At 58.1% G+C, this 69007-nt stretch overlaps 2 protein-coding genes across 2 annotated transcripts; one reads left to right on the forward strand and one right to left on the reverse strand.

Moving 5' to 3' along the window:
* The first annotated feature begins 7767 nt into the window (after positions 1–7767).
* LTO1 (LTO1 maturation factor of ABCE1) lies at positions 7768–14685 on the forward strand. The gene is made up of 5 exons (XM_024574461.4): positions 7768–7913; positions 9410–9515; positions 10430–10500; positions 12463–12580; positions 12803–14685. The coding sequence occupies exons 1-5, from the start codon at positions 7864–7866 to the stop codon at positions 12869–12871; spliced, it is 414 nt and encodes a 137-aa protein (XP_024430229.2). The 5' UTR covers positions 7768–7863; the 3' UTR covers positions 12872–14685.
* Positions 14686–20623: 5938 nt separating this feature from the next.
* CCND1 (cyclin D1) lies at positions 20624–31315 on the reverse strand. The gene is made up of 5 exons (XM_024574361.3): positions 30905–31315; positions 29210–29425; positions 28591–28750; positions 25867–26015; positions 20624–23712 (listed from the first exon to the last, which is right to left on the reverse strand). Exons 1-5 carry the CDS (start codon positions 31100–31102, stop codon positions 23548–23550), a joined length of 888 nt encoding a protein of 295 aa, XP_024430129.2. The 5' UTR covers positions 31103–31315; the 3' UTR covers positions 20624–23547.
* Between the last annotated feature and the right edge of the window lie 37692 nt (positions 31316–69007).

The raw sequence follows: 69007 nt of genomic DNA on the forward strand, positions 1-69007 counted from the left end.
ACACTGTCTCAGAGCCCCCCGAATGTAAAGATAAGCCCCACACTCCTCTACACTGCGCAGGTGCCTGAGGAGGCCCGTAGAAGCCGTCCCTTCCCTCGGCCCCTAGACCACCTTCTTCGGGGAAGGAGCCGAGGAGAATCCACCCGGAACTCTGCCGGGGACTCCACTGGGAGTCTCTGACCTCTGCGCCGGGGGTCGGACTGGGGTTTAAAGCCTGAAAAATGCCTCTTTTCCCAATTGTGTTTTCATTTACTTATGAAAAATACAGAAGGAGAGGGAGGTTTATTTCCTGGAAGTGAGTTGTACTGTGATGAGTTCAAGACGTTGAAATCTCCCCCTCCCCACCATTATGAAAGGTATCGTGACTTCATGATAAAAACAAACCAACCAACCGAAGAGAGAGTAAAGATTGCCCACGATTTCATCAATCCATCACCTGAGAGGTCGGGAGCTCCGCAAGCTCGGGCCGGGGCTCCTCGGCTGCGATGGGATGGGGCCCCCGGTCCTTGGCGATTACTTTGAAACACGATCAAAACCTCTGGATTCCTGGCAGGTTTCTTCTCTAACCACCAGGGGAACAAGTACCACCTTTTGTTTTTAAACTGCCTTTTTATTTCTCCTAATAAAATGGACGTGTTTCCAGGTGGACGACGACAGATTTCCACGTCAGGTTTGAGTTGGTTACTTTTGGAGGCTGCCTGGAATTTTGCTGCAGATGCATTTCGTTTTCAAATGTTTATTCATTGAAAAAAAAATTTATCCATTGATTTGAGAGAGAGAGACCTGGATTTGCTGTTCCACCCACGTAGGCATCCATTGGTTGGTTCTCACGTGTGCCCTGAGTGACGGAGCGATGCCCTAGCCCGCTGAGCACCCGGCCAGGGCTGCAGGTACATTTTTAGGAAACGTTTTAAATCAGTTCCAGTAAGTGAACACTTTTCAATAAACTTCGATGAGTTTTGTATTTCGCTGTCGTTACAGCGATCTGGTTTTCTTTGAACCTGAACAAAAATATGTGAAATGACTGTTTTTAAAAGTGCTTTATTATTTCTTAATGTAGCGAGTCCTTGGGAGGTGATTATATCACCTCCTTTATCACTTTCGTTACCAATTAAACATTTAATAACAGTGTTTTGAAAGCACTGGAATAAATACGATCAAGGCAGGTTTCACAGAAACCAAAGACTGTTTTTTAAAAAAAAAACAGACACAAGAAGAATCAGTTCAGATTCTTCCCACCTACGCTTTACGTCAGAAACGAGTTGCTGGCACAGGCCAAATTCGAAACGTAAAAGGAGTTTGAAAAATATTTGCACTTCAAAACTCTGCCTTTTCTACTTTCAAGGCCCTATCTTTAAAGGACGGTCCGTATTTGAAAATAAAGCAATTTGTGAATGCAATGCCAAAAAATCCAAGAGAACGCAATTAGACTTTTCCCCCTGAACATTAAGACAACATGGTTCAAAATAGTATTTAAGGAACCCAAGCAAGGAACCAATGGGGCTGGGGAGGGATCTCTGCAAAGCTGTATTTTCAGACTCACAGCTTCAATCACTGGTGTTGATTTAGGCAGCACGCACAATCTTTCAAAGCTTTGCACAATTTTTTAATCCTCACCCAAGGATCTGTCTATTGATTAAAACAAATTTTTTAAAGGATTTTTAGTTCTTAGAGAGAGGAGAAGGGAGGGAGAAAGAGAGGGAGAGAAACATTGATGTGAGAGAACCGTTGCCTCTCGCAGGCCCCCGGCTGGGGACCTGGCCCGCAGCCCGGGCATGTGCGAAGAGACCCTTCAGTTCCCGCGGAGCCGCACCAGCCAGGGCTGTTTACTGATTTTTGAGAGAGAGAGAGAAAGAGAGAGATGGACAGAGAGAGAGAAACACCCACGTGTGAGAGAAACATTGATCAGTTTCCTCCTCTATGCGGCCCGCCCTCCAATGGAACCTACAACCTAGGTATGTACCCTAACCCAGAATCACCCCCACAACCTGTAAAAAAAAAAAATGAAGTTAAAGACTTGTGCATTTCTAGACAAGTTTTTATGTCCATGGGTTTTATCTCGTAATTGTTCTCCCCCCACACACCATGTACCCGTTTTCCGATGCCCAAGGAAATAACTTATTTTCTTTTCTTTCAGCTGACAAAGTTTAGGCTCGAAGAATGAATCTTATATATGTGATAACAAGAGAAGAGTCCCCTTATTGGAAATATGTTTGTGATGCAATGTTAAGGGGGCAGGGGAAGGACACGGAATTGTACACCGGGGCGCAGCAAGAGTGTGTTTGCACTTGTGAGAGTGTGAAACAGTTTATTCTTGTATTATTTATTATCGTTTTTATTCTCACCTGGGGATATGCTTATCGGGGTTTTTTTTGAGAGACAGAGAGAGAGAGAACATCAACGCCAGAGAGAAACATCGAATCTCGTTGCCTCCTGTCCTCACCCGACCGGGGACCAAACTCACAGCCCAGGGATGTGCCCTGACCAGGGACAAACCCGCAAACTTTTGGTGTACGGACGGCGCTCCAATCGACAGAGCCACATAGCCATGGCATGTATTATTATTGATTAATTATTGTATTATTTCCATACAAACAACTGTAAACCTCATTTTGCCCCACCCTGAGACTTGTAACAGAGCTTTCGTCAATTATTATTATTATTATTTTCAAATTATTATTTTTTAATCCTCACCCAAGGATATTTCTTCATTGATTTAGAGAGAGAGGAGGGGAGAGAAATATCGATGGGAGAGAGAAGCATTGACTGGCTGCCTCCTATACGCGCCCCGCCTGACCACGCCAAGACCGGGATCAAACTAGAAGGTAGATGTGTGCCCTGACTGGGAATTGAGCCCACAAACTTTTCATTACCAGACGACGCTCCAACCAGCCAAGCCACACTGGCTGGGGCTCTGAGACTATTTTTATGTGAAAATATGAAAGAAACAACGGGACAGAATTAGTAGAAATTGCTCTGGCTGGGTGGCTTATTTGGTTAGGGCATCGTTTCTGGGTGTCGTCGTTGGTTGGAACGTTGTTCTGCACACCAAAAGGTTGTGGGTTAAATCCCCTGTCAGGGCACAGACCTAGGTTGCAGATTGATCCCCGGTCGGACATGTACCCTGGCTCGGACGGGTAGCCTGTCTGGAGTGCATAACCCGGTCCAGGGGTGTACTCGGTCGGGGTACAACCTGGCTGGGGCACACGCGCTGGTCTGGGATTGTACCCCGGATCGGTGCGTACCTGGTCCAGGATCATACCCAGTTGGGGCACATGCCCTGGTCTAGGAGCCCCTTATCCCAGCCTGGGAGTGTATCCCAAACCGGGAGCATAACCTGGTCCGGGCACGTACCCGGTCCGGGATCTTCCCCAGATCGGGCATATCCCGACCCACGAATGTATCCCGGCCTGGGAGCGTACCGGTCAGGACGTATACCCTGGTCGGGGTGCACGGTATCCCAACTCGGGAGTGGATCCCGGCCCAGAAGCATACCCTGCCCCGGGAGCACCGCATCCGGGCCTGGGAGCGTATCCCAAACCAGGAGCATAACCCGGTCTGGGCAGTACCCGGTCGCGAGCACCAGTCCGGAATTGTACCCTGGTTCGGTGCGTATCCGGTCCGGGATCGTGCGTATCCCGACCCCGGAATGTATCCCGTCCCGGGAGCGTACCCTGGTCCGGGAGCACCGTATCCAGGCCTGGGAGCATATTCCCAAACCGGGAGCATAACCTGGTCTGGGCGCGAACCCAGCTGGGGCATACCCCGGCTCAGGCACATGCACCAGTGAGGAATTATACCCTGGCTTGGTGCGTACCCGGTCCGGGAGTGTAGGCAGATCGGGCATATCCCGACCCGGGAACGTATCCTGGTCCAGGAACATGCCTCGGTTGGGGCACATAACCCTGGTTGGGGTGCGTGTCCTGGTCTAGGAGCACTGTATCCCGACCCGAGAGTGTATCCCATCCCGGGAGCGCACCCTGGTCCGAGAGCGTACCTGGTCGGGATGCAAACCCTGCTCCAGGAGCACCGTATCCGGGCCTGGGAGCGTATCCCAAACCGGAGCATAACCTGGTCCGGGCACGTACCCGGTCCGGGGTCTTCCCCAGATCAGGCGTATCCCGACCTAGGAGTGTGTCCCAGCCTGGGAGCGAACCCCGGTTGGGGCGTGTACCCTGGTCTGGGAGCACCGTTTCCCGGCAGGAGTGTATCCCATCTCGGGAGCGTACCCTGTTCGGGGTGCATACCCTGGTCTGGGAGCGCCATATCCCAGCCTGGGAGCGTATCCTAAACTGGAGCATAACCCGGGCTGGGCGCGTATCCGGTCGGGGCATACCCCGGCTCAGCCGCGTGCCCCGGTTCAGGATTGTACCCCAGGTCGGTGCGTGCCTGGTCCAGGATTGTACTCAGATTGGGTGCGTACCTGAGTTAGGGCGCGTACGCTGGTCCAACAGCACGTCCCGGGTCAGGTGTGTACCCCCGGTCTGGGATTGTACCCCAGCTCGGTCACGTACCCCGGTCCAGGAGCGTACCCCGGTAGGGGCCGGTCCAGGAGGCAACCGATCCATGTTTCTCTCTCTCACATCAATGTTTCTCTCTCTCTCTCTCTCCCTTCCTCTCTCTCTAAACTCAATAAAAACATATCCTGCAGTGAGGATAAAAAAAAAATAGCAAAAATTAATTGGCAGCCACGGTTTTGGGAGAGCAAATTTCTTTGCTTGCTTGTTTTGCCCTTTTTTCTACATTCCAAATGGTTTGTGATTTCGTTCAATTATGAAAAAAAGCCACTAAAAATGAGAAGACATTGTAAGAACAAACGAATGCAGTCTATTTAATTTCATCTCCCGCAAAATATATTTCACTGAGCTTCTTCATGCTGAAGAAAGAAACTCACGTTCACCGTACAAACATGGAGAAAATACGAAAGATGAAAGTTTGGTATTGTAATTCTAAAATCTAGATAAAGTCGATAGTAACAAGTTGGTGAACTTTCATTATTTTTAGCAACAAAATTGTTTGATGTAATTAGAACTAGAGCAGATGGAGTTTGTTTGTTTCCCCTTAAACATCAGGAGCGTTTTCGTTTTCCGTGGTATCACTTTCGTTTCAAATATTGTTTTTGGCCACTGCCTACGAATCTTCTGCGTGTCCATCCTGCGACGGGGGAGTCATCGTTTTACTGTGAGCTGCTTTCTTCCCCTGGCCTTTACGGATTACGCTACGCTGAATGTCACTCTGCAAAAAAAAAAATTGTTACTTTTTTCCTGATTATATCCTAGAGATGAAGCCGTAGAAGTGAAATCACTAGGTCAGACGTAAAAAACCATTTAAAACGTCCTTCCTATATTTCCACGCTGCCCGATGGAAAGGTGCCCTTAACTTATGCACCCGTGGGCAATGGTAGTATCTTTCCATTCTAACAAAAAAAGAACTTCTTTTAGACTGTATTCAAAGGTAAAACCTGCATCATATATCCCTTTCGGTCACCCGTAGGCGGTGTTGCTTGGCTGCGGACTGCCGGCAGCCCCCGTTCTTTCTCGTTTTCCTTCCCGTCAGGGAGCATTTATTTCCTATCCATTCGAGCAAGTTCGTTATAAACCTGAAATATATGATTCTTTAGTGACAGTCTTCACGACAAACATATCCCCAGGTTCTTCTTTGGTTTTTAATTTTATTAGCCTGTTTGCATCTTCGTGTAAGAAAGTACAGGTTTTCTCTTAGAGGTTTTTTCTCCCTGGCTTTTCCTGTATTAAAACTGCATCTCCGTACTCACCTGGATGTTCCACCTAGATTATTAAATGCCCACTAAAAAGTTGTCTTTGGTTTGTCTGCGACTACTTTAACGAATGCTGTGAGATGTGAACGGAACTTGACTCTTCCCAGCCAGTTTCCCCACTATAGTGACCTATGTATACTCCTTCTCTCTGTTCATTTGTGCTGCTTCTTCGTATCATGTGATCAGGTTTCACATCTTCTAGAGTCTCCTTCTGGGCCACTCTACTCTGTTTCACTTGTCTGCCTCTTCTTGGGTGAACCACTGCAGGATTTCAATGGAAACTTCCTATGTTCATATTTGGTACAAGTTTTCCACATCATTCCTTTTCAGAAACACCTGAGTTATCATCAGTTTCTTCACCCGGATGAAATTTAGAATTTCGACGCGTTGTCCCCAGATCACATGGGATTCTGGCTGCATTTGTTTTTTCCCAGGGGCAGGGTACGAAGGTAGTTGTCTTCATACAGGTGTGGCTCGAATCTCATTTCTAAGCAAGTTATTGTGACCATTGTAAAGTGGAATCCCCACCCTTCCTGCCGGGCAGCCACTAATTACTGTTAGAATAACAGAAAGCAAGTGCATTTTTGCTGAACTCTACCACCAATGCTGAGAATGTCTTAAATGCTTCCTTCGGGATTTCCCGATGGCCTGCCACACACCTACAAATACTGATGCTTTGGTGTCTCCCTTCTGCCTCTCGGACTTCTTGCTTCTGTGTCCCGTTTTATCGCATGGGTTAGGCCGTGTAGAGAATGTTCAGTGGGCACGTGGTAAAGGCACACCAGTTTCTGTCTTATTTTACGGAGAAAGAGAATGACTCTAGTACTCGCGCCTGCGTTCCACTGCCGCTGACGGCGTGAAGCACCGTTTGGAAGATTGTGTTTGGAAAGTCTCTCTCACGGGAAGGGCGGTTGGTTGAAGTGAAACTAGTTAATGGTGTTTTAAAAAGGGGGGATGGTTGCATTTTGCTTGTTTGTTTGGGGGGGATTTCAGGGGAAAGGGTGAAGGGTTTGTAGGAACAATTATAAAGGACACATGGACAATAACGGGGTGGAGGGTGTGGATACGGGAGGGAGGTGGGGAGGGCTGGAGGTTAGGCTGGGGCGGAGGGAAAAGGCAGAGAACTGTACTTGAACAACAGTAAATTAAAAATAAATAAATAAAAAATAAAAAGGGGGGATGGATGATACCTCCAGCGGGAATGGGGGCGCCGGCTGCTCTTCCTCACAAACCCTCCAGGGCAGTTGAATTCTGGACTCTACATGAATTATGAATTACTCTGCTTTTGCTTGAAAAACAACAGCCAAGGGAGGGAAAAGAACACAAAAACTTCTATTTCCAGTTTTCAAATAACTTAACATTTCAAGAGCGACGCCAACACTTATCACTGCCGTTCCCAGACAGGGTTAGGACGGCCTTGCGTCTCTTGAACCAAGGCCCGCGGACCCCGGGTTACTGGCAACGTGGACTTGGTGGCATTTTAGTCTGGGGTTTGCAGTCCAACGTCGCGCTGGAAAGCATCCTCTGGCTGTGGGTCGGGGTCAGAGAGCACGTGGGACAGGGTCCTGTCGCCACGCGGGAATTGCCCTTGCTGGAAGTTTTCATCTCAATGCCTGGGGCAGAGCCTGCTGGTCCCGACCCTCGCTATCCCAGTTTCTTCCCTGGTTCTTTCCGAGCCCCTTAAGGCACTTGGGTTCCACCCGCTGGGCTTCGTAACCCGAAAACACGGGCCACACGCCCACCTTTGTGGCCACGTGGACGCTCTCAGCTGGGACCTGCAGGCCCACTGCGGGGGCGGGAGAGAGGGGGCTGCGGGGGCGGGAGGAGAAGCTGCGGGGGCGGGGCTTCGTGCCCGCACAGCCCCGCCCCGCCCAGCGCACACGTCCCGGCTCCGCGCCTGTGTTATGGACCCTGCCGCGTGCCGTCCTTACCCAGACTGCTCCGCGCAGCCATCCCCGGAAGTGTGCTTCGCTTCCTCAGAAGCGGTGAGTCTGTGCCTGGGCCTCGCGCGGCGGTGGTCGCAGCGCGGTGGTGACCGCAGCGCCCGCTGGCGCAGCTCGCGGGCAGGGTCGGACCGGGCTGCCGCCATGGCCGGGAGTGAGGACCTGTTTGATGCCATCGTGATGGCGGATGACAGGTGGGTCCTCGCCCCGTCAGGTCCGCTCTCAACTGTTGGGCTGCGGTGGCCGCTCGGGCCTGGGGTCCCGCATGGGTCTTGGGGGAGTGCTCTGTGGCCCTGAGGGCGGCGGACTTGTGTGGGGCTGAGACGCTACTGATCTTTTTTCACCCCCTGGCTGCTGGGGCGGGCGCCACGTGCCCAGCTGCTCCCGCAGACCCGCCTCCGCCCTCCGGGGCTGCCCCCAGCATCTGCTCGGGCTGATGACTGCCTTCCTCCAGAGACGCTGCGTCCTTGGCTGGGACAGACCTTTGCCATCTGGGCACTGCCCCTTTTTCTTGTTCCTCCGTGGTGGGACATACGGCAGCATTCATGGACGTGCTGATAAATGTGTCAGATGTCACCTCTTTCCCTCCCGAGCCCCTGGGGCGCGCCTGGGGCGGTGACCAGCGGGCTGTGAATTGCTTTGTGCCTCTCTAAGACAGCAAGAGATGTCAGCCAGTCGCTGACACTTGTTTAGAGCTTATTGTGAATCCGACACGGACTGGAGTGTTGCCTCCCCTTTATCTGTTATAGTAGCTCCTATTATTCACCCCGCCGCGCAGATGAGGCAGGGTCACTGTCCAGGGTCACACAACCAATAGGCAGGACCTATAGAGTCTGCCTTACTAGGGGCTCCAGCCAAGTCCTTTCTCCTGTGGTGTCTGTGGGTTAAGATGGTGCCGTTTCTACTCTGGAGCCCTCAAGTCAGAGCCTTCACTATACTGCACACACCACAGTCACTGTACCCGTTGCGGTGACCCGATGGCACTTTGCTCTGCTAGTCTGTTCGGACGTGATGGGAAGCTCTGTGTGTACGTTGAGAGTTCTTTGGAGCAATGGGCTGAGTAGTGTCTCTTACAGACTCCCAGGACTTGGGCTGCAGACTAGAGACACCTCGAGGGTTCAGTAGAAACCTGGGTCGCACCCCAGACCTACTGTGCATCAGGGTAAGGCTCTTGAGTGTGTATCTGTGACACTTCCCGCACGGTTCTGGGGTCCCACGAGGTTTGGGAATCGCCAGTGAGCCCACGCTCGTCTGCACTAGAGGTGTGTTGGGCTTCAGGAGGCAGAGCGACTGGCTGGAGAACAGACTTAGGGCTGCAGCAGGGATTGGAAGCTACATTTTCTGACTTAAATAACGTCCTTTGTGCCCCGGCCGGGGAGCTCCGTTGGTTAGAGCGTCCTCCCGCTACACCAAGATTGTGGGTTCGATCCCTGGTCAGGGCACGTACAGGAAGCAAGCAGTGGATCCATGGATGAAAAGGACAACAAATCAGTGTCCCTCTCTCCCCCCACCTTTCTCTCTTTCTAAAATCAATAACAGCAAAGTAAAATAAAAAAATAAAAATTCTGTAGTTTTTCTACGATTCTGTGCCTTGTTTTGCTGGGTCTGGGTAACGGGAGAGAAAAGTTTTTCCCGGAAGAATCCTCTTTGTCCTGCTTACTTGATTAAGCTTGCTTCTTCTCCGGCGCAGGTTCCGCGGGGAAGGATATCAGGAAGGCTACGAAGAAGGCAGTAGTTTGGGCATAATCGAAGGAAGACAGCACGGCACGTTGTATGGAGCTAAAATTGGATCTGAGGTGAGTGGGAGCCCCGTCTCGAGGGGAGTCCTTTCCAGGCACAGTCTGTAACTTCCTTCGGTGGCCAAAGGAAGATTGCGGTTGAGCCAGCACTTAGGCCTCTCGCAGTGGCAGCAGCCCAGGCAGAGCGTCGGTGGAGGAATGGTCTCAGCGCACACTGCTGGCCGTGGTGGTGCACTGTGCGTGCGGCTGGGGAATGAGAACACAGTCCTCGGTCACCCCGTCCGCCGGCGCGCCATGGTGCTGCCTCTGTCTTTAGCCAGCTGGGTCCTCACCCGAAGGGTGGGTGCTCTGTGTCATGTGAAGATACTCCGTTGTCATGGAGGGTGACATTCCGTAGTTTCCCCTCTTCCGTCCTACGCTGGCCCTCACTCATGGATAGCTGGCCCTGCGTGCACTGCCTGGGCAGCCGTGGCCGTTCAGTGTCTGTCACTGCAGAACAAGTCACCACACAAGAGGTGGGCTTGAGTCGGCAGACGTGGACTCTCGCCCGATTCTGAAGGTCAGGGAGCAGGGCCCAGAGCCGCTGAGCTGGGCGGTCATGGCTTGGACGGTGTCGGGGCAGCGGGATCGCCCAGTGGGCGTTCTCGCCTGTGGATCCGCCTGTGGGGCCGTTGCAGTGTCCGCACGACACTGGAGTGGGTGGGCAGAGGCGACACTGACTGACACATCCATCATCTGATGCGGTGTGCTGCCCCTTCCTCCGTGCCCTACGGGTGCGCTGGTAACCCCAGGGCCACCCTGCTGATGCCTGGGCTTCCTGTCCTGCTGTGATGCTCAGCACGGACTCGCGGAGCAGCAGCATGAGAAGCCCCGCTGTCCTGCGCCACCCCCCGTGTAGAGAGCGTGATGAGTGGATCGAGTATAGGTGGTTGCTTCTTAGTTTCACTCTTGAATGTTTTGTTGCTTCACAGATCGGGTGCTACCAGGGCTTTGCTTTCGCCTGGAGATGCCTCCTGCACGGCTGCGCGACTGAGAAGGACAGGTAATGTTGGGGCCTTCTTCCTTCCTCTGTGCGTGGGCCAGGGGTCCTGGTGCCCTAGCTGCTCGGGCCTTGGGCAGTTGCTGTGTAGGGCTTCTCATCTGTAACCTGGAGAACGCGAGCAGGCCAGACTTGAGCGTTTGTGAGATAAACAGGAAATAGCAAGGTAGCTCCCCCTTAGCCACAGTTTCAGGCAGTCGGAGTCCGAAAATGTTAGATGGTTAAATTCCAGAAGTAAACAATGCATGCGTTTTAAGTTGTGCATGGGTCGTGCCTGTGTCCAGCGGATGCACACTGTGGACGCTCCCTGCCCTTCGCCACTGCGTAGCCGTCTCAGACCAGAGCGACCGTCTGGTGTCTCAGGGCTTGTGTTCACTCCCCCTCATTTTACTGAGTAACGGCCCCAATGCTGGCGGCTCGGGCACGCGCAAGAGAAGCCGCCAAGGGCCCCTCTCAGTGGAAAGGTGTGTGAGTGTAGATCGCAGAAAACAGTGTGCGTGGGATTCCACACCAGCCGCAGTTTCAGGCACCTGCTGGGGTTCTTTGAATGCGCCCCTGTGGTTGGAGGGGCCACCGGAAGTACAAAGGCCTGGGCACCTGCCCAGTGGCTGGCGAGCCCCGGTGTTTTCCTCAGGAGGTCCTGTGTGCCCAGCCTTTCCCGCAGCGCCAGAGTGGTGGGTGGCCTCTGGGCCCCCGCTCCACACAGTGATGTTGAGATTGGTGGTATCTGTGCCTGCGGCTGTACCCGGAGTGCCTGATAAACGGGTGCAGGTGTCTCGGCTGAGGAGGTGACCGGGGCTGGGGAGTGCAGACCTCATTTCACCAGCTGTTGGACGTGGCTGCCTTGGTCTGGTCAGGAGACAGTGCACTGGCGGGTCTAACGCGTGCCCGTGCCCAGAAGCCCTGAGCGCCCGCCGGCTGTCTCAGGCTGTTCTTTCTGGGTGTGCCCGCAGAAGCCCCGTGACCCTGCCGCGTCCGTCTCGTTCTGAGTTGGAAATGCGCCCTGCAGTAAAAGGCCCCGGGGTCTGGCCGTCCTGCCCCGCTGCTTGTGGAACCGAGGCCCAGGGTGCTCCTCGTCCTCCTGATGCGCAGTGGCCTTGCTTAGCCTGGGAGGGGTGCGGGGACAGTGGGTGCCAGGGCAGAAATGTGGCAGACCCGTCCATGAGACTCCTTGTCTTGTTTGAAGTAGCTTGAGTTTCGCTCTCAGGCTTGTCCGGGTCACTGGGCCTCCGTTTGCAGGAGTAGCTGGAAATCGACCTGGTTCCTGCGTTTTGGGGGCGCTTTCCTCTGCGGACTCAGCCGAGTGCAGGGTGGCCGGTGGTCTGGCTGGAGTGGTGGCTGGCAGCCTGCGGCACCACTGGGTGGCAGTCAAAGCCGAGCTTGGCCCTCCACTCCGATCCATGTAGGACGAGGGCAGGCGCGCTCTGGGAATTCTCCGTGTGTCTCCCCAGCGCCAGGCCTGCTGGCGGCGGAGGCGTGTGGCCCTGGGTCCCACACGCGGCAGCTGCAACCGGCCCAGCAGAGCGGGCAGTGCCTGGGGGCCTAGGAGGCACGGCCGGGAGCCTGTCTTGGAGTGAGAGTGGGCCAGCGGCGGCATGGACAGGCCAGTGCGACTGAGGAACGGTGGCGGGAAGCTGAGGGTCTGCCGCTGCCCTGCGCTTGAGTCGGAGCCGAGAGACTCCTGCTGTCACGCCACCGCTCAGGAGCACTGGGCAGCCCGCAGCCTTGTGATAGCCTTGGAGATGCTTCGCGGCCTGTGAGCGGCCCGGAGAGGCCTCCCGTGGACCGACGCTTGGCCTGGGCTGAGGCTCGGGCAGCCTCATTTTGTTCCACCAGCTGTGAGCGGGTCATGCCCGCCCCACATGCGCGGCCCTTGCTTTTAAGGGAGTGGCCACCATTGTCGTTACGTGAGCCGAGCCTGCTGTGTGCAGAGGACTAAACGCCTTGTGTTTGTGTGCCTTACAGCAAAAAGATGAAGGTCTTAGAGTCGTTGATCCGAATGATTGAGAAGTTCCCTTACGCTGACCCTGCTTACGCCAGACTGCACGAAGACTTAGACAGAATTAGAGGGAAGTTTAAGCAGGTTTGTCCACTGTGTTTCCCGTGGGTGGAGTGGTGCGAGGCGTGGGCACAGCACGGGCCGGGGAGTGGCCGCGGCACCTGCGGTGGCCCTGCAGAGAGGGGCGGGGCTTCCGTGAGGGGTGCGACGACGCAGATGAAGCCACAGCTAGAGATGCTGGTGTTCTCATTTGCGAGCCGAAATCCACAGGGTCATAAAGACCGTCTTTCTTCTGTTTGTTCCCAGCTCTGTTCATTACTAAATGTCCAGCCGGACTTTAAGATTAGTGGGGAGCGCTCTGGACTTTCGTTCTGAGGTGACAGCTGGGCAAAGACGCCACACGAAGGACCAGATGCCCGTGCGTGGAGTGTTTAAAACTGCAATTAAAGGAGAACAGTGATGGGGCGTCCCTTGTTCTGTGGGGAGGGTCCCACTGTGGCCAGGGAAAGGGCCCCCTCCCGGGCCGCCAGCCTCGCCCGCCTGCCGCACGGGCCTGTGCCCTGCTGCGCCCTCCGCCCCGCAGTCTGGGTGTGGCCACCGGTCCAGCGGGGCAGGCCTGGCTGCCTCCAGCCTGGGGCCAGCCCGGGTTGGACCCCCCGAGCCTGGACCCTGCACTCAGAGGGACGACTGTCTGACAGTCAGAGCGAGGGCTTGCCACGCTGTAAGTGGGCAGGAGTGGCGGCGAGGGCGGCGACACCTCCTGGCCCTTGAGTGCACGAGCGCTCTGTGGCACGTCTCCCCTGCTGTACTCACTGCCTTCCACAGCCCACGGGGAGGGGCGTTCCCACTTCACAGGCGGGTCTGAGGCCCGAGGGCACTGGCCGGGAGGGGTGGCCAGCAGCCCCGGCGGCCCAGCTGTGCTCCTCGCCCCGCGTGGGGCCGGGGCTGTGCCGCACTGAAAGTGGCCGAGGGGGTGCCCAGCTGAAGACTACCCGTGGGGCTGCCACCGTCTCCCTGTCGGGTCCCAGTGTCAGCGCGCAGGGCGAGGCCCCGGGCAGAGCAGCAGCTGGTTGCCCGGGCCTGTCCTCTCTGAGCTGAGCGGTTCTCGGAGTTTCTCTGGGCTTCACACGTGCCCAGCCCCCAACCCTTCCCGGGTCCCCCGGGCCCTGGCCCTCCTCTCCTGTCGTTGCAGGGAGTGGTGCCCACGGCAGGGAGTGAGGTGAATAAAGGGGGCGGTGAGTCAGCTCCTTTCCACAGTCGCCCGCACCGGCTGGGTGAGCCGAGCTCCTGGACGCAGGCCGCAGCTGCGCAGTCCCGGAGACCCCGGCAGGGAGGCCCTGCGGGCCGCACTGGCATTTCCGTCCCTCACTCTGCGCCTGCTGGCTGCTGAGATGGAGGACAGGGCTCGGTCCTGCTGCACTCGGGGCGCGTCCTCACCCGTAGCCCACAGGCCTGCCCGCCCCGCCGGTCCTGGGACTCGGACCGCCAGGGCTGTCCTGGGGCTGGGGTCGGGGGTCTGCGCTTTCCTCGGTGGGCTCGTATGTCTTCTGTTACCTGATTTTATAACGCATTACTACTTTTATAACTGCAGGAGCAATAAATAGCGTGTTTTAAAGCAAAACTCAGTCGGGGACCATTCATAACGTGACGTCCAGCCCCCGCCTTCCTCCCTGGGCTACGGACCGAGGAGGGCGGGCAGCTTCCTGTGCACGAGTCTTGCCAGCACACGCACAAGCCGCTGCTGGGAAAGAATGGCCCCACGACACCCAGGCAGGGGCCAGTTCCCGCTGACCCGACCCGGGGCAGCCGCCCGTGTGTGGTGGGCACTGATCCCTCCTGCCCACATGCTCTCCCTGCAGCCTACCCCCAGCCTCAGCCTTTCCCAGAGCAGGTGTCGCGTGAGTGAGGGCATTCACTTGCTCTTCCATTCCCCACCGCCAGGCACAGGGCTGCCCCGTAGATCTTCAGGGTCCCCAGACACTGGACTTGACCTCTGCCCACCTAGCTCCCTCTTAGAGAACTGGGCCTAGTTTCCAGGAGCCCTTGGCCGCCCCCGACGCACCCCAATTCCTGCACAGGCAGAGCCACCTTCCCGTCCCAGGCCGGGGGTGCGCTTGCCTGCTTCTCTGGCCAGTGAGGTGGTACAGGAAGTCTTCTGGGGGCTTCTGAGAGAGGGTGTCTCTTTCGGAAGTTGTCCCTTGGGGATGTGACACCTGGAGTGACTAAGGCAACTTGCTACCCAGCCCCGGATGTAGCCACCCCTGGGTGTGGTGGAGCCGAGGACGCCTGGCGGACCAGGCATGGCGAGCCATGGCGGCCTAGGTCTCCGGGCCGTTCGGGTGGGCTCCCGTCCTTGGCAGCAAGGTGTCCTGCTCGCCCACCCCGTCCTGCCCTCCCACCTCTCCTGCGTGCTGTCCGGAGTCACTGGACAGAGGGACTGGAACTCGGGAGCTCTTTGGGTTGGGTGTCGCCCCTTTCTGTGGGTTCCTAGCTGTCCCAGGGCTCTGGCCTGCTTCTGCCTGCCTGTTGCAAACTCCCAGCATATTTTGTGGGAGTTTTGTGGAAGTTTGTGTTATTTTATTAGTCCACTCAGGCAGCCGTCACAAACACCACAGCGACAGTCCCTCACAATCCCCGTCCTGGAGGCGGGAGTCCGAGGCCTAGGCACCCGCAGGGCCGGTTCTCCCTGAGGCCTCTCTCCTGGGTGTGTGGACGGCCATCCCCTCCGTGTCCCTACACGGCCGCCCGTCTGTGCGCGCCTAGGTCCGATCCCTTTTTAAGGACCAGTCCAATGGGATTAGAGCCCACCCGTACAGGTGGGCCTGCTTTTACCTTGACTCTCCCTTTGTAGACCCCGTCTCCACATGCAGCCACGTTCTGAGGGGCTGGGGGTCAGGGAGCCTGGGGACGGTCTGCCCATCGCAGCCCCCGTCCCCGTCTTGCTTCCTGCACAGACTGTGAACATGGGGCTGGGGAGAGGAGAAAGCCGTTCCACTTGGAAGCGGAAGCCACTCCGTGCAGTTTTTCTGCAGTGGTAGTCGTGGGGAGCGAGCGGGTCAGTCTGCCCCGTGCAGCCGCACGCTAGGGCACCCTGGCGGTGATGGGAAGCGCCTGCCCCCGGGGAGCAGCCACCGTTCCTTTCTCTGTGTTTCACGTCCCCGACCCCACCCCATTTCCCCCCACCCGGTGGTGAGAAAGGGGAGATTTGAGGGAGGGGTCAGAGTCTCCCTGGGTGGCCACCTGACCATCCCCCGCCCCTGAATTGTCCAGTACCCCTGTGAGGTGGCTGTGCCCCTACTTCCCACATGGAGGCACAGCGCCCAGTTGAGTGACATGCCAGCAGTCACAGCGAGCGGCCGCCCACAGGCCTGCCTGAGTATAGCCGGGCTCGAGCAGTTTGCTGAAATCACCTCTGCCGGAAGGGAGCCCTGCTTTTCCTTGATCACATGCGGCCGGCCAGGCCCGCCGGTTAACCAGGGTTGCGTCCAGGTGGCCTGAGGCCAAGACAGTGGGTGGGCTTACGGAAAAGGACCGTGCTGGTCGCCTGCGCAGGAGAGGTGGCAACCACTGTCAGCCGCTCACCAAGCTGCACACGGGGCCACCAGGGAGTCTGGAGCTCGTGTGGGGGCATTCAGCTCTGCCTGGGGAAGGAGGGCAGGGATGGCTTCCTGAAAGAGGCGGCCTTGGCACTGCTGGCTTTGTGAGCTGTCACATGGTCTCAATAGGTCCCTCCCTGAGGACACCAGTGTGAGTTAGGTGAGAAACTAGTGTCAACAGCCGAGGACGGCCTTGTCTCCACGGTCACCCGAGTCCTTCGCGTTGCCATGAGGAACCGGCCTGTGGCGCAGGAGACTGCGTCACCGAGCCAGTGTGATGGGCCAGAGAAAAGGGACGACTGTGCAACCGTCCCTGGGCATGAGGGTCCTGCGGTTGAGGGCCCAGGCCCCAGAGGCTCCAGGGCCTGTCCGCGCCTGTGGGACTAGTTCAGCCTGGGCTGTGCGGACGGCTTCCCGAAGCAGGGGAGTGGCTCCTTGTTCACGAATGTCTCCGTAGCTCTTCCTTTGTGGCAGATTAAACTCCTCGGCAGACAGGAGGAGGCCCTTGCTGGCCTGTCCCCAGGGTGCCCACGGCCCCGGCGAGGTGGCTGCGTCTCCCTGGCGCCCGTTACCACGTCAGCTGGGCCCTGGGCGCAGGGGCTGGCAGTTCCGTCCGGGGTGATGCCTGAAGGTGATCCTCCTTCCGCCCATGCAGGAACGTGATGCGCTGGGGAACCTGAGTCCCTGTCTGCGTTCACTGAGCTGCAGATTTCGGGTGAGCTGCTGGCACCCTTTCCTCACGGGTTTGAAACATATGTTTCCAGTGGGTGGGCGCCCCAAAGAGCAGGTCCTCCTTAAACCCTGCCCTCCCACTGTGGGCTGGAAATGCGGAAGCCCCAGCCCCTGAACCCGTGAGAAGGGGCCTCATTTGGAAACAGGGCCTTTGCAGAAGGAATCCAGGCAGCAGATGTGCTGTATGTTGGAGGGTGAGGCGGGCCCTTCATCCAGTGGGACTGCCGGTGAGGGGGGACACGTGCAGAGAGGAGAGCGCCCCATGAACACGCACACGCAGAGGAAAGATGGCCACGTGGAGGTGTGAGGCTGGGACTTCCTCCGCGCCCCGGTCCCAGCCCCTCTGGGCGGCAGGCGGGCCCCAGGAAGACGCTGTCGCTTCTGGCACAGCAGCCCCTCGGCCTGCCTTCTGGGGTTTTGGGGTCTCTGCTGGCTCTGCACCGAGGCCGCTGACTCAGAGCCTCGGACATGGGTAGACCCTTCCTTGCTGCTGGTCCCCCAGCTGCCCGGGCCCAGTGCACACTGGCCGTGGGGTGAGGAGCCAGGCAGGGGCTCGGTGCTTGTCTCCAAGCCCACATGGAGGGTGGTGCCCGTTTTTCCCTGAGAGGCAGCCCGGCCCAACGGCAGGAGGGCAGGCTCCCGGGACAGGGACCGGCCCCCGGGCCCGCTCCCAGAGGGTGAGCCCACCACCCTCAGCCCACACCTGGCCTTTTGCCCAATTGACAAGGGCTCAGCTGGCCACAGCTGTGCTGGTGCTCTTGCCGTCCTTTGCAGCACCTTTGCTCTCGGCAGAGCTGGTGTGGCCAGCAAAGCCTGTCCGCCCCTGTGGGAAAGTCGGCCTGCTGACCCTTGACCCAGAGGGTGAGAGGAATTGCCCCTCTGGGAACGTGGACTCTGGATGGCCCACTCACCTGTGAGGTCCCTGCCTGTCCCCTACCCTAGGAGGCCTGTTGCAAGATTTAGGGAGAAGCTCCAGGTTCAACACTTGCATGGGGCCCAGTCTGTGCTCAGGGAGTGTCAGCTGTGCCCCCCTCCTGTGGTGGAGCCAAGGACTTGGCAGGCTGGCCTGGGGTCCAAGGTAGGGGCCACTTGGGGCCAACCGTTCTGCTCTCGGAGCCTGCGGTGGGGAGGCCTGTCCCAACTGCCTGAGCTGAAAGTCAAGATTTGTGCACACTGCCGTCTTTGAGAGGCTCAAGGCCGACTGAAGCCACCAGTGGAGGGCCATGGGGTTCTCTTCCCCATCCTCCTTGTGAGTGGTGGGGACCGCACCCCCAGATGTGGCTGGCTATTGTCTGCTGGGCCCTGGTGTGGCTCAGGGCCGGCTGCTGCGCTGGGGCTGTGGGAACGGATTAGAGGCCCCGCTCTTGCCTCCCCTCCATAAACTCTGATCAAAGACATTCCTGGGATGACAGAGCCTTGTGTGCTTAGGGGCCGCCCAGCGCCTGGCGCTGCTGGGATCGGCCTCGTGGTGTGACCACCGCCCCCACCAAGTGCAGGCTTCCAGGCTTCCTGGAGGCTCTGGTGGGATGGGCTCCAAGGGGTGTGGGGAGGCTGGCAGTGCAGCTGGGGCCCCCAGAGGCCTGGGGCGCCCACCCCTCCCCTCCGTGGTCTCGGCATGGAGCTGTCTGTCCTTAGCGCGCCTTAGCTGGGTCCTGGGCCTTTCTGGGTCTGCCTGGGCCCCCCGGGGAGCCCTCGGTCCCCACCTTCTCACCAGACAGAGTCTGTCCCCTACCCACTGGGTCCAGCAGGGCAGCCCCTGTCTCTGTAGCTCACAAAGCAGCTCCCACTTCCCAGGGCCCACTGCTTTGCCAGGCTGGAGGTGGGGCAGGGAGTGCCAGCAAGATGCCTGTGCTGAGGGCTCACGGCTTGGGTGGCGGTGCCTCAGTGCTGGTGCTGGGGGAGGGAGGCCTGAGGGTGGGGAGGGCCTGCAGGGGACCTGGTGTGAGCCTGAAGGGACAGCAGAAAAGGCAGGAGGCCATTTGCTGTGCTCTGCAGTCCTTCCGGCTTAGGGGGGTACTTCCGGCTTAGGGGACCAGGGGAGCTGGGGGTGGGGAGAGAGAAGGGCTGAGGTGGGAGGTTAGGGGGTAACACGGGCCAGGTCCCAGGACCTTGGATGGAGCCTGAAGCCCCAGGAGGGTTTGGCAGAGGGTAATGGGGCCATCTGAGGCAGGGAGCTGGGTTGGGAGGCCGGTGGGCCCAGGTGAGGGCTACGTGGCTGTGTCTCAGACGCCCAGGAGGCCAGTGTCTACCTCTGCCTTAGGCACGAGGCCTGCACGGCCTTCGTGCGGGTTTGCGGTGCTGGAGGGGCTGCGGGAGGCTTGAAAGCCCAGGGCCTGAGGAGTCACAGAGAGGAAGGGCCTTCTAGAGGCCCCCCCGCCGGGGGCTACCCAGGAGAAGGGTGCTGGGGGACTGGGGACCCTCCTCGAGGGCCCAGTCCTCTGTGTGTGATTGGGTCTGTGGCTCATTGGGTCCACCCCCCACCTGCCCCGCCTCACCCCGTCCTGGGACAAGGGCGTGTCCCATGCAGGCCTCTCCCTTCCACTGTCTGCCCCGCAGCCTGCACACATCTCCCATCTGGAAAACATCAAGCGCCACCAAGCGCTGGCTGCCCCGGCCTCCACGTGTCCACCCTGTGCCCAGAGCTCTCCCTTCCTCTGGATTCCTGCTAGAGCCCAGGTTGTTGCCCCGCCCCCAGGACTGCTCCTCAGCCGCACCAGAGCCCCAGCTCAGCCCCCTCACCGTACATGTCTGGTCTGGCCCCACACCCCGCTCTCCCTGGGGCTGGGCCACCATGATGGTGTGGCCCTGGGCTTGGCCTTCCTTCGGGGCGCCTTCTCTAGATCCGACCGCCCCTCAGCGTCCTGCCACGTGGGACCCTTTGGGAGCACCCTGCAGGCTCCTGGGGCAGCCTAGCCTCATGGCCACCACCCTGCCCCCAGCATGAATTGGGCAGCCGTTCCAGCCCCTCCACACCGCGCCTCCCCCAGAAGCCCCGGTGCCTGTGGCAGCAGCAGCCTTGGGGGTTCCCACGGGGAGCCCCCAGGGGAGGAGTGGCCTCCGGGGCAGGGCAGGCCCACAGCCGGTGCTTCACGGAGGCTGCAGTGAATTGACAAGCAGTGATGTCCTTGACAGGTAACCCGGGCTGGAGTGGCTCCTGAGCACTCTCTGAATTCTGACAGCCCCGGGGGCAAGGACGAAGGGGGACTGCCCGGCTCTGGGATGCTGGACCAAGGCCTGGTGACACCTGCCCAGTGTGCTCCCCACCTGGTTGGAACCCACAGGTGGGTTCATAGGTGTCCGCCAGGCCTCCCGGATCACGCGTGAATGCCCACCAGAGTGCAGCCTGGACATGCACTGTGCTCTCCATGTGCTCGGGGCCTCGGGACCACGATTCACCACGAGCAACTGCAGCCGTTTGCACCAGGAGGCTACTGGGGGCTGACTTTGTTTTCCTCTCTGCAAATAGCCCAGGAGGGCGAACTGGTGAGATGTGGGCTGGAAGATGGTCCTGACCACCAGTCACCGGACCAGAAGCTGCTCTTGGGTGGTTACAGCCACAGGCACTCACTTCCCCAAAGTCTTCTTGGGGCCTGAGTGCACCCGCCCTGCACCGAGAGCATCCCACTCCTGGGCCATCAGGGACATCTGGCAATGTCACAACTGGAGATGCTCTGTCCTCTGGTGGGAAGAGGTGAAGGATGCAGCTGAACATCCCACAGTGCACAGGACAGTACCCCCAGCCCAGGCCCCACGCCCCCAGCTCCCTGCCCACCCCAGGAAGCAGGCAGGGACCACACCAGGGCTTTACCAATTTTATTTCTAGACTTTTCACGTTTGTCTTGTTTTCGGCTGGAAACGTGCTGGTTACATGTCCGCGCTGGGAAATGCCATGGCGTGCAACCCAGGACACACACAGACCCAAGTGCCCACCGCCACAGACCCTCCCAGACTCGCTGGCCACGGGACAGGCTGCGCCGCCGCCTGCCCCCGGCTACTGAGCACAAGGCATTCGCCCCCCACTGGGACAGACCGGCCCTCCAGGACCCAGTTTGGTTCGGACACAGAGGCTGCAGCCAGAGTGGTTGAGGTAAGCGGAAGCAGGGGCCCTGCAGGCAGGGCGGGGCCCTGAGCACACCAGCCACCCCGCTGGGCAGGGCCGCCAAGGGTGCACATCCTTTTGGTTTGGCAGCGTGCTAGGTGATCGGGGCGCACAGCACCGTGGGCGGGCTTCAGGGGGTCTGCAGCCTCTTTCAAGGAGCACCTCCAGCCGTGAACAGAACAGACGGAACGGGGTGCACGACAAATCCCACACACCTGCAGCCCCGCGGCTCCAGAAGCCGGTGACCAGGTCCCAGGGCACAGCACCACAGTGGCACGTTAAGACATACTTGTTACAATAATAATAATAATAATAATAATAATGCAACTTTCATAGCTATACGCAAAGAACAATACGGCTGTAAAAACTACCAGGATGGTCAATGCCAGGTCAGATGGAGAGTCCAGCCTAACAGGCGCAAGGAGAGGGTGCGGACACGGGCTGGTCCTCAGAGACACCGGGCGGCCGCCCGCCCGTGGCCGGAGCCCATCCCCACCAGGCCCATCGGGGATCTCGTCCGTACGTCTGTTTGCCGAAGCAGGAGGCCGTGGGCCAGACAGAGCCTGGCCGCCGGCCCACCCATGGCTGAGTGAAGCATGAGGTATCGTGGGACAGCAACCTTTTTGGAATAGAGCAGTAATCACATTAAGTCAAAACTGATCACATAAAAAAAAACCTACCAAAAAAAAGGCATCCGTAATACAGTTTTTTCTATGAGAAAATTAGAACTACATGGCAGTATATGACATTGTAAAACAAAAAAACTGATCCTCCAATAGCAGCAAAACAACGTGAGAGATACAGAGAAGCGTTGTGAGTCTGTTTCCGGACTGGGCTGGGAAGTCATCGGTAGCAGCGAATGAATGAGAAAAATAGGAAATGGAGCCGCAGCTTGCCCCTCGTGGTCCCCACCCGCCGCCCTGCCCCTCTCCCTCCCTCACATCCTCTCCCAGCGCCCACCTCGCCATCTCGCCGCCTCCCGCCAACACGCCCTACTCAAGTGAAGATCAAGGGTACATAGCCAAGACTTGCAAACTGCCTACTGTCGCTAACATTTTTTTAAAGGAGGGAGCAGGGGATAAGGATGCGCTGGGACACAGCCTGATTCGAGCACCCTCATTCTCTGGGAACTCTTCACGCCTCAGACTGGGTCACTTTGGGCAACACCAGCCAGGCCGAATCACTGCCTTTGTGCTTTTTCCTGGGGATTTCCCTGCCTCCTACGGAAGGACCTACCTGTTCTAAACACTACTAAAACCCCGCCCCGTGAAAGGCAGCCGGCGTGAGTGAGTTTAAATCAAGGGGAGATTGCATCACCTTATAAAACCATACTGGCCTTACGAACATCCTCTGTAATAAATATTCTTTTTAGCCTCCACTATAAATTATATATTTTAGTGTTCAAAACCTTCCCTAACCCTTAAGCTACGCGTTCTCTAGGTAAACCTTTAAGGCCCCTACTTTCAAACACCGGTTGGCACCAAAGGATTCCTAACCTTCAACTTCTCTACAGAGAAAAAGACTGTCACCCTGGCAATGTGGGAATGCACACTTTCTCCTGGACTGGACCCTCACCTTCCAAGCACCCCCTGCGCCCACCGCGGGCACATGCACCAGCCCCACGCTCCCGCCTGCCCGCCAGCGCGTGAGCGCCCCAAACCATTCTGTGAAGAAACTGCCCCCCCCTCCACACACGACGTGAACAAGAGACCCTCCCTCAAACTACCGGCCCGAAAGTGCTGTACGTGGAACGTTTCTGGACATGGAGCAGGGACGAGAAAGCCGTGGGCTCGCCCGGGCGCGTGCAGGCTGGCATGGTGGCGGGAAACCCAGTGTCTCCTAGACCGGCAGCTACAAAACCAGGAGGATGATAAATGTAAGACTATGACATCACTACTGCAGGCTTCTCTCTAAAAGCGCACTCGAGGCGCGCCCCGCCCACCAGCGCCCGACGCCCTGCTCCGGCAGTCGGTGCCCGGGCAGGAGGAGGGTTAGCGCCCCGGGCTGCTCCACTACACTAGGCTCCCCGACGGGTTCCATCAGCATGGATGCGGGGAAGGTTACACGCCTACCTACGAGTAAAATAAACACAAGTGACTTATAAAGTGACTACATGCATGAGCAAGCAAGATACAAGATGCCTACAACCGCCTTAAAGCTGTGCTCTTTAGGAAAAGCACAAGAATCCGCTTTTCTAGCTAAACACACTCTTCTACTTTAAAAATGCCTTGTTGAATTCTTCTATCTCTTAAAAACATTTTTATGCTTTAAACAGAATCAGATCTAAGCGCCCCCGCGGACCCCCCGTGTCAACGCCCACCCCCACACAGCGCAGAACTCGCACCCTCAACGCGGAAGCCGGCTGGCTGTGGGTGCGCGTCCCCTACCTGGGAAGCACAGCCCTCCCCCCCCCGCCCCCCCGCGCAGGGTTATGCAAATACTATTTTTTTTGTGTTTTTTTGTAAAGGCAGTTTTGGGGTACTTTTTTTTTTCTTTCACTTAAGTCAGAGACAGAAGGGAGAAAGAGCAAAGGGAGAAACCAACAGAAGAGAAGGAAGCCTCCCTTTCCGGCCGTGACCCGTCAGGGCGGCACCTGGGGCTGCCCCCCCTCACCGCGGGCACCCTCAAATGTTCACGTCCCGCACGTCGGTGGGTGTGCAGGCCAGGTCCACCTCCTCTTCCTCCTCCTCCTCCTCGGCAGCCTTGGGGTCCAGGCTCTGCTGCTGGGCCTGGCGCAGGCTGGCCTCCAGTAGGGCTTCGATCTGCTCCTGGCAGGCCCGGAGGCAGTCCTGGGAGACGGGCAGGGCGGGGTGGCGGGTACTCAGAAGGAGGCACCCCACCCCATGGCCTGGGTGCTGTTTCCGCAGCGAGGCTGACCTGGAGCCCCGGCCCCACACCCAGGATGGACCAGGCCCGGAGACCACAGGGCTGCTGGCCATCCTCTGGGAGCACAGATGGGTCCATCACCCTGCACCTCCCCCACCTCCCCCCACCTGTCCTGGTGTCCCCAGCAGCAGGGCCCTGGCCTCTCGCTGGAATTCCTCTCCTGGGCTCTGGTCTCCTGCCCTGCTGTTGTCCTTGGTGAATCTAGCCATTTGATCCAGGGCCAGGAGGCCCTCTGCGCCCTGCTTTTTGGATTTAACCTCTGCCATGTCAGCCCCGCGGTGACGCCAGCCTCTGTGATGAATGGCCGTCCAAAGTGTTAGGCCGTGCGTGGCTGAGAGTGAATGCTGGGTGGCCCAGGGGGACTGGGACCCTTTATCCCGTTCAGCCTGTAGCCTGGATGGTGCATGGGCCTTGGTGGTGCCCACCCGCAGTGGACTGCTGCTGGCAGCCACCACTCGCGTTTTTGAGGGGGAAAGGAATCTCGGGGCCCAGGGGCTGCTTCCGGTCTCACAGAGACAGGTGCCCCAGCGGCTCAGACATGCTGCTCACAGCCGGGCAACCTCATGGCTCCCAGGATCTGAGTAGAGGCTGGCCCCGGGGTCAGGGCTACCTGTCCCAGCTCCCCGGACGCCACGCTTAGGCTTCTATTCTAGAATGAAGCCTTCCCCACAGGAGGCCACGGGTTTGCTGCCCAGAAGAAGTGGGGTGGGCCAGGCTGCACAGCCTGAGCGATCCCCAGGGTTTCCCCATGGCCAGAATGTTAAAGTGGGTGGGCTTCCCCGCCGCCACCTTTAACATTCACCACTGCAGACGGGTAGGCAGGGTAGGTGTGAGGGGCCCCGTCTGACAGGTGAGGGAACCGAGGCCCAGGCGCCGGGCACTCCAGTGCCGCAGTTCCACTCTGGGCCGGACTGCTCCCACCCGCCAACGGGGCGGCTGTCAACTTGCCCCTGGCAACTTGATGGGGTGGGGGCTGCGTGGTGGGCAGAGCGCAGAGGGGTACAGTGAGGGGCTGGCTCCCCCCAGCCACCACGGCCCCGCTCTCGCCAGCAGCCCACTTGGACCTGCAGCCCCGTCTCGTGAAGAGCTGACTCTGGCTCCCCGGAGAAGGGCAGGACCCCACCCCAGCCGCCGAGGGGTTTCTGTGTCAGCTGAGCAACGTGTGTCACACTGGGCAGCCAGCCTCACAGATTTCATTCTCAGCCACTCTCTGCCCTGGTCTGTCGGCCAGCAGGCACCGTGTCTCACCACTGCCTCTGTTCCGGTGGGGCCGCCAGCTGTCGCCCCCCACGGCGGGCAGTGTTCTGCCTGTGGCGTTTCTAGTGAGCATGCTGCTCCCCTGGAGCCGCGCACGTGTGTGGGCGAGAATGTGCCAGTGTGGGCCGTGCAGGCCGCGGGCGTCCGCCTCACACCCTACCTTCCCTCCCCGACGGGGTCACAGCACCCCCCAAATGCTCCAGGGTGGGCCCCCAGAAGGCATCCCGAGCCAGACCTGGGCTGACACTGGTGTCCTTTGGAAAATGCCACAAGCCCTAGTAGTCCCGTAAGCCTTTGAGGAAAGCACCACCTCGGGGGCGAGACAACGGCTTTAAGAAGACATGAGTGGCTTGCTCTAATGGCAGCCACCTCTCGCAGAGGGCCGCTAGAAGCAAGGGTGTCTCTCACGGCGCCCGTGGTCACTGCCCCAGACCTCACAGCATCCGCATCAGGGCCAGGGCCCAGCTCCACATGCCACCAGGGCACAGTCACTGGCAGGACCTGCCTCGGGACCTCTTCCTTCCCAGCCTGCCTGCCAGTTCCAGGAGGTGCTTCTTCTTCCCCAGAAGCCCCCAGGAGAGGTGGGTGAAGCCGGCACACTGTTGGCCCGTGATGGGTCCTGTGCCCCTAAACTCAGGCACCTGCCCATCCCCTGTATGACCCCAATCCTGTGATCTTCAAGGACCCCGACACCTGCCAAAGAACCCACCATTAGCGCCCCAGGCACTGGGATGTCTGGTGCTGGAGACCAGGCAGGCCCCCTCCACCTGCCTGCATGGGAGTGGGGCAGGGCCACTTACCGGGTCACATCTGATCACTTTGGAGAGGAATCGAGTGAGGCGGTGATAGGACAGGAAGCTGCTGGAGCTTCCCAGGTGCAGGCCTTGCACTGCGGCCACCACGCTTCCGGCAGCCACCATGGAGGGTGGGTTGGAAATGAACTTCACGTCTGCAGCAGAGGGAGAGGCGAGGGGCCCGTGAGTGGGGGCACCCTGCAAGAGCCCTGTGGCCTGGGAGTCCGCTTGAGGTGCCCGACGAGGCAAGTGTGGGGGCCCCTGCACCTGCCTCTGCTTCCCACCCGGGCACAAGGGCAGGCCCTGGGCTCCGGATGCACCCAGCACGGGAGCTTGTGCCTTGCCCTCACCCAGCAATGGGGACACCCTGCGCTCAGCTCTGGAGCGTGAGCCTTCTGGGTGTGTCGGAGCTTATCTACCCAAGTGAGAGCTGGCAAACCCCGTGAGCTTGTCTTCCAAGTCCCTGCACTGGCCCAAGCGCTGGAGACTGTAAGCAGTCCTCTAGGCACCTGCCGCACACGCTGCAGGGGCATACGTGTCCCCACCACAGCCTACAGGCTTACCGGCGGGGCGCCAGCCCCGGCCACCAGAACCTTAAATCAGGTGCTTTTTGGCCCATCGTCATTTGTGCCTGCATGCTCCCTCCGGGAACTGTAGGGAGACCCTCCATCTGGTGAGGGCGGTGGCCCCCCTGCCAGCTCATGAAGGGCTTCGGGGCCTACTACAGAAAGGAGGGAGACACAGTAAGGACACTTAGGTGGCACCAGTGGCGTCCAGGGGCGTCCACTGATTTCAGCACATTCATGGGGGAGTTGAGGGCCCTCAGCCTGGGGCCAGTGCTGAGTGTGGCACCTTCACCGGCCACCCCAGCACAAGAAAGGTGCCGGCGGCCACCGAAGCACCTCTTTCAGGAAAAGCAACACCCAGCACCGGGTTGGGGACACGTGCGCAGGCGCAGGAATTCCGAGTTCCGGGCGAGCAGAGCCCACCTCCTGGAGCCTTTCAATGGGAGGAGTGCTTACGCCCCCATGTCACGTGACCGTATGTTGGGGCTTCAGTTACTCACTCTCATCTAGAGAGAGGGCTCTTGGTACCGAGGGCACGGTTGCATCCCCTTATCTCCAAACTGCACAGGCCGGATCCGGACCAGGGCCCTGAGCATCTTCCGAGTGGTTCGGTGGGGGCTGCTGCTCCCCCCTCTAGCCCACCCTCCCGGAGTTAAATGTGTGCAAAAAGCTGGGTCTCTCCGGGTGGGCCAAGGTATCTGAGCCCACAGTCAGGGTGCCTGCTGGGCACCGTGCTCACGCAGCATCCGGGGCAGCTTGGGAGCTGGACCAGAGCCAGGGCACAGTGTGTGCGCCGGGCCTGCCTCCCTCACTGCACGCACTCATGGGCCACAGCCCCGCTTCCCTGGGGTCTTGGGTGAGGGGGTGCTCCAGGCTGCCCCAGCCATCTAGGGGGGAGGGTGTGCAAGAACCACTGCTGTCTGATCTCCAGGAAACCGCTGTTTCTCCAAACGACTTTCAGCTCCGTAAAAGGCTGGCTGGATGTCTCTGGAGGCCTCTCTCCTCGCAGGGGCCCCAGCCAGAGGGATGGCTCCTGCGAGGCTCCCCACCCCCGCCCAAGGGCCAGAGCTGGAGCGCCCCGCCCCTCAGACCCATCCGGGCCAACAGCGTCCTTGGCTTCTCCATCTGTCCCCTCCACGCCTCACTTGGAAGAACTTGGAGGAGGCTGGAGAGGCCTGCAAGCATTGTCCCAACTCTTGCCTACCCTGGAAACGCCAGCCCCCAGAGTGCCCGGACATCAGGAGGGCCCACTGGCGATGCCAGGCTGGGGCTCTGCCCCGGGGAGGTGACCAACACCAACCGGAGGCCAGCTTCCCGTTTGATGAAGTGTGGTCCTCAGGTTGCTGGGGTAAGCCCCATACAGATGTGACAGCTAAGGCCTGACTAGGGGCGGAGGCGGGCCTATGCAAATTGGGCAGGATCCGGGTGTGGGCCTCCAGGGAGGCAAGAAAAGGGTCACAGAGGTCTCCTGACCGGGGCCGGGGGTGGGGGGGCGGGGGGCTGGAGGCCAAGCTGTGTGTGTGTGTGTGTTGGGGGCGGTTCTGCCCTGGGTTGTGAAAGGCTGGCTGCTGCCAGGAGCTGGGCTGGGCTGGGCTGGGGCAAGGGCGGCGCCAGAGAGAGCCCCACCCACCACTCCGCCAGCTCCTGCCCCCAACCACAGCAGCAGGCTGCTCTGGAGCCCCTCCCAAGGCTCAGCTGAGGCGCCCCAAGCAGGGCCTCAGGCAGTCTGGTGTCCGCCCCCGCAAGAGGGCCAAGCTGGCCGCCCAGAGCACGTGGTGCAGGCCTGGGCTCCCCACCCCTGGAGGCGCCCTTGGCAGGTGGCCCAGCTGGGAGAGGCCAGGAGGGGGCCCCAAAGCTCAGGCTCCTGGAGGACACAGGGAAGGACTGGAGAGGGGTGGGGAGAGGCCGGTTGGTGGCCAACGTAAACCCCTTCTAGCATGAAGAGGCCCCTGCCTGGAGTGGGGAGCAGAGGCCAAGGCGGCCCCAGGAGGACAACACCCCCTCCACCAGGTCCAACAGAACAGGGGCAGAGGAGCGCTTCTGAGAACAGGAAGGGCCTGGGGACCGTCTGTTCAAATGAGGAAACTGAGGCCGAGTGCAGAAAGCTCCACCCAGGGCGCCCAGGAGGGAGGCCAGGCCAGGCCAGCCAGCCGAGCGGCCCTACCTGTGGCACAGAGAGCCACGAAGGTCTGCGCATGTTTGCGGATGATCTGCCTGTTCTCCTCAGCCACAGGCATCTTGGAGAGGAAGTGCTCGATGAAATCGTGCGGGGTTGTGGCTGCCAGGTTCCACTTAAGTTTGTTCACCAGCAGCAGCTCCATTTGCTGTGGAAACAAACGGGCGAAGAAGCATGAAGAGGGGGGCAGGGAGCTCCTGGGGGCCAAGTGGGACCGGGGCCTGGAGAGAAGGGATGGTGACGCTGGGAGTCCAGGAAGTGGGGGACAGTGTGCGATCCCAGACCAAAAGAGCGAATGTGCGGCGCGTTCCAGCGGACCCGATCTTTCCAAGCAGAGAAGAGAGCCCTCCCGTGCCTGGAACGCACGCAAGGCCTGGGCCGTGGCGCGCGCAGACGCCGCTAGAGGGCGCGCGCCGCCCACTTTTCGACCATGCTAGGGGCACAGACCCGCTGAGAGTCGGAGCAAAAGCGAGGTGGGGCGGCCGCGATCTCGGGCGACCCGGGGCCCGCCGGCTCCCCGGGAGGGGCCCGGGCCGTGGGGCCTCCCGCTGTCCCCGGCACCTCGGGGGCCTTTGGCTAGAGGGATGTCGATGGGCAGTGGTGTTACCAGCAGCTCATCGGGCCGGATGGAGTTGTCAGTGTAGATGCACAACTTCTCCGCGGTTAGGGGGATGGTCTCCTTCATCTTGGAGGCCACGAACATGCAGGTGGCCCCCAGCAGCTGCAGGCGGCTCTTCTTCATGGGCTCCAGCGACAGGAAGCGGTCCAGGTAGTTCATGGCCAGCGGGAAGACCTCCTCCTCGCACTTCTGCTCCTCGCAGACCTGCCGGGGCACCAGGGCCGTGACCGTGACCGCTGAAGTCGGGCCCCCGCCCCGCGCCCCCGCCCGCGAGTCTCCGAGCGTGAGGAGGATCGGACAGGGGGCGGCAGACGCCTTCAGTGATGGTCCCTCTCCCCCGACTGTCCCCAATACCCACCCACCCCGAAACTGAAAGGGAAAGTCCCCGGGAGGCTGGCCCGGCGGGAGCAGGCATGATCGGGCGGCGTGCTCTGTGCGCGGGCTGCCGGTCCCGGGGACCCCGGCCCGGGTGGGTGCTGGGGGCCCGCCTGGAGCAGGGTCGCACCAAAGGGGGTGCGGGGCCACGGGGCTGGGCGCCGCGCTCGCAGCGCCTGCGAGACACAAAGGTGGCGTCCCAGGCCGCCGCGCCGCATTTCCCCAGACGTCATCTTTTCAAAAAATATTTAAAAATATTTAAAAAATAATTAGGTACATAAAAAAACCCTGAAAATGACCGTCGGGCGGCCCTTTACCCGACCCAGGGGTCGCGAGCTCGTTGCAGGCTCTGGGGAGATCCCTAGGAATTCAAACTCAGGGCCCCCCCCTGCCCTCTGGGTTCGGGCGCCGTTTCCCTCCGGCAAGGGCACCACGCCGCACTTTCAAAAATTATTTTAAAATATTTGCGGGTACCCCAGGTGCCCACTGAAAACCTTAAATGTGACCCGAGCCTCCAGCTCGCTCCAAACAGGTCCCCCAAGCTGAGACCCCTGCCGATAAGGGTCAACCCCCAGTGTCTTGGGGGCCACGCGACCTTGCAGCCTGGTGTGCTCCCCGGCCCTGGCTGGCCATGCAGGGCGCCCCGGGACTCGCTGCTTGAACAAAGGGTCCCCCTTCCCGAGTGGGGTGCCCCCAAAAATGCCCGCGCTCGGTCCACGCGCCCCTCCCGCCGGTTCCCGGCATCCGCGCGGCCCCTCGCCACGGCCCCAACGCCTCGCCAGCCGCTCCCCGCCCCCACCCTGCCCCCAATTATTAATAAACACTTTTGCTTTGCAATAAAAGAACAAAGATGGCGCATAATACTGGCACGAGCCGCCCTTGCATACGTGTCCATGGATATTAATTTAAAAATCAAATATATGCCCCCTTCCCCTGGAGCTGGTGGCTCGGCGGCCGGCAAAGGAGGCGCAGCAGGGTTCAGGCGCAGGCGGGGGCCACAAAGGGCACCCAAATTCCCAGCCCGCACCCTCGAACCAGTTGGGGTGCGTCTGGCACAGGTTTTTCCCAAAGGGACCCCTTCCTGGCCTCTCCCCTCCCCCCAGGAAAGGGAATTTCTAATGCCCCCACCCCCTCCTGTGGGTTCAAAAAATACCCACAAACATCTATATTTTTTGAAAATATGATTCCTAGCAACAACCCAGAAAACTTCAAAGAAGGTGGGAAAAAAGGAAGATGAGCGGCAAAGGAACGTGAGTTTGGGCAACAAGTTGCAGGAAAGTCTTAAAAGAGCCGCCCGAAGCCCCGCACCTCCAGCATCCAGGTGGCCACGATCTTGCGCATGGACGGCAGGATCTCCTTTTGCACACACTTGAAGTAGGACACGGAGGGCGCGCAGGTCTCCTCCGCCTTGAGCATAGCCCGCAGCACCCGGTCGTTGAGAAGGTTGGCATCCGGGTATGCCCGGCGGATGGTATCCACCTCGCAGCACAGGAGCTGGTGCGCCATGGCTGGGGCTCTGCTGGTCTGCCTGGGGCGGGCGGTGGCTCGGGGGTTCTGTCCGCGCTCGTCTGTAGCTCCTGCGCCCCGCGCTCCCCCGAGCTCTTCTGCCCCTTGCCGGAGCGCGCGGACGCTGCTGCTCGCTGCTACTGCGCCGACAGCCCTCTGGAGGCTCCAGGACTTTGCAACTTCCAACAAAACTTCCCTGTAGTCCCTGTGACGTTACAGTTGTTCAGCAGAGATCAAAGCCGGGCAGAGAATGGGAGGGGGCGGGGCGGGCTCGGGGGGAGGGGGTGCGGGCGCTCCGCGCTGGGGAGCGTGAGGGGCAGAGTCCCGCGGCGGAGTTGCCCCCGAAGCCCGGTTTTCATAGAAATGCAAATCACCCCGAGGCAGCCTTTCTCCCCTCCGGGGAACAGGGGTGCGGGGGGGGGGGGGGGGTTGCTGTTTTCCCGGAGTGGGTCCCTTGGGATTTGGGGGTGGGGTGGAGGTGGCTCTGCAGAGGGGGACAACTAGGAGGGCGGGCAGGCCACACGCAATCGGGGGTGGGGGGTGGGAGACCGCATGGAGGGGGGATTCTGGGGCTTAGCGTCACCCTATATCCGAGCCGGGAGAATGGGCGCATTTCCGAGAACGCCACGAGGGCACCCACGGGCGGAGAGGCGGCCAAGGAATCTCAGCGTCTACATCTTCTTTCATTTTCATTAACACGTGTAAATTTCAGGAACCATTTAGCATTCAGGGACACCCAGTGCAGCCCAAAGCCCTGATGGAGGCTTTGTTCCTGTGGACAGGGGGGTCGTTGCAAATGCCCTGGGGGGTGACCCTAAATGTTTAAGAGACTTCAGCCTAGCATGCATGCACTCGCTCAGAAAAATAAAATAAAACAAAATAAATGCCCGAAAATTCCAGCAGCAGCCCAAGATGGTGGCCAGCATTTCCTTAGATCTGTCCTCCCCGCTTAGGGGATCTGCGGGCTGTCTTCCTACCTTAGTCAAGTCCATCCTTGCGGGGGTCTCCAAATCCCAACCCACCCCTCCTGGCAATTTAACTGCTCGAAAAAACACCCTGTTTAGAAGGCTGCAAAACAGGGGTCTCTGTCCTGGTTCATTTTAAAATTAAAAAGTAAAATAAATCGCTGGCAATATTTGTCGCTTCTCTGCCTGGGACAAGACCACTGGAAGCTTCTTAATTGGTTCTGTTGGGGGTGTGGGCACATTTTCATCGTAATAATCTGCCGTGGGGCTGCACTCGTGAGCCTGATGGGGATGGCAGGGGCTGGCAAAAATTAAAGCAATTGTAAGTTGAAGAAATGGGTGTACTGATCAGATGCTTTTTGAGCAAAAATCTATATATGTTCGTGACTATATGAGGGTCCCCAGTATTGTAGCAAACTTAAGACACGTGTTAAACAATGTACAAAATGTTTTATTAGATTCCGTCTTTTCTGTGCTTTAAAAAAAAATGAAGGTTATTTTACCTAACCTTAACATTTTAATAAATTTTACACTACCTGCCCCAAATTAAGAAAACTGTTCATTTACTTCCCTCTGAATACATTTTAGTGTTATCAAACCACCGTACCCCCTAACAGTAAAGGCTCAAAGGACGCGGACAAAAAAGCCCACCCTCTTCGCAAGGTCGCACGCACCAAGGCAAGGCACCCCCACTTTCAGGGCTGATTCTTCCCGCGCCCCCTCCCCTGCCGGGTGTTAAGGTTACAGATATTCCGGGTCCAGGAGGGTAATTACCCCCGGCTCACGCCTCAGAAGCCGTGGGTGGCCCGAGCAGGGAGCACCCACGCTCCCGTTGGCCCGGGGCTCGCTGAAGCCTTGCAGCATCAGCCCGCGCACGAGGGCGGCCGGGCTGCTTTTTCATTCATAAAATCCCGACCCGGCGGCCGCCGGGATGATTTATGGGGCTGTGTGCTATCACCAGGCGGCTCCAGTCCCAGGGGTCTAGGGGGCCCGAGCCCCGCATGCACCCCTGCCCGACCCGAGGCAGGCCAGCGATAGCGAGGGGCAGCGGGGCAGAAAGACTCGCCCACTTCAGCAAAACGGGCTCCGGGTCCAAGAGGGACCTCCCCCCCCCCCCCCCCCACCCCGCCGCCCCAACCCGGGAGAAAGGCAGAGGAAACTGGAATTAGCATGAGCCAATGGAGGCGCGGCGCTGTTACTAGGCGGACCGGGCAGATCTCTACGAGGAACTTCGTTGATTGCCCCGCTCAGGGACGGGCGCAAAAGTGCAATCCCGGCCAGTGAGCGTGAAGAGCCGTCCAGGAACCCGCGGGGGAGGCGCTGGAATTTGGGGCCCGGCGGGGAGTGCCGGCCGCCCAGCCCCCACCAGGGAGCCCAGATCTGCATTCCCCGGAGCCCCCAAGGGGCCAACAGTCCCTAGCCCTTGAAGGCTGCTCCTTCTAGGAGACACAGAATACGCTTTGATTTTAATTTTTTTCTAAGAGAAAAGCAACTTTAAAAAACTTTTCTGTTGCAGTTTTAATTTTGCACTGCCTTAAAAAAAAAAAACCCCACGAAGCAGGAACTGCGAATTCTGGGCTCATTTAAAATGCTCTGCGCTAATTTTTTGGTGACCATTTGGAGACAAAAGGCTGGCGGCCCAATCGGTAGGGAAACCACGTCGGTTCGAAAGGAAATCCAAAAGTAACTTAAAACACCTTCCCACTTTCCTCGGTCCCTGGCCTCCCACCGTGGTGACCGTGGCTCCGGCGGATTGGCGGCCTCGAGAGGGCGAATTCCGCGGCAGGCGCGTTTGCCACCGTCCCTGGCTGTGGGAACCTTCATTCAAGGCGGGGGAAGGGAGCGCGTTCATTCAGGAACCCGCGCGCCGCAGCGCCGACCCTGGGATGCAACGCGGCTGCGCGCCGCCCAGCGGGACGCTCTGGGGAGGGGGTGCAGGACCCAATGGAGATCTTACGCGGGTGTCGATCTCTGGGCACCCGCCTTCTCCCGGGAGGGCAGGGGCGGGGTGGGGGCACCTAGGTGGGGTCACCTGCAGCCGCATACCTGGCGGCGACTTGAAAGGACTTGGCTCCAGCTCCGAGAGTTTTCCTTTGTTAAGCCCTTAAATCACCCTAGAAAAACGCTTCCGAATGAGGGCCGCAGGGTTCCGGGGGCGCTCGGGCTCCCCTCCCCCCAGACCGCTCGCTCTGGGAGCGTGCGTGGCGGTCCACGTGTGGCGGCAGCTCCGCCCGGGCTACCCCAATGCGGTTCTCGGCGTCCCAAAGCTGCGGCCTCTGGCCCAGGCACCCGGGACAGTCGCAAGCTGGACACGTGCAGCTGCACCGCCCACCATCCCAAGCCGGGGACGTGCATACCTATCTCATCTATTCATTTCAGCCACACACAGACCACCCCTCTGAACCCCAGGCGTCAATATGGCGGAATGCGGGTCCGTTCACCCCTTCCCCACCTTTGAAGGTCTAGGGCGAGGTCTGCGTGGGAATTAAAAAGCAAACCCCAACAGGTGTGGGGTGGGGTGGCTGGCTCCCCCTGCCTCTAGGATCCCGAGGGAGAAGGTGCCCTTCCGGAGTGAAAGAAGATTCCACTTCCCTGAACGTGGCCCCTCAAAACGCATCCCCTGGTGCTGTGAGCAGCAGGAGACCCTGTCTCCTAGAAGCTCCCTGTCCTCGGGGCGGGCTCGGGACACGGCGCTGACCCAAGGGGCGCGGAGTGGGCGCCCAGATTGAGGTGATAAGAAACTGCAACTAAGGCAAACCCGGCGGGAGGGAATGACCTAGGAGGCCATGTCTCCGAGTCTCCCGTGGCCAACAAAGCGACCAGGGCCGAGACCCGCCCCCCAGAGAAGCAGACCCCAGCCCCGGACAAGGGCGCAGGGTGCTGCTGCGGAGACGTGCGGCACCTTGGAAACCTGCCGCAGGCAGCGGCTGGAGGGACGGGGACCTGCCCGCAGGAGGACCCTTTGGAGACCCTCCTTGTTCCTGTGGCATCCCTACCCCGGCCGGGGACTTGAGGTCCCCACCCTCACCTCTAGGACTTGTCACTCGGTCCCCATCCTCTCCCTTTCTCGGAGACTTAGGGAAAGACCTGGCATTCTCGTGCCTTCTATTCAGCTTTGTTCTGCCCTCAAAACGCGAAAGTTTCCATCCTTCGCCATGTCCTGGAGGTGAATGGGTGGAGGGACAGCCGGGGCTGGGTGGTGATGTCTCGATTGTGGGGACCCTCCGAGTTCTGGGGCTCCGGACGCTTGCCGGGAGGCGTGGGGGGAGGAACTTTTTTTCAGGTGAGTGGAGAGGAGTTCCACGCCTAACGCCCTGCACCCCTCCCCATGGGCCTCTCGGCCTCAGGCAGTTGGGCCTGGTGGCAGGACACGGGTTTGGACACCCTGGGGAGCTCCTGGCGCGTGGGATGTGAGGGGTCGAACGGGCCCCTGTCAGCCCCCAAGCCTCGCGGGGGTGCTCGTGCAGGGGCTCGACCTGCCTCTGCGGTTCTGGGTCACGGGGCCTGGGGCTGGGGAGCAGCCCGACTGGGAAGAGAAGCGAGGCAGGAGGCGCGCTGCGGGAACCCAGGCCTTGGCTCAGGAGCAGAGCGGGCCGCCGCGCATTCCACGCATTCCCGCCCGGCCTCGGTTCTGCCGCCACGTGGTTGCTCTGCGCGCTGTGCTTACCGTAAGGCTCAGAGAAGGCGCGCACTCAGGGCTTCGGAGCGGGTAGGGACCTCCCAGGATGCGGAACTCCTCCGCAGGGTCCAGCCACTGTGGCCCAACGGCCCTCTCCCCAAGTGTAGATAGGGGCGGCTTTTTTACGTACTCGGAGAGTAGCGCTGAGGATGCAATGAGGTGTTTCTTTGGAAAAGGCTGGAAGGGCGCTCAGGCCCCACTGCTATCCGTAACAGGGTGACTGTCCATCTGAGGAACGTGATAGAACCGGACCAGTGACAGCGCAGAAGAGGAGCCGCAGCTCTCGGAGAGTTCTCTCCTCTTTTCTTTGTGAATCAAGTTGCAGACTCCACGAGGTGCTTAACACAGAGCAGAATGTTTGGTAGCTGGCTATGATTATGAAAAAAGCCCTGCAGGGCAGTTCCAGATAAAGAATGGAGGGCTTTGCCACACTGTGAGCCCCCAACTGGGAGGTCTGCCGCAGCCTCGCGGGGCCCACTGTGGCTCCCCGGGCTTGGCTGGGTCAGAGGAATTCGGGGTACCCTCCCGACCCTGCCACCTCCGGGAATCCTGGCTCCCATAGAGGGCTGGGCCACATCCCTCAGGTGGGAATGGGGACAGAAAGGGCCGCTGGGAATATCTAGCCCATCATCTTGATTGCACCCCCCCCCCCCCCCCCCCGTAAGGTAAGCAGCCGCCTTTGCTCTGAGCCCCTGAAGGGCTTGGAGGAGAAGCCTTCACTTAGGCCCTCACTTCTCCTGTGAGGTGCTCCTCCCTCTGCCTGTCACTACCATGCACTCAGTGCACTCAGTCCTCAAAACATGCTTCACACGCCCCCACCCCCTCACTCAATGGGTGAGGAAGCCAGGCACAGGAACCCGGTCCAGGCTCACAGCCTGGGCCACCGTGGTGACCTGTCAGTCCCCGCCCTGGACTGCTAGGCTGCGACTCCCTCTGTGTCCTGGGATGTACGAGAGACACATCAGTCAGTTGCCCCCCACGTTTCTCGAACTGGGGAACCTGGCCTGCAACCCAGGCGTGCGCCCAGACTGGGAATCGAACTGGCGACCCTTTGGTTTGTAAACCGGCGTTCAATCCACTAAGCCACACCAGCCAGGGCACAAGCCACTTCTTCAAGATGCAGGAAGTTTGCAACTGTCCGTGTGAGGCTGTGCAAGCGTCACCCACAGACCGACATCTGCTGGTAGCCATGCAAGTCTGCGCAGAGGATTGTCCCTCCCTGTGACACGGGGCATACCTGTGCCCTCCCAAGACGGAGGAGAAGAGTAATTAAGGTGTACGCAGGAAGTGCTTCGCACCTGGGCCGGGCCGTCAAGGGTGTTCGTTCCTGTGTTTCTGCTCGTGCTGCAGGTGAGTTACTGAAACATTCCCGTCTGTGTTCAGAAAGAGAATCTTAAACATGACTTCATAATCTGTAAACTCGCTTTGTTGGCTGGCTTCTCCTGAGCTGTCTGGATGTGAGATTTAAGTCCTAGAATGCACCTACAACTAAATGTTTTTAAAAGTTTGACCACCTCATCTTCTGTCCTTTCCTCTGGCCCCGCAAAAGGAGTAAAAGACTCGATTTAAAGAGGAGGCATGTTGATTAAGGGCCTGTGTCCACACAGGCGTGAGGGACAGATAGGTTGTCAAAGGGTTGGTATCTGCGGCTCGAAGAGACCCAGAAGCCCAAGGCCCCACCGCCCAGGTCTCCGGGTGGATGGGAACCGGCACCAGCCACCCCGTCGTTGAGCGGGAGAAGGGAGGCCACCGCAGGTGAAATCCGCCAAAGGTGCAGGCTGGTGGCAAGGCTGGGGAGCCAAGAGGAGCCACTGTTAGCCCATGGCTGGGACACACCCGCCCATGGGGTCCCATGACAGTGGGGGGTGGAGACAGGGTAGAGGCTGGTTTAAACATTAGGTACTGTTGGAGCCTCTGGGGGAGAGAGGGCTCCTGGGCCCGCCAGCCCAGAGGGTTTCCTCTGCGCCCCCACAGTCCTGGACCCCTTCGGACTGACTTGTCTGGTCACCTTCTAACCCAAAGACAAAGCAGGAAGCAGCAGCCAGACCAGCAGGGCCACCCTCGAATAGTCTGTGAGCCCAGTAGGGTGGGCAGCCGGGCTCAGTGGTCGTCCCGCCAGCGGGGGTCTCGGCCCCCTTTGGCCCCGGCGAGTCCCAAGTCAGCCATGACAAAGGGCCACAGCAAACTGGGGGCTTGAAAGGACAGACACTGATTCTCTCACCGTCTGGAGGCCAGAGCCCCGAATCAGGATGTCGTAGGGCTGGGCTCCCCCAAGGCTCCAGGGGAGGGTCCTTCCTCACCTCCTCCAGCTTCTGGGGCTCCAGGCAGCCCTGGCTTGGGGCTGCCACCTCTGCCTCCATCTGCCCTCGGACCTCTCCTCTGTGGGTCTGCTCCTCTCCCATCCCTTCGAACGACACTTGCCATGGACTTGGGGCCCACCTGGATAGTCCCAGGTGACCTCAAGGTCCTTAACTTGGCTACCTCATCCCGACGAGGCCGTGCTCACAGGCTCCAGTGGTTGGGGGTGGGGGCGTGTATTTTTAGGGGACTCCTTTCAACCTGCTAGAGCAGCGATTTTCAAGCTTTGTTATCACCAGGCACACGTAAACCAATTACTAAAATTCTGCAGCACACCCAAAACATATATTTTTTGTCAATCAGACAAAAAAAAAAAGGTATAATTTCAATGCTTTCCACTGGACAGCTCTCGTGGTGTTGGCTGATGTCGCTGTTTTATTTGACGGTCCCCGGGAAAGGAGGTTGGTGCCCCTGACTAAACAGTCAGGCACTGCATGTTTCAGAGGTCCTCGGGGCTGAAAGTCGCTGCCCTGGAGGCGGGGAGTGGGAGGAAGACGGGCTGAGCCTGGCAGCAGCTAACGGCAGTCAGGCCCTCAGATCCGCCAGGGCTTGGTTGGAGTCGGACCACGTTTGTGAGATGTTCAGGGCCAGAGGGACAGGGTCCCCACCTCGCTGAGGTGTGGTCTCTGTCCTCTGTCTTCTACTGGCTTTCCACTGGAGACCTGAGGGACCATGCATGGCAAAAAAAAAAAAATGTTTTTAAATGACAGTCCCTGGCCAAATGGGCAGACGCTTCCTGCAGGACCCATGGACATAAACGAAGGGGGGGGGGCACTGCTGGAGGGAAGGTGGGCACTGGGCGGAGGGGGGCAAAGGGGGGAAATTTGAGACCACTGTAACAGCACAATCAATAAAGTACATTTTTAAAAGACGAGTGAGAAGAAGAATGAGAACCGAGGCACCCTGCACCCACCGTTAGCGCAGTGCTGCGGTCGTCAAGGCACTAACGGGGACGGGACGGAAACTTGGCCTTGGAACGGTGCAGGGCCGTTCTGACGTTCCGTCCCGTCCTGACCCCTGGGTGGCCCACCCCTTCGCAGGGTATTCCCTGCAGAATTCCAGGGAGGTGGAAAGAGGAAGGTTTCTCCCCGGGATGAGCCCTGGTAGAAACTGGACAGGTCACGAGGAAGGTGGCGGGGCGGCGGACACCGGACCGTTTCCGGGTTTCTCTCCAGCGCTGGTGGACACTGTGGCCTCTGGAACTAGCAGACTCAACCCCCAGCCCGGCCACCTCCTGTCAGCACGGCTTCCCCTCTCGGAGCCTCTGCTCCCTCGCCTGCCAGAGGGGCCAAGGACAGCATGGACCACAGGGGTCTTCAGGGGGGTTAGCTGGGTTGGCGGAGGGAGGCCCGGACACACAGGCTGTCAGGCCCTCGTTAGCAGAGACCCGCCCTCGGCCCCACACTCTGCCGCTGTGGCTTCATGGAGTCCCAAGGGCTTCTACAACTGCCCACGAGGTCAGCATGGCCCAGCTGGGCTGTGGCACGAGCTCTTCACGTCCAGCTGAGGGGAAAATCTCTGAGGCTCTCCCTCCCAGTCTTGTCCTGGGCGAGTGGACCGTCTCCTCTGCTCTCCCTGAACAAGGATGCTGGGTCTCAGAATCCCTTTTGTAGCCTCCCAGGTTGGATGCAGGGTCTTGGCATGCAGAGCAGGGTGGGGAGCCGCGGAGCGGGGCCCAGAGTAGCACTTGGGAAGAAGAATCTGGGTTTTCCCAGAGGGAGACACCCTCCCGACACCCCCTGGTTCCCGCTGCTGAGGCCAATCTCAGAATCCACCCACCTGCGGATTCCCAGGCAAGCTTCAGGGTAACAGAGGCTGTTTGGAAAGAGGAGATGAAAGATGAGGGCGGTGGTGAAGAAAGAAGGTGTGGGTGCGGTACGGTGGCGGAGGGGGAGGGTTCGATGGAGTCACAAGGCTGGGAGGGTGGGCAGGCGAGCAAGGCGGGAGGGGAAAGGAAAGCGAGGAGCCCAGCCTGGACAGCGGCCCCTCCTGGTCCCCCAGGGCTGGTCCAGGGCGCAGAGCAGAGAGGTGCTGATGGGAGCGATCACGTGATCCAGCTTACCGAGACCCTTGACCTGCCCGGCATCTTCAGAGGCTGCACCTACCTCATCTCCCCTGCTGCCCCCAGGGCAGTCACCTGTGAGATCCCCATTTCACAGGTGGCAAAGTTGAGGCCCACGGGGTCACGTGGCTACCGCCGAGCTGGGATGCCTTCTGGCTCTGGCTCACTCCAGAGCCCAGGGGGGAAGGCAAGTTCCAAAGGGGTCTTCCAGAACCTCGTCGTGGGGGTGACGTGCCACCTGCCATCACTCTGCCATATGCTGTTGGTCTCCCAGACCCATCCCAGCCCGAGGGGTGGGGCATGCAAGGACGTGGGAGAACGGGGCAGGCCAGGTCCCTGGGGTTCATCCTGGACCCAGAGCAGGGTCTACGGTTGTTGTATTTCCCACCCGGGTTCCCCCTCCCCTGAACTTGAGTCGTGTCTGGTCTGAGGCTCGTTTTCCCCACCTGGACAGCCGATCCAGCTAGCACCATGGGCGGGAAGGCTTCTCCTCGCCCCCTGCGCAACAGCGGTGCTCAGGTGGGCAGCCGTGCGGGTGGGGGCCTGTGCAAGCGCTGCCTGCACCGTTCCAAGGCCAAGTTTCCGTCCCGTCCCCGTTAGTGCCTTGACGACTGCAGCACTGCGCTAACGGTGGGTGCAGGGTGCCTCGGTTCTCATTCTTCTTCTCACTCGTCTTTTAAAAATGTATTTTATTGATTGTGCTGTTACAGTGGTCTCAAATTTCCCCCCTTTACCCCCTTCCACCCAGTGCCCACCTTCCCTCCAGCAGTCCACCCCCCCACCCTTCATTCATGTCCACGGGTCATGCATGTATGTCCTTTGGCTTCTCCATTTCCCATACTGTTCCTAACCTCCCCCGCCTGTTCTGTACCTGCCATTTCTGCTTCTCAGTCCCTGTACCTTCCCCCCATTCTCCCCTCCCCCTCCCAGCTGATAACCCTTCAGTGGTCTCCATTTCTGTGGTTCTGACCTGTTCTGCTTGTTTGCTTAGTTTGTTTCTTAGATTCAGTTGTTGATAGCTGTGAATTTATTGCCATTTTAATATCCACAGTTTTGATCTTCTTTTTTTAATATAAGTCCTTATAACATTTCACATAATAATGGCTTGGTGATGATGAACTCCTTTAACTTGACCTTCTCTGGGAGGCACTTTATCTGCCCTTCCATTCTAAATGAGAGCTTTGCTGGATAGAGTCATCTTGGGTGCAGGTCCTTGCCTTTCATGACTTCAAATACTTCTTTCCAGCCCCTTCTTGCCTGCAAGGTTTCTTTTGAGAAATCAGCTGACAGTCTAATGGGAACTCCTTTGTGGGTAACTGTCTGCTTTGCTCTTGCTGCTTTAAGATTCTCTCTTTATCTTTAACCTTTGGCATTTTAATTACGATGTGTCTTGGTGTGGCCCTCTTTGGGTCCATCTTCTTTGGGACTCTGTGCTTCCTGGGCTTGTATGTCTGTTTCCTTCACCAGGTCAGGGAAGTTTTCTTTCATTATTTTTTCAAATAAATTTTCAATTTTTTGCTCTTCCTCTTCTCCTTCTGGCGCCCCTGTGATTCAGATGTTGATACATTTGAAGTTGTCGCAGAAGCTCTTTAGCCTCTCCTCGTTTTTTCGAATTCCTTTTTCTTCTTACTGTTCTGATTGATGCTTTCTTCCTTTTTAGGTTCCAAATCATTGATTTGATTCTGGGCTTCATCCCCTCCACTGTTGGTTCCCTGTAGATTTTTCTTTATTTCACTTAATGCAACCTTCATTTCTTCCTGGGTCTTTTTTATGCCTTAGAAGTACCCGGTGAGTTCCTGGAGCTTCCTGGTAACCAGTGTTTTGAACTGTGCATCTGATAGGCTGCTTATCTCTATTTCGTTTAGTTCTTTTTTAGGAGTTTCGTTCTGTTCTTTCTTTTGGGCCATATTTCTTTGTCTCCTCATCTTGGCAGCCTTCCTGTGTTTGTGTCTATGTATTAGGTAATATTGCTTTGACTCCCCATCTTAGTAGTGTGGGCTATTGTAGAAAAGCACACCTGTAAGCTGGATGGGGCGGAGCCTTAGGTAATTGGCAGGGCCCGAGTCACGGCTCCTTGGCTTTGTGTGGGGGAGGGCTCGCAGAGGAAACAATGCCACTGCCTGGCCTCTGGAGTTTTGTCTGGGAGGAAGCTGTCCCCTGGCACTCAGCCTGTTGCCAATCACTTCACTTTCTCCCCGTATGCCACCGGTGCCCTTCCAGCTGCTGCCCCGGAGCTGAATCCCAGAGGGGGTGGGTCTGCGTAAGTCCTAAGTCCACTGTGGGCCCTTTAAGAGGAGTCTCCTGTGAGTCCCGCAGTTTCTTCTGCTATACCAGCTGCTGCTGGTTTTTCTAGCCAGAAGTTATGGGGACTTATCTTCCTGGTGCTGGAACCCTGGGCCAGGTGGTCTGGCCTGGGGCTGGGATCCCTTGCTCCTGAGATATCCCTCCTCAGGTGGGTGTGGGATTGCCCATTCCACATCTCTGCCTCTCTACATCACTCAGTGTCTCCATGGCTTTCCACGCCTCTGCACCTCTCTGCGCCTCTCTGTGTGTCTCCGCGTCTCTGCCCCTCCTACGCATCTGGATGGATGTGCCTTCTTTAAATCCTTGGTTGTCAGACTTCCATACGGGTCGATTTTCTGACAATTCTGGGCAACATTTGCTTTGTAATCTAGTTGTAATTGTTGCTGCAGTTGTGCGCGGAGGCAAGGTGTGTTTACCTACGCCCCCATCTTGACTGGAAGTCCCTCTTTCTTCTTTACGGTGGCTTCGGCTGTCCCTGGCCCTTTGCATATCCATGTCTAGGCCACAGTCAATGCACACACACACACACACACACACACGGTGCTGGGTCGGGATGGCATTGGATCTATAGATCAATATGTGCAGAACTGACATCTTTACAGATCGAGTCACTCAGTCCATGAGCAGGACGGGCCCTGTATTCTCTTAGGTCTCCCGTGACTCCATTGCATGTGCACACGTGTGCATTCCTGTAATTTCATTGTGTGTGCGTGTGTCCTGTGCATCTCCTGTTAATTTCCTCCTAAATATTTGATTTTTTGATGCCATTATGAATAGTATCATTTATACATTTCATCTTTTTTTAACCTAAGATTTTGAATTGGGAGCCAGTCTTGGAGAGAATCAGAGAAGGTGGGATTTTCCTGGTGGTGTAGAACTGGTGGGCTGTCCAGGTTTAGAGCCCACAGTGGCAGAGGTCACAGGTCAAGGGACAGGGTGGGGCCACGGCAGGGTCTGGTGGGGGGAGCACGGGGAAGGATCTGGGGTGGGATTCGGATGTGATTTGTGCTGCCTGATTTCCCGCATGTGGCCTGCTTTCCCTACCTGGTTTTCCCTTTCTGCAGAAATCCATCAATGTTGGGTTTTATTTCTTGCCACCAAAGCCAGAATGAGGGGGGCACCAGGACCAAGCACGTTAGCAGCTTAAATCAAGAGCTGACTCCATCACCGCCAGAGGTGGTACTCGCAGGGGTCGCCCTTGAAACAGTGTCACGTCCATCAACCGGGTGACAGTGGATCGTGGCACATCCGGAGGATGGAAGAACATTCATGAAGAAAGCAGGATGCAAGTGTACACGGACGCCATAGCTCAGGCACAGGCCGGGCAGCTGGGTCAAAGCACATGTCGCAGAACGGAGGGCTGATAGAGATCATTTTCCCCGCCGATTTACATTCTGTTGCGTGCTTTCCACAAACTGTATTCTCTTGTGAATAAATGTTATAGCCAGAAAAAAGAATCCAACCAGAAATAACTTCAAACCTCCTCAGGCATTTCCCAGAGCCCCAGGCCCACCGGCTGTCCTTAGGGCCCCGAGCCAGACCCCATATTATTCCTCAAGCAGCAGCCATGTGGGATGGTCTCCACCTTGGAGCAGCAGCCTAGCCCCGACCCCGGTCACCAGCTCCGGAGGACCCCGCGTTCTCACATGACCTCCCTCCCGGCAGACACAGGAGTAGGAGGCTGGTGTGGTAGGTGGGAGTGGCCAGTCCCAGGGTGGGTGCTGCTCGCAAAGGCAAAGCCAGGCCTCCGCATCACCACCTGGCGCCCAGTTAGGGCAGAGGGAGCCCAGACTCTGCCTCCTGAGACGCCGCGTGTGGGCGGTAGGCTGGGGGACAAGCACAGAGGAGCCGGTGGACACAGCCTGACGTGTGAGCCGCTCCCTCCTGCGTGGGCAGCGGGGCTGGTGGGGCTCAGTGAGAAGCAGTGGGGCGGCTGCCTTTCCCTCAGTCTGGACTTCGATGACATTGTCTCTGAGAATCCACGTGGGCCTTGGGAGACACGGGTGTGTGCTTGATTCAGTGGTTAGTGTGTTTACCAGGACAAGTAAGGTCACCTAGGGGAGACTAGACCTAAGAGTGTCCCCTCCTGGACCCCTGGCAGGGGCACTGTATAGACTGAACCACATGGGGAGGACACTGTGTGGCAGGTATCACTCCGTGTCTCTGGTATCTATTCCCTTCCTTCCATAGAAATAGACTCTTTAACTGGGCACTTCCTAGTCCTCTAAAGACTACATTTCCCAGCTTCCCTTGCAGCCGGGTGTGGCTATGGGACTGGTCCTAGCCAATGGGCTGTGAGTGGAAGTGATCAGTGAAACTTCTGGGTTGAGGCATTAAAAGGCTGGGGCATAGAGCAAAGCTGTAGGATACTGAGTTGATATACAAAAGTCGGCCCCTTTCCTTCTACCAGCAATGGACCCGCGGAATTTGAAATGACACACAGTACCATTTACCTTAGTTAGCCTCAAATACAAAATACTTAAGCATAAATCTAACGAAATAAGCACAAGACCCCTCCGACAAAGCCTACAAAACTCTGAGGAGCGAAATCAAAGACCCGAACAGACGGACAGATGGCCCGTGTTCGTGGACGGGAAGACTCAGTATTGAGAAGATACCAGTTCTTGCCGACCCGACCTAGAAGGCCGATGCGGCCCTGACCGCATGGCAGCAAGTCATTTGTGGACACTGAGGAGCCGAGTCTCAAGTTACAGGAAGAGGCGGAGGGCCCGGAACAGCCGACTGGATGTCAGAGGAGAAGAGCACAGGGGCAGGGTGGGCCTCTCCCAACTTCAGGACTCACTGAGAAGCCACATCGCAGAGAAGAGCCCCCTGGAATGAGCGCTTAGCTTTTACTATAATCACCCCCCAGGGCTTGTGGCTGGACTACTACACTGCTCTGCACATAACTGCTCTCCTTTCCCGCCCATCTTGCCTGCCACACCCGAGGGGCTACCCCCTGACTCCAGTCTGGATTTCTCATTGCCCCGCCCCCGCCCCCCGCCCCCAGGCTCCCTGCAGATGTCCCAAATTCAATGGCCTGGCCTTCCAAGACCCTCCTCGCCCAAGTCAACTTCCTTTCCCTTATCTCCACTCCTCCCTGTAAAACTCCCTCTTATACCTTCGCGCCCACCCCCACCCTCTTTTTCTGCCCTTGGCATTCAGTTGCCCTTGGCAATAATGTCCCCTGCCCTCAAATGCCTCACACGTGGCCTGCAACGCAAGACCCAAATGCAGCCCCAGCCCTTCCCAAGCCCCCTCTGCTCAGCTGTGAGTCGCGGCCTCCCTCTCCGGCGGTGCCACCCACGTTGCTTCACTGGGAGAGTTGCTTCACATACAGCGACCACTTTGTCCCCTTCTGCCACCAGCCTGGCCCTCCCAGGAGCTCGCAGAAGCGGGGGGTCCCAGGGGAGCCTTCTCTCTGGAAGTCTCTGCAGGTGGGAACCCTCACCCTAACCCTTGGTCTGATGTAGAACTGGAGGCAGCTCTTTGGAAACCATGGAAACACAGGGAGCCTTCCAGCTCCTCCCAGGAAGGTGCCTCAGACTTGAGGGGACCTTGGGAGGTGGTGGCTTGGGCACTTGCCACCGCGGTTGTTCTGTGTGCCCTGGAATCTGATCTGCACAAAACCTCCTCAAAAGAACACGGACGGCAAAATTAGAGGGAGGCGGCCGAGGGGCTCTGCGGAATTGGGAAAAAGAGTGTGCTCGCTGGGGTAGAGTGCGTGTGCCCCCACCCCCGGCCCCGGTAAGAGCCCTCTGATTGGGAGACAGTTCTGTGGCCATGGCCTGTAATTTGGATTCAGGGATCAGGCACAGTTAATGTGATAAACCTTCAAACCTCCGCCTGTGACCAGACGTGGAGGACGGCCCCCACCGGCGGCCACCGAAGCTGGCAGTGCAAGCGCTCGACTCCGAGCGGAGTCTCCGGGGCCGTGGAGACGGGCCCTCTCGTGGCTGCCTCTGCGCATTTGGAAGCGCAGCTCGTTGGTCCCGTCTGCCCCCGGGTTCCAGATGCACACGGCTCAGTCAGTGTCGTTAGAACCCGTCAGTGTTTGCGGCCGTCCGCGTCCTGGCCGGTGAGCTCTGGGAGGCAGGAGGGGAGGCAGCTTTATGCCACCCTGGGACCTGGCACACAGTAGGGGCTTTGCACAGACACGCTGGACCCAAGAATGAAGGAATGAATGGAATGAAGGGTTAAAAGACCCGTAGTTGACTTGAAGACCCCCTATAGGCCATCCAGGACGAGGGGGTGTCCCCAGAGGTCTTCCTGGTGGCCGGGTCCAGTGACTGTCACCAGGAACACACGGGTTCTTTATGGTCAGGGACCACTTTGCTATATTCCTCTGGCTTCCTAAGTCGCCGAGATCAGGCTGCTGGGAAGACACTCCGCGTGTGAGCGTGCAGGTGTGTTCACATGTCATGGGAGAATGGGGAGCGGGGGGAGAGGAGTGGCTGGAGGGGGGCAGAGAGGGGAGGAGCGATGGGCGGGTGGGGGTGGGGAGGAGCACTGGTACAGGCTGCCGAGGGTCCTCACCAGGGTCCCCCGGGCCTGTGTTCCCCACCGCTGCCCTTGTGAATGTGGGGCACCCTTTGGCATCCATGGATCATCTTCAAGGCTCTGGTTTATTTTTCTTTCTTTGGTTCGACCCTCCCCCCTCCCCGTGACCAGAGTGGGGGTGAATCTCTTCCCTCGTCACTCGGCGGGGGGAAGACCATCAGTGTTCGCACAGCAGTGCTCCCCGGAAACGGAAGGCCCGCAGGCCCGCAGAGCACGAGAGTGGAAAACACACGAGGAAGCTGAAACAGCTCGCGCGTCTGATCTCACCTGTCCCACCTGGAGTGCTGATCGGATGGGGGGCCGGGCGTGGAGCCTCCACCGTCAGCTGGGAGCCAGGCTCCCCCGCTCCCTCCCTGTCTAAAGGTTAAGAAGACACCCGACTTCCAGCCCTCAGCATACTTGCCGGTGTGACTTCAGCCGGATGTGTGATTTTGGATAACATCTCTGGGTGGGATGATAAGGCAGTCCCGTTGGTGTTCTCAGTTAATCAGGGACCCCTGAGCCGCGGTCGGGGCGAATGGGACCGGAGGCGGGGGTCACAGGGCTCTTCTTGACCCTCTCTCTGTACAGGGACTTCCACGAGAAGTCCCCGTCACCTGCGTATCTGCCCCGCAGGCGAGAGGGACCCTCCTTTCCGAGGATGCTCGTTAGACACAGCTGATTGGGTAACGGTTCTGGGCTGGGGACCCTCGGGTCACTGCACTTTCACTTCTATGAAGAGCAGCTTCTCACAAAATGCTTCCCTTACTCTCACCCCGGTTTCCGGTGGCCTAGAGCTCTGGGAGAGGTGATAATGTTATCACAGAAAAAGATCCTGGGTCAGATGACCTGGGTAAGTGCCACGTACTTGGGCGCCTGTGCGCAGGCCCCGAGCGGGCCCGTGTGCAGGAACACGCGTGGTCGTGAGCAGCACGCTTCGTGTCGTGGCTGGGACATCTTTCGGCAGGGCTCCGGAAACATCAGCACTCGGGAGACACAGCCTCGGAACATATTTTCCTAATGTAATGTTAAAGAGTATAAATAGCTTGTGTTTTTCCCCTCAGTCAGACGAAAAAGGCTGTTGGCATCCTCGGCAGACCCAGCCAGATTCCGGCAGGCCGTGCCAGCCATGGGGAAAGGTGCAGTTCCTCTAATTCTGCGTCCCTCCCCCCAACCCCCCCAGGGTCTTCTTCCGTTTCTTCCAGCTGGATTCACGGAGATTTAATGACGCTTTCGAATTGCTCAGAGTTTATTCCTGTAATTGCTGGTGAAGGAGCAATTTTCCACGTGGCAGTTCGTTATCTGACTTTTCCGGTGAATAAACTGCATTTTCTTCGTCTCTGATCAATCATGACACGAATCTTGTATTTTTTATAGTAGTACTTTATCTACACGGGGAGTTGGCTTTTACTCACGCTTATTACACGACTGCCCCATGCCATTGCTCTTTCTGTATTTTATCACGCACGTGATTGTGTGAGAGGTTAAGTTTTTCCTTTCTACGTGCTCAAAACCCCCGTCTTGTCCCCAACGTGATGTTTTCTTTTCTTTAGTTTGCATCTGTCTTCTTTATACACCTAGGGGAAATGTTATTCTAGTTTCGTCCAGCTTGTTAAAATCAATCTGAAAAAAAGCGAAACGTGTGTTTTCTCCTCGTACACGTAATACATGTTTGTTATGGAAAATAAAAATGAGCAAAAGCAAGAAAAAATACAACCCTGCAATATCACCCCCCAGGAAGCGCTGGTAATGGTTTTTGTAGATCCTTTCAGAATTTTCTGGGCATTTATGTACAAGTTAATCATTTTTTTCACTTTAATTTTTTATGTATTTATTTTTAGACAGAGGGAAAGGGAGGGAGAAAGAGAGGGAGAGAAACATCAGTGTGTGGTTGCCCCTCGCATGCCCCCTACTGGAGACCTGGCCCACAACCCAAGTATGTGCCCTGACCGGGAATGGAACCTACGACCCTTTGACTCACAGCCCACGCTCACTCCACTGAGCTTCACCAGCCAGGGCTCACTTTAATTTTTATGTGTGCACACCCAGGTACTGACAGATGTGTAAGCATGTGTGTGCATAGGCCCTCACAGGTGCTCACACCCACTCGCATTCTTCCACAGGGGTATTGGAATTTCACAATTGATCACATTCCTAAAAGTACCAGTAAGATACTTTCACGTTTACTCAGTGTGATGGCGCACGGGGAGCCCGGCTGTGGGACAGAAAAGTCCCGATTCGCAGCTGATTTCCGTGGTGTAAATGCTTCCGCCGAGGCCCATGCCAGGGTGTCTTGAACATTGAACTGTTGGTTCCTGTCCACCGGCCGGAACCAGCTGGTCGTCTTCGTTATCTTTCTCCTTCCGTTTTTCCTCCTGTTGCGTCTTATCGTGGCTTCGAGTGTCCTGTGCCCCCGAGTGAGTGGACACTCAATTATTCCACCTTTGAAGTGCTATTAGAATCTCTTATTTGACTTGCATTTTCTGCGGTACTTACACGAGACGCTGCTGATACACATCTTTCCACGTCCCGTATCTTCCGGAATGAATTTGCTGACAGTTTGGGGGGCTCTCCTAGGTTGATAAGCACAACTAAAACTCAGCTGGTATTTTTATGCCTTCTCGTCCCACATTTATATGTTATTTCTTTGTCTTGTGAGGGTAACTTTCCCCAGTGCCTCCAGTTTCATATTGACACAGGAGCGGTCCCCGGGCGGGGCATACCGCAAGGTGACTTGATTTCAATGCTGGTGACTCTTCACTCAGCTTACATTGGCGTTTGGGTTTAAATCCACAGTTTTCATCATGTTTAGAATAAAACCTGCCCTATGCATTTTTAAATAGTGAATCACTACTGATTTATTTTTGGGATAGACTATTCGGTTGCCGTAGATGCTTTTTACAGGCTGAGAGTCTCTGGCTGTATTTAACATTTTTAAATCGATGTTTTGCGGAGATCTAGTTTTCGATAGGGGAGAGAGTCCCCCACACGCTCCTCCCGAAGTTTCCCCTGTGACCGACCGTCTCGCGCCACCACAGTGCCTGCCCCGCAGCTGCGAAAGTGACATCCGTCCACTGCTGTTAACAAAGGCCAGGGGCGCTGGATTCCGCTCCCTCCCCGCCCTGCGCTCGGGTTTCGGCGTCGGCGTCTACGGCTGAGGCTGAACTCTGCAACTTCGCTCTCCTTTCCGGTTGGGCCCGTACTTTCTGCGTCGCACTGTGTCGGGCACCCCATTGAGCATGTTTTATTAAACGGACGCATTAGTCAGGGCTTGGAGGGTCCGAACTTTCCGTGGTTTGGGCAGGTGGACAGGCGCATGTGGGAGGTTAATGCGCCGAGCGTGCGTGTTCTTGCCGTTCTGAAAGGACCCGAGGAGTGACAGTCACTCTCCTTCCCCAGGGCCAGCAAATCCTGGGGACAGGCGCTTCCCGCAGCCCCAGGGGGGGTTCATCGTCTCTGGTTTCAGAAAAGTGAGGACACGGGTCAAGGGCCAGGGGACGCCCAGGTTTGCGTCACCGGCGGGCCCAGCAGGCAAGACGGGGGCTGCACCTAAGCGGGGGGCATTTGGAGAGTGGGATGACGGGTGCTATCCCCTCACTGCACCCTCTGCTGGGTGGCACTGGATGCCAAGGTGGGGGGCGGCGGTGGGAGCTCCACTGTCAAGTGACGGAGGAGGGCAGCTCCCTGGTGACTCAGATGGACCAAAGGCGATGGCCTCTCTCCCATCCCAGAATTGAGTAAACCTGCCCAAAGCTCTCTCTCGTGCGACACGAATAACGCTCGCTGACATTCGCCCTCGAGTCCCGATGCCCATCCAGGCTCAGGGTGTAAGTGCCAGCTCCAGGCTGGTCTGTCCAGCCAGGACACCTCCCAGGTCCCCACGTGCATCAATGGGGCTGCTGTCTGGTATCTGCCTGGCCACCGGCACACAGTCCAGACTGAATACTTCCGAAACGTCTCCAAGGTGTCCCCACCTCCCTGCCAGCCTGGCAGATGGGAGCCCCATTTCTCCAGCTGTTCACGCCCCAAACCTCACCATCATCCTTGACTGGCACTGTCCCCCTCAAACCCCAGATCCAAGCATCAGCAGGTCCTTCCAACTTGGCCTCCCAAGTAGGTCTGGGCCTTCCCACTCCTCAGCACCTGCTACTTTTCTGTCTGTCTGACCCCATTCACGGGGCCCATCCTTCGGGCTAGTCACTCCCAAAGGTCACGCCGCCTAACACCACTAACACCCTCGCTTTGCGGGTTGGGTTCCTTTTCTTTCTTTCCTTTTTTAAGATTTTATTTGTTTATTTTTAAAGACAGGGAGAGAAACATCGATGTGAGAGATACATTGATCAGTTGCCTCTCGCACACACCCTACTGGGGACCTGACCCGAAACCCAGGCGTGTGCCCTAACTGGGAATCGAACTGGTGACCCTTTGGCTCAAAGGCTGGTGCTCAATCCACTGAGCCACACCAGCCAGGACTGAATCTGGGGGACACAAATGTTCAGTCCATAGATTCCACTTTAGTCTCAACTGCAATTGCCGCAAATGGGATTTTGCTCCCCCCACCTCCATGTTGTGGGGTTACAGGGTGGCTGAGAGACAGGAGACGGGCCCCTGAGTAACTGGAAGGGCAGACAGCATTCGGTCTTCCATGCAGGGCCCTCTGCCCGGCTTGGCCGCTCGGTTACCCCTGAGCGACTTCTGCAGACCCGCCGCTGGTGCATGTTAGTGGCGAAGTGCAGAAGCCGCCCTTCGGGAGGCTGGCCCGCCATCTGTAAGTGGGGAGCCGCAGCGCCCCCTGTGTGGGGACGGTCACAGGGCAGGAACTGAAAATCACGTGGTGAACAGCAGTTTCGAAGGCCCTCGCTGAGCAAGGTGTCGAACAGGAAAAAAGAAAAGAAAACACGGCTTGTAAAAGTCTGTTATAAAAACCTCAACGGAAGTGGTTACTTTCAAACACTACCATTGTTTCTAACTTAATTCAGTAAAATTTTTATTAACTTAATTATTTCCCCCCTTCTCTTGTTTTTGCACTCAATAAAAACATCTAAACAACCTTTTCAAAATCCCGAATCAAGTCTTTTATCCCCTCGAGGCAAATTCCACCTGCCCATCTGCAGACGGGCCCCTGCGGGTCAGTAGACAGCAGCCTTCCCGCCTCCCTTGGGCAGGGTTGCTGCTTGCAGCGGGCAGGCCAGCTCAGGCCCTCCCCGGCCCTGCCGCCCGGGGCCCATCCGCTTTCAGTTTTTAATTGGTGGACGGTGTGTGGGGCGGGGGGGAGAGGACAGCATGGACATTCCAAGCTGCTGCTGCTGCTGCTTCTAAAGATTGCATTTATTTATTTTTAGAGAGAGTGGAGGGAGGGAGAAAGAGAGGGAAACACTGATGTGAGAGAGAAACATCCATTGCTTGCCTCTCTCACACACCCCATTAGGGATCTGGCTGGCAACCCAGGCCTGTGCCCTGACTGGGAATCGAACCGGTGACCTTTCGGTTTTCAGGTGATGCCCAACCCTCTGAACCACACCAGCCAGGGCTCCAAGCTTCTTTTTTGGTCATGTCTTATAGTTTTTATAGCTTAGAAGATTTCAGGATAGGGAGCCAGCTCTACCCTTGGGATCCCCTATTTCCAGGCCTAAGACCTCAGAGGGGTGGGCATGCCTGCTGGACCGTCCTGTCTCACTCAGGGACCCCTCTGATGGTCCCTGTCCCTCTCCCGTCTCTTCTGTGCCCTGTGCCACCATCCCCAACAACCTGGTCAGGCACTCACCTGAGAGCTACCTCCTATTTCTTTCTTCGTCCTGCATGGGGCTGGATAGGGCACCAGCTTCCTCTGCTCCGTCTGGAGCTTCCAGGTAGATTAGGGCCTCGACTCCTGTAAAATCATCCCAGAGCAATGGACAGTGGCTGAGAGATAGAGGAGAGGGCAGTCAGGTTCGGGGCGTAGGGATGCCACAAGGGTGACTGGAATCAACAGGAGGGTGAGAGTCCCCAGGGGGAGGTGGGGAGGTGACTTCAAGGAGAGGGCGGGACAGGAGCAGAGAGGGCCTGCGCCGGGCCAGGGGCCCCGGGGATGCCCGAGGTTCTCGGGTGGGCAAACACAGCTGCTTCATGTGTCCCCCCGATTTTACAGGTATTGGTGGCAGGGAGTTGACTCTGGTGGTTGCTTCTCCATCTTGGAGCCAGAAGTGAGAGTTGAATGATGTGCATCCGTGACTGGAGAATGGGCTCTTCTCTGTCCCCGTGAGCGGGGAGGGCGGGAAAGCGATTTGTCCTTGCGTGGGAAGGACAGCAGGACACGGTCACTGCCTTGCTGCAGACCTGTGTCAACTCTCCTGTTCCCCATCGAGGTACCTCGCCGGGGCCAGCACCGCCCTGACAGTCTGCAGCCCGCGCAGGCCTGCTGAGCCGACAGCGCCCGCCGAGGGGCCGCCGCAAGAGGCGTTCCTGCCCAGAAAGCGGGGGACAAGCCCGTGAACATTTACTGTTGATGCCATGATTAGGGAGCTGGTGTCGGCAACATGCAGGGACGGCCCCTCGAAGGAAAGGGACAATTCATCTCCCCTCTTTCCTCTGGTACTGCTAAGAAAGACGTACAACACTTAATGCTTTTGCATTTGGGGGTGGCGTATGTCATGCTTGGAATTTTCGCTTTAAACAGTTTACTTAGTGGTTTGAAAGGCTCTGGGTTTGCGGAAGACCCAAGGCACGTGGGGGCTCTGTGGCAGGGGGATGCAGTGGTGCAAACTCCCCCACCTCCTGGGACTCGGGGTGCAGCAGACAGGACGCATGGCAGGTGCCCCGGGGGTGTGCGGGCATCCTCTCCAGGAGGCCTCACCACGGACCCGCAGACCTCGGCAGCGAAGACCTGCTTCTCACAACCGGAGCTGCCGGCCGGCCGTTTGAAAGCTGCTCGCGGCTTGCTCTTGGCTCCAGCAGAGACCGGGTGTCTGGCCACGGGCTACCCAGGGGCCTGGCACCCGGAGCTGTCCCTGGGCCCCAGCATGCACCAGCCGGCTGGACCTCCCAGGGCGGGTGCCAGCAGGCGCGGCAGCCACACACGGCGTGATGGACGCAGTGCCTTGCCCACTGGGTGTGAGCAAGTCTGTCAGACACGAGCGAGTGACAGGAACAGGGACCGGGACTCCCGAGTTGCCGCCTCTGGTGCACCCACTCCTGTCCCTCAACTCACACGTGTGACCTCTGGAGGGTGTGCTTTGCAACAGGCTGGTGGGAGAGGAAAGACCTCTAACACGGTTCCCGGAAGGGTGTCCCCGAGAGGTTGGCGCTGCCTAAAAAGTGACTTCTTTTCAGTGCACCCCACTGAGGAGAGGCCCTGGGAGGGAGGGTGGCGGGGGAAGCCAGGCGGCAGGCCTGGCCATCCGCCGCATCCTGGGGCGAGAATATACAGGGACTCCCGGCCACAGGCGGGGGGCTTGGCCGCTGGGGCAGGAGCTCAGAAGGAACCAAGGGAGAAGATCAGGGACCAGCTGGTCTGGAGAAAGGGTGTGTGGCTGGACCTGTGGGAGAGGGCAAAATGTGGGGGTCTTTGATGCTTCCCCAGGAGGGCCTGTCCCCCACAGCAGACCCAGCGGGGAGGATGACTCGTCCCGGGACGCCGCCCGTCCCTCCCCCGCCGCTCTGGCACTCGTGCTGGGCACCCAGCCTTTCAGCAGCAGGGGCGAGCGATGGACCTTCACTGAGGCCTCGTTCCTGGCGGCACCAGCTCCCCCTCAGCAGTAACTGGAGGGGACAGCAGTTGGCCTTTTTCTGGAATGGACGCTGCCCTGGACGTGGGGCTGCCTTCTCTGCTCGCAGAGCCCTGCGTCCCTCCAAGGTTTCACAGAGGCCGTCCCCAGGGTGCCGCCACCGGTCTCGGGCCAAGGTCCCCTCTCACGACTGAACACCAGGTCCTGAGCTCCAGCCTCACACCCCCATCAGCCAGAAGCGGTCCGCCTAAAGGAACGCCGGCACGTCCGCTTGCAGGCTCAGCTAAGGGGCGACCCCCAGCAGAACTGGGGACCCTGTCTTCCTCCCATGCACCCTGGGTGGTGGAGGCACCCAAACCCCGGCCGTGCTGTGGTGCTGTGTCCCTGAAGGTTGGGATGCACAGACTCAGAAGTTGAGGCCGGAGGGAGGAGCGGCGCCTCTCACCATCACGCCCACCCGTGCACATTGCCGGGGTGCAAACTGCACAGGCCTCCAGCTTCCGGCCTCCAGCTCCTCTGAGGACCGCTGTGCGTGCGTGTTTGATGCTGGCGCACCAGGCTCTGGAAGTGCGGGGAAGCCCACACCTGTGGGCCCTCCCCCTGTCCCACGCACCCTGCCCCCAGGTGACATTCCTCCACGTGGGACCCACGCTTGCTTCTGTGTCCGCTGTCTGGGGACCCTGAGCTGAAAGGGATGGAGCATGCCCCACGCCGTGGGGAGCTGAGGCCAGTCCTCTAACGGTACTTTTCGTTCTCACTGTGCGCAAGGTAGTATCAAGGTAGTATCGTAGGGCGAGGGACCAGCCGTGAATTAGACAGAATCCCTAGCCCCGAGGACGCTGAGCTCTGCGGGAAGAGACAGATGATGTGTAGCGCCGTGAAATGACGCCAGGTAAGAGACAGAGGGTGACAGTGAGGGTGGGACGGGGAGCAGCCGGAGTATGGGGGGCATCTGTATGGAGCTGCGCTCGAGGCAAAGGAGGGGACCAGGGCCCACCAGGGCCGAGAGGGGACAGCCAGAGACTGCCTGAGGGAGGTGAGCGCCACTCCCGGGCCAGTCCATTCAGTGACTAGAAATGAAAAATGTTCGACCTCACACAGTACCCCTGAGAAAATGGCTGGGCAGGACCACGCAGCAACTGCCCGTCGCCCCGGAGCCCGGGAGCCCCGGGGAATCAGACCACGCGAGGTCCTCCATCCATTTTTCTTGCCCAGCAGACAGGATCTGGGCAAAACCAAAACAAAATAAGCAAACAAAAAAGCCAAACAAAAAAGCGTGTCTCCAAGAGGGCAGAGCAAAAGGCCACCCAAAACCGTGCGTCTCCAACCCCCGTATCACAGACCCGATGCGGTTGCCATCGGTCAAGTCCCTCTACTCCAGGACGCTGGGAAAGAACAAATACGAGACGGCGAACCCACGACCCCTCCTCGGCTGCGCCTTGAGAAAGACGGTTGCGGTGCTGAGCAGTCTAGGCCGGGTGTGCTGGGTGCTGCTGTCCCTGAAAGGACACCGGAGCCGTGGGGAAGAGCGCCCAGCAGCCGGCGAAGGGGCACTGCCTCCTTGGAGACTGTGTAGTAGCTAAGGAGTGTGTTCCGAGCTCATGGCTTTTGACCTGGGGCGTCGAAGGAGCCAGGTGATTTGAAAGCAGGTGTCGGGGACAGAGGGACCCCACAGGGACCACTGCTGCTGGAAGGGATGCAGTTCAGAAGATGCGCGGCGCAGCGGTTGGTGCAGAAAGGGAGGCGCCCGTGAGTGTGGTCTGTTTTCACCCGAGGGTCTGCAGACATTTTCAAGCATTAATTAGACTTCAAAGCGGTCTGAGGCAGCCGGTATAATTAGACCCATTTCTTGGCTGGGTCATGTGAGGCCCATTGAGAGGAGCCCTCTCGCCCAGAGCCGCGGCCTCGGGCCTTCCTGCTGCGGGCTGAAGCTTGCCCGGTGTGTTTTAATGTCTCCAAATCAGAGAGGGTCTAGAAAACATAAACAAATCTACTTGGAAAACGGTTACTTAACGAATCCTCGGGCAAACCCTCAATGGCTCCCCGTGGCCAGCGAGCTATCACAGTCAACCAAGGTATTTTTTACATGCCTTCAGGAAAGGTCGTCCAGAAATAGCCCGAGGCGGGAGGCTGGTCCCCAGGAGCTGTGCCAAAGAGCCCCTTTCCCATGGCCGGCCCCCCGCAGGCGCACAGGAGCCCCAGGTACACAGCTCCTTTCCCGTCACTCTGCCAGGAGGCTATAAGATGTCTTTTCATCTTGAGTTACATAAGCATCCAGCACATAAGACTGTTACCACAAAGGCAGCCACGCTGGGGGAAAAATGAAAAAGGCCTCGTTTCTTCTGAATATCTGCACCAAACCGTTTTGATGTCTTTTAAGAGACTCCTAAGAGCTAAGAGGGAGAAAAATGGCACAAAAGTTCTTTTAAAAGAAATGCAACCTGGCTGTGGCTGATGTTGGGTCTGCGGGGAAGTCTATTGTCCACACAGCAAGGGCCCCGGTCATAATCCATCAGGGATATTTGCATTCGCTTCCCTCCGCCGACAGGCAGCTTATGCAAAGCAGCCCGCAGGACTCTGGGGCGGGCGGTGGGGGCAGGGCGACGCCTGCCCTCCCCTCCTTCAGACAATGGGGAGCACCGCGGCAGCCTCTGCCAGCTCTGGGTGCGTTCTCCCCCTTTCTTCTGGAAGACAAACGGGCAGCTTCTTGTCAGTGAGCTTCGTAGGTGACCAAAGGGAGCGTGTGGCGAGAGCAGATCCCCCGTAATGCCCCCCGTGTAATCAAGGGCCTCATTCACCGAGGTGCCCCACGGCCCTCCATCCTTCCACATTCTTTCCTCTTGACCAATTCTCAAAAGATCCATGTTGAAGAGGAAGAAAACCCCCGCATCTTGGAGGAAGGCTGCCGATTTGGACCCGCAGATACCTTGTCTGGCGAGCTGATAGCTCTCGCCCAGTGCTACCGGACCATTGATCTGCCTGGCGGGGGGACCCGCAGCAGCCTCGCTCCCGAGGGGGATCTCGGGCACGCCGGCCATACACATTAGGGGCCCCCTGGGAACCAGGGCCTCTGCCTCGGTGCTCGGTTCCCTCTGTAATCTTTTGGGCAAGGTGTGTTCTGTCAGCGACTTCCCAGGAAGCCTTCAGCTGCAGGGGGAGAAATCTAAGTTCCCAGTCTCTGTCCCCAGGGCCCTCTGAATGGAGCTGGTGTTTGCGACCCAGCCAGGATCTCGTTCTGCAGCGCGCCAGTTCTTGATGGCGTCTGGGGTGCCCCTGAACTTGGTCTGCTGGGGAAGAGGGAGGTGGCCTGCTTTGGGGGGTCGAGGAATTCAATCCGAGCCTGCTTTTAACGTGCCAAGCAGAGACCGAGAATTCACGAGGTCCTGTTTGGAAGGCAAAGGAGAATAAGTTGAAAAGCAACATGTTCGCCATGAGGGACAGCGATTATCATGAGGCAAGTGAGAGGAAGGTGTGTGCCGCACTCGGGCTACCGCCACAGAATTCCGTGGGCCGAGGGGCTGAGCAGAAGGCACTTAGTGTCCGGCCCTAGAGGCTGGAAGTTCAAGGTCAAGGCGTCAGCAGGGCTGGTTCCTCCTGAGGTCTCTGTCCTTGGTGTGTAGATGGCCGTCTCCTCCCCGTGTCCTCTCACAGTCGTCCCTCTGTCTTCATCCCCCTTTTTCTAGGAACCCCAGTCACATGGGGTTAGGACCCACCCTCCTGACCTCATTTAACCTTAGTCACCCCTTTATTGGCCGTGTCTCCACATACGGTCACAGTGAGGGACGGGGGGTGAGGACTTCCACGCCTGGACGTTCGAGGACACACTGCATTCAGCCCATCACAAGGGAGCCGGGGGCCCCTCCACTGAGGACAGAGAGGCCCCAAAGGCAGAGATACGAAACGGCGGGGCCCAGGGCCAGGTTCTGGGCGCGGAGCCTGAGGCAAGGGTACCCGACTGTGTGTGGGGGGAGAGGGGTCGAGAGGAAGGAAGTCAGGAAGGCAAATGGGGCGAGGAAGAGGTCGGAACAGCAGGGGTCACAGCCAACCCTGGCCTCAGCCTGACCCCGCAGGGGGTGCTGAAGGACCCATTGTACCACAGAGCAGGCATGGGGGTGGGGGGTGGCGGTGGGGGGGACCTTTGTACTCACGGTCTGTCGCACGGTGTGGCCCTCCCAGGCTGGTGGCTGCAGTGTGAGGTCCCAGGAGAGTGGCTCTGATGCAGCCTCTGGACGAGGTGGTGGCTGTGAGTCATAGCAGCCAGCCTTGGAGGCCGGGTGTGCTCACGGCGGCCAAGCCAATAGGAGATCTTTGGGGGGTACCCATAGCTTCCCAGTGAGCTTGGGGATTGGAGGGTAGCTGCCTGGTGGGATGATCACCGGGGCCTGAGGTGGCAGAGTGGGTGGTGGGTGGGCAGAGCTTCCGGAAAGTTCATCTGGAGAGACTCGAACGCCCAGCCAGAACCTGGACGGACTTCATCTGTAGGAGGGGGCTTTCCCAGTGAGGGGTCTGGGCTCGAGTCTGCTGCCCTCTCCTTCCTGTCTCCACCCGTGCAGGCACATCCACCCAGGTCACACTGGTGGTGGTCCTGTCCCCACCCGCGTGGTCAGCTCCGACCACTGCTGGTTTGAGCGAAGGTTCCCAGTCCTGTGGGCATCATCACCACGGGTGGGGAGGCACTTGAATGATAGTGCACTTGAGTCTCCCAAGCACCCCAAAATTTCATCAGGTCTGATTTGGCACTGACCACAGGCAGGAAGGGGTTCTCGTGGTGACCACGGTGTTAGGAGACACCCACTCCACATCAGCACCGTCTCAGGCCTCCCGAGAGGGAGGGCAGCAGCGTCAGGGAACACCTAAGGTCGCAGCCCAGTCCCCGGCACCCTCCCTTCCCATCGTGCACACGGGCCGGGGCGGCCCCTACAGCCCCTCTGGCCAGCTGCGTACGAAGGAAGCTGGAAGCTCCTGCTCTCCGAGCCACTGAACCTGCCCAGGGCTCCAAGGTTGGAGGGCCCATGAGGTGCCGACCCAGCTCTGACAGGGCCCTGTTCTGATGACGGAGAAGGACCCCAGAGAAGTCCCTGAGCCAGTGGAGCAGCTAAAGGACGTTTTCCCATTTTGCCCCTAGCAGACATGTCCCTTTGGAAATGCAGCGGCATGCTCCAAAAAGGGACAATACCCTGAAGAGGGAGACACCCCTATGTCAGAGGGAAGCACACTGTGTAGATGTAGGCTGTCCTTGTCCTTTACCCCGTGACCCTACGGCCAGGGGGGCGGTGCGTGCACTGTGGACCCCAGGCAGAACCCAGAGGCCCAGGGGCATCATCCCGGGGACCCTGCTGGGCGGCACACATTCTGGTCTCTTAAACTTGTAAAAATGTGATGCTTATTTTTAAACCTAAAGGGCTTTAAGAGAGAAGCAGAAGGAAATGGAGAAACGCTCGTTGAACTCGAGCTGACTGTTTTTTAGCTGACTTTGAGGCACGGCAGAAGTCTGGAAAAGATAAAGTGACAAGTTCAAATGCAGAGAGCTTACTTTTCGTCTCCATCAAAGCAAGCCAAACATTGAGACGGCCTGTACGCGGAGTTAAAATACCCAATTGATCCTTCCTCCCGCCCGCCACCCCCCAACCGACCGCTGGGGAGCTCGGATGCCTCAGCCTCTTAAATGACGCTCGGAACAGCGGGCCAATTGTGCGGCGGGGCCGGCGCGGCCCCAGGTAGCCGATAACTTCCTGTGTTGAAATGATGACTTGGAGATTTCATCACGATATCCTTGCACACCAGGAAATATCATCTTACAGACCTGCCATTCCTTAAAGTAATCGGTGAGAGTGCCATTTAGGTGGATGTCTTAATTAAGCCGAGCATTAGCCAAGGAATTACAGGCATCCGAGGGCTTAGCGTCTTGTGGGATCTGGTTTCACGGGGCAGAGGTATGTGGAGGGCTGGGGACTCCAAAGGACAGGTCACTGCCTCCGGCAGCACCGGCCTCCCAAGAACACCTCCGACACTGTGCAAGGCGAGCTGGAGCCCGGAGCCCTCCTTGCATCTTGGCGCCTTTCATCCATCCCGCCGCCTTGGGTCGGCTGCTCCCGGCACTATGCTGAGGTGCCTGGACCCAGGCTACAGGCTGGATGCTGCGAGGCGGCACCTCGGACTGACCGGGTTCCCCTGTCACGAAACTGACATGGAGGGAAACTGAGGCCAAACAGGGGCAGCCGCAGAACCTGGGTGTGATGTATCTGGGATAGCAGGCAGCTGTCTCCCGCCCATGGTATGTGCTTCCGCCTCGCCAGGACGCTGGGAGCCCCTGGAGGCTCCACCTGGGCAGGCCTGGCCTCTGCCTCCAGATTCGAGGCATCTATTGGACTACTCCCCAGCTTTTGACGCAGGGAAATGGGTGCCTTCTCAGGTGCCCAAGTGGAATCCGAGTACCCAGGGGCGGGTAACAAATGGGTATAAAATGTAGCGTTGGCATGCTGGGAACAGTGCTCGGCAAGGGCTCTGAGGCCCTGGCCTGGGCCCGGCCCCACCACACCTGTGTTGCCTGCCCGGTGAGGCGGAGAGCGAGGACCTCGAGGTAAGGAGAGGCGCAGTGTCCAGACGCCGGAATCCTTGTGCGCACACAGAAGGTCGTTGTTATTAACACAAGGGCATCTCTCTGAGTGTCCAGGGCGGCCGTGATGAAATGCTGATGTTTATCGTCCGGAGGCTCAGAAGTCCAAGACCAAGCAAGGTTCTTGCAAGATCAAGAGAGAAGGGAGCAATCTCTCTTCCTCTTCTTGTAAGACCCCAGTCCTATTGGATGAGGGGCCACCCTCATGACCTCATTTAACCTCAACTACTTCCCTAAGGCCCCGTCTCCAAGTGCCCTGGGGTGAAGCCTTGGGTGTGGGTTGTGAGGGGGAGCACAATACACCCCATGGCAGAGCTGCTGCATGGTCTGGGAGTGAGCCGAGGACCAGGCCGGCCTCCCTGAGCACTGGAGGTGAAGGGGACGCAGAGCCGTCCCCCTTTCCTCCCCTCCCCGTGCTTCTCGGAACAGATGTGCTCACCCTGGTGATGGTGGCACTGCCAGCCCTGGGACTCTGGGCTCCGTCTGTCACCCAGAATGTCTGTGGCAGGAGCATGTCTGCTCACGACCCACACACATGGGGCAAGGACTGATTCCAAGCCGCTGGGTCCTCACGGGGAGCCCCAGGGACAGGGACACCCCCTGTGTCAGCCCCGTTTCAGGAGGTGAACCTGAGTTAGCCCATCGGGGACTAACACCCCTCAGGTCCTGGTTTGTCCTTTTCCATCTGGGTCCACCGTTTTCGTCACGAAGCCCACCTACATCTCTATCAGTACCTGTGTCCGGGACCGAACAGCTCCCGGCCTTCGCTGGGTTCTGAGGGGGGTTCTGTTGTCGTTCTGTTTTGCTCACACGTGTAATTTCGTTTAAAATTTTAAAAGTATTTTTCCATCACCGTGGACGCACCATGTTATATGAGTTTCAGGTGTACAGCACAGCGATTAGGCATTTCTGTGCCTCACAAAGTCTAGAACCGTTAGCCCCCACACGCCCCGATTAGGGTGTTATTGGCTACATCCCCTCTTCTGCGCATCCCTGTCCCTGTTCTGTGACCGCCGGTCTGAGCTTCTTCATCACTTCCCCTTTGCGCCCAGCCCCCAACACCCCCATCTGCTGCCCGTCAGCTTGCTCTCTACGTCTACGAGTTCCTTTCCGTTTTCTTTGTCTCCGGCTTTCATTCCTGTTTACGGCCGAGTACCACTCCACCGTATGCGTGCACCACCTCTTCTTCATGTGCTCGGCCATCGAGGGACCCGAGCTCCTTCCACAGTCCTGGCTGGAAACAATGCTGCGACGAGCAGAGGGGTCGCAGGAGAGTGTCTTAAACGAGGACCCAGCAGTGTATGCCAAGCGTGGCAGTGGTGTGTGCTTGGCGTGGGGGTCCCCGGCCACAGGGGATGGGTGCTCGCCTCCACCGAGGTCCCCGCCTACCCTCAAGGCCCCACCTGCCTTGAGGTCCCCACTCCCTGAGGGCACCGCCTACCCCAAGGGCCCGCCCACCCTGAGGTCCGTCCTTGAGAGTTTATAATCTAGGGTAGGGACCCCCACTCACGGTATGGTCAAGAAATAACAGGAGACAGGTGAAGCCCCTCCAGGCCGAGGTGGGAGGAGTGGGCGTGGGCCCCCCCGCAGCCCCTCCACGTGCACCACGATCCGGCTCACATGACGGAGGGGAATCGTTTAGCCCCGTCGAGCGCTTTCCTGGACTCCGAGCGATCCGACCGTGAAAGAAGTGGGGCGGGGGGAGGGAGGCCGGTGTGCGGAGATTGTCTGCATTCATCCACGGCAGCCAGAACCCGACGCAAAGCCAAGACGTCTTGAACGAGTCCCTGTAAAGAACACTGAAATCCCCTCAGACAGACCCGAGAGCGTCTTGACGGCTTCAGCATAAACGAATCGGGAACAAAGGGTTAGAGACCCCGCACAATGCTGAGGGACGGGGACGGTGAGCAGCAGAGGGCCGATGGCCGCGAGCACGAAGCTGCACACAGAGACTTCTCCTGGGGAAACACCCAGAACCCGGCGCTTCCTTGTTTCCCGGTGTCTCGGGTGACCGCCGGGGGCTCAGAGGAGCACTTTTCTCCTCTTTCCTTCTGCTCCCGGATGGAGATCACATCAGGACCAGCCCTGCCCCTTCCCCAGAGCCACTCACTCTGGGCGAGGGTGGAAGACTGGCTGGGGCCCCGCAGGCAGTGCAGACAGAGAGTGTTGGGGGACAGTTGGGCTGTCAAAGTCAGGGCACCGAGGGGGACTTGGGGGTGCCAAGGGAGTCTGCAGGTCAAGGGGCCCAAAGGGACCCCAAACAATGTCCAGGAGGGAAGGTCCTGCACAGGCAGGAGGTGCGGAAGCCGGGAGTGCGGAGTCCGGGGGGCAAAGGACAAGGAGAAGGGGCAGGAGCTGGGTGGAGGCCAGCAGCAGCCCGGGGGGCCAGTAGCAGCTCCCTATGGGGCGGCAGGAGCGTCTCACGGGAAAGCCCTCTGGGTTTGGGAAGCAAGATACTCCCCCCAGCAAGATGCTCAGTCATCGGGATACTCCCTGGGTCCGTTTCCTGTGGCTGCGGTAACAAAGTCCCACAGACGGGTGGCCCGCACAGCAGACATCTGCTGTCCCCAGTTCTGGCGGCTGGAGGTCAGAGACCTAGGGGTGCGACGGTCTTCTCCTGGTGTCCCCACACGGGTGTCCCCCCCGCCCCCCCGCTTGTTGGCCAACTCCTCCTCGTGGCCCGAGACGCCCTTCCTCCCTGAACTCAAGGCCCCTTTGTGTTCTGAGTCGATCTGGACCTTTTGCGCATGTCTGCCTGTGTCCGGTCCCGCGCTGTTTGAATGGTCGATGCTTTATGATACGTTTTCACATCTTCCAGGATATGAAAACGTGTCCCTCTCTTTGCTCCCCCTTTTTTTCAGGGTTTCCCCGGCTAGCTTATTTACTTTTCCATGAGAGTTTTAGCATTGCCGTGCCTAGTCAAAGGACATCTCTGTGTTTTCACTGACTGGACCAGTGAACGATATAAAGTAACTTCGGGAAGACTGACATCCAGAACTGGGCTGGTCTTTCTCCTTGTCCTCTTTTCTGTTCTTCCACAGTTTTCCAAGTTTTCCTTTCATCTAGATCTTTAAAAATGTCTGGTATGCTTATTCCTAGTACTTTATCTTAAAAAAAAATAACTGGGACTTGCGTCATTTTCTCCCAGTATAGTTCTGTGTGTGAAAACTATTGATGTTTTAATATCGTCCGCTGCCTGGTCGAGTCATTTTCTGGCTTGTAACGGCTCCTCAGCGGGTCCGGTGGGGTCTTCCACGCCACGCACGTCAGCCCCAGATGGTGAGACGGTGCTTCCTTTTCTCCATCCGTACACTTCCAGTTTCTTTATCATTTCTAACGGTGTTTGCCTGTAGGTCCGGGGCCCTTCAGTAAGCGGCGACACCCTTGTGGCTGACGCTGGTGGCGGCTCCCTGCGCAGCGCGGGGCTGGCTGGGACGAGCATCGCTCGCCACGTTAGGAACGTGCCCGGGTGTTGTTATTGCACCGAGTGCGGTATCGGGAATTTCATCAAACGCTTTTCCAACTCTGGAAACTATCATTTGATTTTCCCCGCAGGTCAATTAATAGGACGCATGATCTCAACACAGTTCCTAAGTAGGTTTGGTCTTGATTCCTTGCTGTGCTGCTGACTGGCGGTAGTTCGGTTTGGACTGCCCCCCGGGTTCCCGGAAGGGGTGTTTATCAAAAGTCTTCGCTGAGTCTCGGTGTCACTGTTGCACGTGCTTTATGAAAACAATCGGAAGGTTTTCTCTCTTGTTCTCTGCTCGACAGTTTCAAACAGCGTTTGAATGGGAGGTTTGGGGGTGTTTCCCCGTGAACACTGCTGGGCTTGCTAGTTTTGGGGGGCGGGGAGTTTCTAAAATTTGCTTTGAGAAGGTGTCATAACAAATATCCTTTCCTATGTATCTCCTCCGTACCCTTGTTGTTTGGGTAGATTAATTCCCGCGCGTGGACTTGCTTTCACAGGGCGCCCATCTGACGTTTGGCCAGGAGGTCCACACGGCCCATCCCCCCCCCCCCCGTGAAGGCTGGACTGGTTCCTGGTCCCACCGACAATCAGGGATACGGGCTTCTGCCCCCCCTTCCTTCTTCTCTGATGGACAAAACAAAAATAACACCCCTCGAGTCATTTCAGCTCTCATTGTTTTAACTAATAGTGAGAGGTTGGGTGCCTTTTCATATTTTTAGTGGTAATTGGGTTTCCTTTTCTGTGAGTTAACTGCTCATGTCTTTTCTGCATTTTTTTCCCCAGTAGGCTCCCCCTTTTTGGTTTTCAACAGCTGTTTATACATTAGGGATCCTAAACCACCCCCCGGGGGCTGTTACCCTAGGTCCCACCCTGACCTAGGTCAGGCGTGAGTCTTCTGGTGAACAAACCTGGGCATAAAAATTACGCAGTGGCTCTGCGGTATCTACGATCTCTCTGCTGGGTGGGAGGCAAAGGGCGGGTGATTCAGCCTTGGGTCACACAGAGAACTTGAACTTGCCCATTGAACATCCAGCACTAACTCGAGGAACTTGACTCAATTCTTCTGAGTCAAGTTCCTCAAGTCAGAGGCAGGCTGGGGCTGTCCATAGGTCCCTATTCTAAGTGGGGAAAGGAGCTTTTGGCAAGTTATAAAAGTCAAAATCCAGCCAGGTTTTCCGTCCAGGTGTGTTCACTGAGGCTCTGCGGATTTCTGGAGGAACACAGAGATCTGTGACTGAGCTGCAGGAGCCCACTGGGGCTCCCCTTGGCTCCCAGCCCAGGGCGTGACCCACAGCACAGGACTGATAACCTCGGGGGCGGAGGGCCGGCAAATCCCCCCTGGTGGGTCTGCCCTACACAATCAGCTGCGGTCTGCAAACCGCTTTAAGAACAAGGTGAGCGAGGGAGCCGCACAGTTTCAGACCCAATTCTCTGGAAGCCAGGCCTGTTGCCCCCAGTTCCAGCCCCTGTCCATGTGTCCCATCAGGAAGGAGCGTAATGCCGGGTCAAACGTGGGAACAAACAGGGGACACTGTGAGAAATCCCAAAAGCAACTTCTCGGGCTGATCTGATCAGAAGCCCCCAGCTGGGCAGGGTGTGGTGGACAGTCGCGCCCCAGGCCTGTAACTTCAGTGAAAGGTTGACCTTGGCCTTCGGCCGACCCTGCCCATTATGCTTGTGCGTCCAGGTGAGCACACCTTTGAAATGCCGGGGTAATTCCTTCTCAGCCCCCTTGGAGGCATAACCACCCCCAAGGGAGCACAGGATCTCGTAGGCTACCCTGCAGTCCTGGTCTGCGCCTTGTGTCCTCCTGCCTTCGCCCCTTCCTCGGTCCCCAGAGCATAAAAGCAGCTGCAAAGCTGCGATTCTCCGGAGCGTCTGAGACCGTGCTTCCCGGCGCACATGGTCAGTTGGGCTCAAACAAACTCTTGTAAAATTCTTTCTGGGGTTGGCAAGATGATGAGTGGAGGGTGTCAGGGAGCAGGGTGGCCCTGCTGCGCCCCGGGCACTCCTCTGCGCCCCAACTGGCCCCGTGTCAGGCCCTGGCGCTGGCTCTGGGGAGACAGAGGTATGCAGGAAGACAAGACAGCCACCCAGCAACCACACAAAGCAAATGTCCATCGTCCACTCCGGGCCCTGCAGGGACACGTGTCATGGACAAGGCGGGTGCTGTGGGCTCCCAGCGTGCAGACGAAGCCAGTAGGTGTGGAGGTCTCAGAAGCCCCCCAGGGCCACGTGCCCGGGAGGGAGGTCTGAGCCCAGACCCGTGTGCAGTGCCGCCCGGCCTCGCAGGACAACCAATCCCCGGGCACATCCCCCCACGTCCCTGGTGATACCATGGAGAACCGGAGCAATGGCGTAGGCCCTGCTGTGATGGGGACGGAGCCTGCCTGGGGCGTCTGGGGAGACAATCGTCCCGCAGGATGGGCTGCATTTGGCCGGGAAGAGGAGGACGGTGGAAGGAGGCAGGGCCTTCCCGGTGGACGGGCCAGCCTGCAGGAAGGAACAGGGCCATCACAGGGACATGCTACCCTGCGTCGGTGAGGAGCGGGCAGAGGTGGTCTCGGAGGGTCTCCCGCAGCCGAGAGCTCATGACTGTGAACATGAACTTCCCAGAGCCGAGGGCTGTAGGTCCAGGAGGGAGAGATTTAAAGGGCCAGTGGGCACCCTACCTTCACTGTCAGAGAGGAGGAGCCCGAGGAGGCTGAGTGGGGCCTGGTCTACTCTTTCTTACGGATGGCCCAACCTCCCACCCCGACAGATCCAGAGGTCATGCCGGGGCTGGCGTCAGGGTCAAGAGCACACGTCGTTACTTCAGTGCTTGTGGAAGTTTAAGAAGCCCAGGAGGTGGGTTCTGAGCTGCTTCCCTTAGGTGGTGGCCATTCTATGGAAGATCCTGGAATGACCCATTAGGGACAGGGTCCAGTTAAAATCCAGGGAGGGGTAGGGCGTCAGGGACCCTTCCATCGGGCAGCTCATGCACGGGGCAAGTTCAGCATGACATCCAGAGTAGAAAATATTGTTAGAATCCTCATCAGAATATCGGTCTTGCTATTATTAGAATCTCCCTAGGATAACGTTAGAATCGGCATGATTCAAATATATGGAATGTTACTAAAAAATAGCGTGCTTCCTTTTTTAAACAAGCATACCCATTTATTCAACCAAATGAATCTTCGCCGCTTCCTTCCTTTCCCACGAGGCACTGGTTGGTTACAGAAGGCATCTGATGACCTCAAAGAGATGGTGGTGGCCCCGTGGCCCCCGAGAGAAGATTGAGACAGAGGTCCTTTTGATTAGCCCGGGCCTGTTGGTATTGGGGAAATAGGAGGAGTTGTGAAGCGTCTCCTTAATGAAGTCACGGTTTGGTTGCACACACACAGGACACACGCACATTTAACACCACTCATCGCACACGAGCCCTTGATGTGGGACTTTGCTGCTCTTCAGTCTCACATTTGATGGCCACTTTCTGCACACACTTTCCAGAGTGTGTCCCCACCCCTGCTGTCTGCTCTGTGTGGCACCGCGGGCCCATTCAAGGGCACATTTGCACGCAGGTAGGACGGGGCCGTGATCCCGGGCAGAAGTTCAAATCCACGCCGTACGCTCATTGCCTCTGATGGTGTGGATGCAAGAAACGTCCAGAGCTGTAGCGGGTTTTCGTGGGTCTCTCTGCGCCACACTGACCACACTGCGGGCGCCAGGGCTCCAGTGCTCCGGGAACAACAGCCTCGCAGCTGCTTTTAGGCGTCTGAGATGAGGAGGGGCCGTACGGAAGGTGACTCGAAGGTGGGAGAAGGCAGGGCAGGGGTCGGATCCCAGGACAGCTCACGAGATTCCGTGCTCGCCTGAGGGTTACGCCCCCCTGGAGGGGTGGCACTTCTGGTGTGTTGACCTGGGTGCACGAACACTAGGCAGGCTGCCTAAAACCTTTCACCAAAAAGTCACAGGCCCGGAGCGCGACCGCCCACTGTGACTTGCCCAGGGAGGAATGCGTGACCAGCTCACCCTGTGAGGTGCCTTTCCACAGAACCCCCTATTTTCCATCCACAGTGGGCATTGGGGGTCACCAGACAGTACGATTGTTTCTGCGGCCACGTCCCTTTCAGATAGGGGCCGGTTTGACCACATATAATAAGATGCCCCACATAAGTGTGTCTTATACACGAGGAAGTTCCTTTCTCTTTCTCACCAAAGACGTCCTGGA

This window comes from Desmodus rotundus, chromosome 5 (assembly GCF_022682495.2).
Source record: "Desmodus rotundus isolate HL8 chromosome 5, HLdesRot8A.1, whole genome shotgun sequence".
Lineage (NCBI taxonomy): Eukaryota > Metazoa > Chordata > Mammalia > Chiroptera > Phyllostomidae > Desmodus > Desmodus rotundus.

Bases quoted from the DNA above. Each gene is read 5' to 3' on its own strand.
- LTO1 (XM_024574461.4), top strand. From the start codon at position 7,864: ATGGCCGGGAGTGAGGACCTGTTTGATGCCATCGTGATGGCGGATGAC. The intron at 9,516-10,429 runs GTGAGTGGGAGC...GTTGCTTCACAG, and splicing joins GAGCTAAAATTGGATCTGAG to ATCGGGTGCTACCAGGGCTT. The intron at 12,581-12,802 runs GTTTGTCCACTG...GTTTGTTCCCAG, and splicing joins TTAGAGGGAAGTTTAAGCAG to CTCTGTTCATTACTAAATGT.
- CCND1 (XM_024574361.3), bottom strand. From the start codon at position 31,102: ATGGCGCACCAGCTCCTGTGCTGCGAGGTGGATACCATCCGCCGGGCA. The intron at 29,426-30,904 runs GTGCGGGGCTTC...GTGCCCCGGCAG, and splicing joins TGGCCACCTGGATGCTGGAG to GTCTGCGAGGAGCAGAAGTG. The intron at 23,713-25,866 runs GTAAGTGGCCCT...CCCGTCTCCCAG, and splicing joins AAGTGATCAGATGTGACCCG to GACTGCCTCCGGGCCTGCCA.